Source organism: Pyxicephalus adspersus, chromosome Z (assembly GCF_032062135.1).
Source record: "Pyxicephalus adspersus chromosome Z, UCB_Pads_2.0, whole genome shotgun sequence".
In the NCBI taxonomy this organism is placed as follows: domain Eukaryota; kingdom Metazoa; phylum Chordata; class Amphibia; order Anura; family Pyxicephalidae; genus Pyxicephalus; species Pyxicephalus adspersus.
In genome coordinates this window covers 15,630,746-15,687,100 of record NC_092871.1, presented here as the reverse complement: position 1 = coordinate 15,687,100, position 56,355 = coordinate 15,630,746, and the positions used below count along the sequence as shown (strand labels likewise).

Genomic DNA, 56,355 nt, shown 5'->3' with positions numbered 1-56,355 from the left:
AAGACCATTCCAGAGAATCGGGGCAGCTCTAGAAAAGTCTTGGAGCCATGCGTGTGATGAGGTTATGAGTAAGGAAGTCATTAGCAGGTCATTGGAACAGTGGAGAGAGCGGCTAAAGGAGTATTTTTTTTTTACCAGGTCAGAAAGGTAAGTGGGACAAGGACTGTGGAGGGATTTGAAGGCAAAGCACAGGAGCTTTGTGTCTCTTCACTCCTCCGATGACCAACTAATGACTTTCTCACTCATAACCTCGTCACTTGCACAACTACAAGACTTTTCTAGAGCCACCCTGACTCCCCGGTCTTCCTCATCCTATTCGGCTTGCTCCTACTTTCTGCTCATTTAAAAGTGAACTCAAAACCCATTTTTTTTAAACTCACCTACCCATCTTCTGTCTCTTAAACCCTCACTACTTCCCACCACTCCATATCTCCCTCCTATTGTGTGATACTTCCCCCACCTCCTAGATTACAACCTCTATTTAATGTACAGCGCTGCGTAATATGTTGGCGCTATATAAATCCTGTTTAATAAATAATGATAATAATAATGCATGCAGGCAAGCAAACAATAATTAAAAACTGGAAGAAGCAGGCCCTTCCATATCATGAAGTATTATTACAAATGGATTACACCTTCCTCAAAGTTGTCCAGTGTTCTAAATGATAGGCAAGAAAACATTTCTGGAGTATGGGAACCCTGGAGAGGGCACTCATTGCCTAATGTATCCCCAGTGTGACCACTAAATGGAAGAATGTTTAACCCCCCATAGGACCCAACCGGGAATTCTCTTTTAGTCTTTTCTTTCCCCCCTCTTGTTCTCTGTTTTGAGGCTGATCTCCATGTTATTTTATATTGACCAAGTTATAGTATCTGCACTATGTATATGTCAGTTATTCTGGACCAGTTTATAACAATGTCCTGGAAATATACTGTATATGGACATACCCCAATATACTTATGTTAAAGCTGTTGTTAACTTATACAAAATATACAAAATGTATGTTTTTTGGTTGTTTTTTCTTCCCCCCACAATTATTGGTTATATTATTAACAATACAAATCTATTGAAATCAAAACTAAAACATTTTTTGATTTTACCATTCAGTTCTCATCTGGGAGCTTGCCACACATGATGTTCTTCATACACCAGCATATAAAAAGTTGTATGAAAGATATTTTAGACACAAGGATATTATGGGGGAATAGTATATGAAACTGCTACCTCTCTCTGAAATCACAAACATTTTTCCAAATTTCCACTTAGGGCAGAATCAGAGCAAACAAGTAGAATTCTCCAAACAAGGTCAGCCATGGTAGCCCCTATATGTCTCTCAGGATAGGTTTACTTTGAATGGGACCGATCCATAGAAACTTAGAGCAGGACTATGACTTATGTAGCTTCCTGTGATGGTGTGGCAAAGAAGCTGCAGCTGACCACCCCTAGTCCTGGCCACTGCCTTCTGGACTGGCAGCACAGCCTTGTTTGCTGTAACTTTTCACTGTAAGCTGTAGTATATAGGAGGGAGGCGGTTGAGCCACCAATGAAGGTTATAGATTCTACTTCTGGTGACATGTTTTGTTCCCATTACCATATTATTAAAGACATGATTAATAATAGCAAAGTTGTGCAAAGAAAAAGACAGACTAGGTACAAATGTGCAAAAACTGTCATTAGAGAACAAACGACCAACGATAGATCAATGATTATTCACGATCATGCAGGATCGTATAGTGCACGATTCTGTACATGCTGAAACGATATGATTGTTCAAATTTAAACCACCAATAATGTACACACACTAGATACGATCGGTTGAACAATGCAGGAAGTGATGTACTGGAGAAAGTGTACTGCAGAACAATCCACGATCACTGAACGACCGTACACACAATAGATAGTGATCGATCGTCGCCCAAACAGATCTGCCAGGATGGTCGTTAGTTTCCAGGAACATTCCTCGTTCATTGGCGTCGTTGTGCACTTTATTTGTTAACGATTATTGAACGATCGGTCCTTATTCGTTTATTTCCAATGACAAATATTGCACGTGTGTACGTCGCCAAAAGTCTATTGGGTTCATAAATAATGAAAATATAGGCCAGGGTTCATCTTACTCTTCCCAAACCCAGCAGTGTTCCTTGCACAAGAATGTTTATGTTGAATACATAAGTTGTTAAACCAGACACAAAATACTTTGGTAAATTTTTTAATAATAATTATTTTTTAAAAACTTTTATTTCTTTTCGTTTTTTTTTATCAAGGAACATAAAACAAGTCAGCAAGATAAACAAAAAACACACAATCACAACAGTCACATCTAAAGTGTAAACAATTATAAGACATTCAGATTGAATAAAAGTGTGAAATATCAGACATAGCACTTCAATTGCTTTAAACACTAACACTTAAGTCTGGTTGCTTCTGCAAATTTTATCAAAAGGTATTAAAATAGCCAAACGAGTGGATTTTTTTGGATGTCCTCTGTTCAACAATGATCTCTTATTTTTCCATACACGGACATCATGTGAACATCAGTTAAAATGTTTAAACAAACTTATTGGTCACAAATGCCATTGGGCAGTTTACATAGGTTCAAAAAAAATTTCCTTTGTTTGTCTCATCAAGTAAAACAAAGTACACTATGGTAAAATAAAAGGTTATTGCACAATCTCCATAAAGAACACTTCCAATCAGTAGCAATATATTCATTTTTTGGAGAGATGACAGTATGCAGTGTGTGAGGAATGAGGAAACCTCCATCAAATACTACCCCAACCTGCTCACATGTGGACATCAGAGGATCCTCCATTGGTCATTTCAGCCACTCAGCAATTTTCATAGCAATTTCCTGCAGGGGAAATAAAAAGGAAATTAGTTTAGATTATTGTTTCCTAATCAGAGTTCCTCCAGAGGTTGCTAGGGGTTCCTCCAGAAATGAGCAATCTGTACCTCTTGGGTCAGGTTAAGTGACACCAATGATCTATTTGGCTATCTATAAGGGTTACATTCTTCCCAATTGCCGGCAATGTAATTCCTACTGACAACCATGCTAATGTACTGTGAGCTCTGATAAGATAGCTGTGATATGATAATTATAGCAGGGGTTCCCTCAAGTTCTGAAAGTTATTTCAAGATGGCAGAAGGCTGGTTTAGATGTTCATTTAATTGACAAAAGGATTTTATTGTTCTAGGGATCTGAAAGAAGATAAATTACAGTGGTACCTTAGTATAAGTCTGCTTTGGAATAAGTCCAACTTGGTTTAAGTCCTGTTTGGACATGAAAATTCTTGCTTGGTATAAAACCTTTGTGCTACAACTTGTATTGGTCAAAATTAGTCATAACACGGCGTCCTACCCTTATTTATCTCTCCCGAAAAAAACCAAGACTGCCCACAAGCGTCAGTATGCCAGATGCTACCATTCATTGAACAACCTGCGCTATAACTCTCTGTGAATTACATAACATCTCCTCCTCCTTCCTTCTCAGCAGCATCCTAGTAGGCACTCAACTCCTCTCAGCAAGGTAATGAAAGGGTAAATTTTCATTTATTTCATCTAATTGGTTTTGTATTTATGTATTTTAGTATTAAGCAGTGTTTAAATTATTTTATACAGCCCCATCAATGTATATTATGCCAATAACAATAGGATTTTCATGGGAACGGATTATTCATTTTCCATTTATTTCTTATGGGAAAAATTTGTTTGGTATAAGTCCAAGGATCTGAAACGGATTAAGGACTTATACCAAGGTACCACTGTAGTTATATTGAGGACAGTACAACCTTATTTCCAAAAATTAAGAGAGAATCAATTTGTGGATTAAACTACGGTACAAAGTTTTGTTGTATGCCAAAGATATGTTCAGAAAAAAAGATGTAGGGATCATAAACATTTACGGTTACAGAAGCGGACAAGAGAAAAAGGAACTTTCACAATAAAACTAACAAAAAGAGAAACCTAATGCTCTGCAGAGTTTCTTTTAATCAAAGTAATGATTGGGTCATAAATTTGTTATGTTCTCACCTCTCTGGCCTTCTGTAAAGATGGGGGATCAGTGAGGCGAGATGGACTCATGTTTGCACAATGTGCTGTTCCATTGATGAAGATGGCGATTTCTGAGTGCGACTGGTTCTTCAGTACACTAAGTGCGTGCCATGGATCTACATCACCTATTATTAAGGTATAGGAAATCAGATGAAATTACAATATAGCGGTAAAACAAAAATAAAAAAAATCTCTACAACACACAACTTCTATTTTAGATTGCTGAACTGTAAACATGTTACTGGGCAAGTCATCTAGCCAGCAATAACATTATAATGTAAGCATTAATTTTTTTACCTAATTTATGGGTGGAATGCAAGTTTAAAGGTATAATGCAGATCACCCAGGTTCTCTTATGATAATTTATCTTCTCCAGTCTTAAGGAGCTTTGATAAGGCCCAATGTGTCTACACTGCAATGAATAAGGTAGAACCACTTAAAAAATAGTATTGTGGCTACCAGCTATGGCCATTAAAAGGGATGAAACAATGTTGGTCATGGGGCTGTTTGATTGGGTGGCAGACAGGGCACTCTGGTGCCTATTACCACACTAAGCATGTAAAAGGAGGAGCTGGAAATCAGCTGCAAAGAGTGTTAAGAGAGGATACTAGGTCAATGTACTGTCAGTCTTGCATCATCTTCCCCAAACCATGGCCTTGCTTACAATTCTACAATACTAGGGGACATTCTAGATCACCCGGGGTGCACCTGGGATTCTATGAAACCCTAGGGTTCCTCCAGAGGTTGCTGTGGGTTCCTTGAGCCATGGAGAATGTGTGCCTCTCAGGTAAATTAACAGACACCAATTAAATTTTTGGCTATCTATAAGGATGACATTGGTCCCACTGGCCAGCAGTGTAAAAGTTATTCTTTACACAGACCACCACACTATTATAATACACTTTGAGCTGTGGATATAAAAATGATGGACATAGACCTAAAAGACCCCCATGTTCTTAAATTAGTATCAATTGAAGTGATGGGGGGAGTTGGAGGCAAAAGATGTTACCTTGCATAGTGCCCCATTCTACTTTCTATTTAGATTAAAACCAGTATTTCTGGTTACTGAGAACCATACAACTACACGGTATATCATATTATAAATGGTATTTACTCACCAAGTTTACAGTTTTCAGTCCTTGATAAGCAGAGTCTGCGGAGATCATGTGCTCACAGATTGCCTTGACATCACTGCCTGGAGATTCATTGTTATACTGCACAGCCCCCATAAATATGTCGGCCAGATTGCTGACAAACTCTGTGTAATCATAGGGTGGGTGAAGAGGAGAACAGGAGAAGAAATCTTTCTCTAGCTGGGTAACATTTCCCGCCTTTAGAAGTGACTCTACTGCTTGGAAACTCTCCTTCACTTTGTCCAGACACTACAAAGAGAGCAAAGCAGGACTTTTAGGATTAACACACAAAATACAAGTAAATACTACACTCACTTCCCTTATAGAAAGTTTTTTTTTTTTCAAGTTAGACCAGAGCTCACCGACTTTCAGCAAGAAATAAGGACAAATAAGCACAGCCATGGTGCAGTGGAGCAAAGTCCATATATGCTGTGAGCAAGAAAAGCATTTGCCATGTACAAATATTTACAAAGCAGATACAGAATAAGCTGAGGATTTCCTGGATGTAACCCAGAATGAGGATTTTATGTCTGGTGATCCTGCCATGGAGATTCCTATCTAGGGACGTTATTTTATGGAATGCTTCTGTGTTGTCACCATGCTGAGGACTGAACCTGCTGGAAGTGGCTGAACCATACACTTTGCACAGACATTGTCCATTGTCAATTTCATGTGCACAGAAGGCACAGCAGCATAGAATATATGCCAGCAGGGTTCTCCCCAGGCCCTCTTAGCTGGGCTCACCACCCGGCACTTTTCAGCACCCACCCGGCAGTTTTTGGGTGGTTACTAAAGAGTTTGGTCACAATACAGGGGCTGCCACCCACCTACAATTTCTTCCCACCCGGCTTAAAAAAATTTCTGAGTTGAGCACTGGCCAGGTATATACACAAAGGTGTACATGTATACCTCTATGAACATTTAGGAACAAAAATATGTGGGCAAGCAAGGAGAGGCATTTATGACATTTTATGGTTCAGGTACCCATGTATTCCAGGCAACCTTATCTTTAATATTTTTGTAAAAAATGAGGATTATATTTTATGTGCAGAAATTAATTTTTACTAAAAAGCTGAATTCGGTAAACAGCAGTGCACATATGATAAGATATTATTGGCTACTACTTTTTTTTTTTAATTTTACAGGGTCCTGATCTTATATTTATTATGTTTGGAAGAGTTTAGGTAATCTTAAGGTATGCTAATAAAAAAAAAGCTCTGGCAGCAAAAAAGTTAAGAAAATTGTGAAGTGACAGCACACAGTAAAAGAAAACTGTACGACAGCCTTTATGATGATCATAAACCATGCTGACTTGTTCCTGGTCCTTAGTGGGTACGGGAGCTGCCCATACTGAAAGCCACCATGAATGCTACCAGCTGTCATGTGTATTATAAACCTTTTTTTGCCTTGGCATAGGGACCAGTGCCTGGAAATGTTTATTTACAGATTGTAGATGCCTAGTGATTAATTATAAAACTTTTTAGATTTGCCATTGTTGCAGCTATGTATTTTATTCAGCCTCATTTATGTATTTTATTCAGCCTCATTTAAACTTCTTGTTGAACAACTATTATGGTAAGATATAAGCTGCACAAGGAGTGCATGGATTTCAATGAATCAACTGACTTGCATTGTATGAGATGAAGTGCAATCATTGTGTAGCACTGCAAAGCATCAACCTAATGTACCTAAGTACATTACATACAAATATAGCTGCCCCGTTTTACAAATAGAACTACAATCTATACATAAAAAACTTACTGTTGATGGGGAGGACTCGCTGGGTGGTGCTGCAGAAGTTAACCCTAGAGTCCCTGCCATGTCCCAATATTTATTTATATATGTATTTATTTCTTAGAAGGCATGCACAGCAGAACTGATGCAGATTGTTGAAGCATTCTCACACACACACACACACTTATATATTTACATATACACACACATATATTTTTTATGCAAGCTTTAATTTAAACAAAAGGATTGCAAAGTCTACATTCCAATTAAAGCCATGTCAGATCTTCCTAACAGTGGGTGCACGGAGCTTTTGAACAATTACAGGCACTGTACCTTTTGAGATCCTCCAATGACTGGGTCTGACAAGCTGTACGCCACCACCTGTAAACAGACAAACACAATGAATACCATGCAAACTTTTTTTCTTTATAAAAACAAATGGGTGTCTGTAAACATCTTTTAGCTTTAGAAGTCAGAGACTACTAAATGTTTTATTATTTAGTTCAATTAAGCCGTAAGGTTTCATAAAAAGCTTCTCGTCACTGACTGAAAGCTTTGTAAATGCATGATCAAAGCTTTCTGCACATGGAGCCCTTGCACATGCTAAGGTCTAAGTGGCTCTAGAGAGTCTGAAGTCAAACAGCTTGTGCTATGCTCTCTCAGAAAAATCCATAGTTATCTGTAATTCTAGTGTGGGTACACTCTGTACTGTAGATGTAGTTAAAAAACTTGTGTGTGTGTATATATATATAAAAAACACACGTTTGCTAAAACATTGGAAATGTGTTCCACATACCTTGTTATAATCTACGAAGTTGAGCTCTGCTCTGACGGGAGCAGAAGAAGCCACAGCTGCGTAAACCAAATGTGGAAACTGCAACAAAACGAGACATGACATAGAGATTGCTAAAGCAGCACTCCTAAGTGAAGTGTTAGCTTTACATATTTATTCAAGCATTATTCAAGGGTTTTAAATTTTGCTTGTAAAGCTACCAGAAATCTGTCTAACTGAATTCCCTACACTCAAAAATGCATACTGTGGGTGCCAACAGGGTGCACTTAATAACGTGATTATCCTAGGAGGAGCTGATGAGGTGAGGTGATGCAGAAAACTGTAGAGATGCAAGTTCTGAATGGTGGTGGTACCTACTGAATATCTTATATGTGGCAGGGTTGTGTGGATTGCACTGAACCAGAACTGTGTGAATTGTACGGAACTAGAACCAGATTCACATCTATGCATTCGCATTGAAGTGCATTGTACTCCTCCATTGACACCTCATGGAAGCACACATAAAAGTGCATGCTCCTATTTCTGTTCATTTCTGTTATCATGGTAATGTACAGTTGGTGCACCACAGGTTGGCTGATGGGGTGCCATTTTGAACTAATGGCACTGCAGTGAACCAATGTTTGTCACATGCTGCACCGCACAAGTGTGATCTCGGGCTAAAGGTACACTGACACATAGGGAAAATAGATGGGATCTTACTGAATACATCCCTGAGAGATATTAGGGAGTAAATCCACTGACTTTTATTATAAACTAAAACTGTTTTGAATAAATTGACCCACTAAAAAAAGTCCTTGCAAACGAATCCCAATGAAGAAATAAATAAAAAAAAAAAATAGCTCTTAAAAGGCTAAACCGGCCAAGTCTACCCTTAACTCTACATATAATATGTGCAGATATAATCTGGAGGCTGTCATAAGTGCTGCCCCATTCTAAAAATACTATATTTCTGGCTGTCATTCTAATCCAGAGGCTTTATTACCTTCTGCATTATTGGCCTAGAACAACTCTGTGGAGTAAACCAGTTATAGCATCCCAGTAAGGAAAGATTCTCCCCCTACCAGCGTGCTGCAATACTCACGCCTGCTGACTAGACAGAAATCTGATCCCTTCCAGGGTGAGGCCATCCTGGTTGATGCTGGCGCCATAATAGCGATGTTCAAGGGACACCAAAAGTGCACGATGCTTCTGTCCCAGCTCAACATGTTCTCCTAGATAAAACACAACGTCCATATCAGCATATTCTTTTATACCTCCAGATGAACACAATCAAAGCCCTATCCCAGGCTTGCATAATTTTCTAAGCTATGGATTTATGATGTAGGTGAATATTTAAGGATAGGATTGTTGTGCCATGTTCTACCAACCTGCCAAGACAGAAAATTCAGATTCAGCACTTTCTCCGCCTATGAACAGAAACACGGGTCCACCAGGACGCTGCCAGAACTCTTCATTGATCCAGTACCTCTGTATGAAAAAAAAATGGCAGAAGTTGGCTCTAAGAACACACAGGCATCAGATAAAAGTAGCTGGGAAGCCATGGTCACAGCAAAAAGCCAAGTGGTCCAATACATCTAAACATTATATATCCACTTGATATGAATCTATGATATGAATACATCTAAACATTATTTATCCACTTGATAGAATTTTTAGGCACTGGTGTATAGACGACTTTTGATCCACAGTTGTGGGTGCTCACAAAGTCAGTGAACCAACATTATTGCTAAGTAGTATGCCCCTTATGGTGCCTAGACATGCATACACTTGAGATCTGTGGCACACCAAAACACTGGGGTACATGGTAATTCGACAACTGATATTTCCCCCGAGCAATACTGGAAATCAGTTTAAGCATTATTCACCCATTCACACCATTGTGTTGCAGCAAGATGCCGTAAAATGAGCATGTTACTGCAACAAATGGTAGCAAATCAAGCATGCTGTGTATGTAATCTATTCATTTCAAAAGTCACTTTGCATTAAAAAAAATATGCTTTCAGGTTTTAGAGTATTTTAACAGCCAATTTAAAGTGAATATGCTGCCTAATGTAACATGTTAAACATGGGGGCATTACCACTGGTGTGAATAGACACTAGCTTGGCAAAAAAAGTCCTCATTTATACAGAATATTGTTCTGAACTAAAGACAAAATTGCAATAGCTTTGGTGACCAGCACATTGAACTCTCTAGTTTATATATAAAGCCAATATTACCATCCATTCCCCCTATGTATATGAAGCTGCATACTTTTGTCCTCTTCATTCCTGCTTTAAGATGAATTCCAGGCTAAACAAACATCGCCATAAATTAAGAAGATTTAAAAAAAAATTGCAGCTTTTAAGAAATACATCTTATTGAAAGTGTTTCTGTCTTTAGAGGGGTGAGAGATTCTGAGTTCTGGTAAAGTGTACCTAAACTCAAATTTTTGGTTTTGCTCCCCTGTTGGGAACCTAGGCTATGCACAAACATCAGATCAGTGGTTCGGACCCACGGACAACTAAATTTACCGGCTACGTGGAGCTGTGTGCCACTCAAAGGGGAAGAAATGATACCAGAACCTGCCCACTCTCCCATCGCAGGTCTGAGCCTGTCCAGAGACACAACCCAACCACTGCCCTGAGCCTGCGATCCTTACGGGGGGCAAAGTCCACGGCTCTGGCCGCTGTGCCCTCCCTGGGGGGGCGCACTGGTTGGAGCCATGGACCACCAAAATTATCCCTCAGCGGTTGTCGACCACTGCATCAGAAGATTCTCACCCAATACGAACGATCAGGCCTGTTTTGTGTGAGAGAATCTGACATACAGAGCTTGCTTGGGGTCGTCCATGGATCTATCCTGACACATCCATGAGTGGCCTATGATGAACCATTGCAATAGCAGTGAAGGAAGAAGAGCTCAGTGGGGTCCCTCTCGCTCATTCCCCCCCTGCTCTCCATTGGGCAATGTGTACTGTGCTCGTTTGTTCATCTGTCCCTGGAAATGATCATAAAGGATTGATTCTAGAGGCAATAATTATGTGTATATACGCAGCCTTGGAGTACAATGAAAGCTCCGATGCAAAAGCACCAAACCAATGCATGTGTTATTGACGGTTATTATGTGCATTGACTGACCTGCTTGTAAGTGGCATTGTTTCTTCGGTTGAAGTGGTCTAAAGGTTGTGTGATGTAGCCTTCAACTGCAGGTGCATAGGAAGGAACTCCTTTCGGCATACCTAGACGACTGTAGAAAGTTTTAAAGGACTGAACCTCTCGTAGCTGGTGAATCCTCATTCGGAGCTGTCTCTGGTTCCAGGCTGGGGAATAAGAAGAGAAAACTTATTAAAGATAGGGTAAAAGTAATGGCGTAATCTGTAGTATTAGCCTAAAGAACAGCCAGCAAGGGTATGATATACAGAAACCGCACCTGTGCTAAAGTTAGAATGTCCACGGGTGTACCTAAATCCCTGGATACATGTATACTGGATACATGCATGTGTTCTGTGAATTACTGTCTTTAATACAGCGTGTATGGCAGGTCTGTAAGTGAATGTTCCAATGACAGGATGAAAAAAAACAAAACCATATGCTGGACCAGTGTTTCAGTCCAATGGGTCTCCTTAACTTTTAGGTTTTGGGCATGTAGAGTGCAAGCTTTTTACTTTTGCAGATTTTTCACTACATCCCGCTGCCCCAGGAAACAATTATATCAAGTGTGCAGGTAATGTGTTAATGCCAATCTTCTCTTATTTCTTCCTTGTTAGTTATGAAACATTAGAATATTATGCTACCCCAAGCCACACATTTTCTACACGTTTTCTTCACTAAATTTAATGAATGTTGTCAGATTTGACACAGAAAAAATAAACTGGCAGACAACAAAATAGATTTTGCTGAAATATAGAAAAATAGAATTAAAACATTGCCTTATGCTGCTCAATAAACAAGCATAACATTAGAAAACTACAGCTACTGGGGAATACAGAGATCCCCGAACATCCCTGACCCTACAGAGTGCCCTCTTCTTTGTGTTTTATTCCTTTCTCTCTAGCCATCTGATTTATTCAAAGTAAAATTCAAGCAAAAGTTCTTTCATATTTTTATGCTGTTCCATTTAGCATTTTATTTTTTTAATGGTGACTTTTAGAGTTGATTTAATGGAGGGTGATGGTTAGTTGTTAGGGTCAGGTTACCCACCTTTGATCTGATCTATAGGTTTTTTGGTTATTTATGTTGACTTAAAGCATACCCAAACTCCGAAATTTCTTTTTACATAAATGGGTAGACAACCCTTTTATGTAAAGTAAAAATTCTGTTGCAACACCCTAGGCAATCAAGAATGAATGGGAGTGCAAAGTCTCTTGGGATACATAAGTCAGGCATCTCGGGAGGCTCTTGGATGCTCGTTCTGCGCACGCCTGAGCACCTCGGGCATGTGCAGAAGGGGCCTTTTCACGCAAACAGAAAACTTTGCCGATCTTACGCATGTGCAGTGGGATCAGCAATTTTTTTTTTCATCCTATGTCACCGGATCTCGCGCCTGGGATGAGGGACATGGAATGAAGAACCCAGAAGAAAAGGAGAAGATGGCAGTGCCTGACGCTTCGGGTCCGGGATGGATGTCGGGACGATGCAGGACACCCCCGGCTTAGGAAGGGAGATCGTTAGTTGTTAGGCTGGGTACACGAGTGTTGTACATACAGCGCCGTTCTGCTGAGAGGGGAGGGAGGAGAACGAGATTCGAACCTGGGACCTAGGGCTGCAAAGGCCAGAGTGCTAACCACTGAGCCACTGTGCTGCCATCTTCAAACAGAAATTTTATGCAACCAAGATCTAAGTTATGTACAGATAGTTAATTTATGTTAATGATGTTTGAGACTCTTTTCCAGTGCCAGTAGAACCAATCAGTGATGTACACACCGACCCAATCCTATGGAGAGGATAGGGGGGAGGGGGGACACGAGAGGGAGGCACCCTGCTGCGTTCTCCTCTATAGAAAGTAACAGTGGTCATTTAGTGTTTCCCCACGGCCCATAGAGGATCACTGTACACATGCTAGATTTTTCATCTCGGGTGACCGTTATCCAGTACGTGTACTTCCCTTTACATTTCTGATCTGGGGAAGGAATATTTCTCATGGTTAACAGAAAAGCGAGATATAATGTCATACTTGGTCTCCTTTATCTGATAACAAACTTTGAGTCACGCGTCTGTGGAGCTACTTGTAATTTGTCTCAGAAGTTGTGTAGGAAACTCTATACTGTGTAACAAATGGTGAAAAGATGAGTTCAGGCCAACACTTTCCTCTGACTTATGTTCTAATTTGACAGAAAGTGCTGATAGTGAATGTAACAGAGAACTTCCTTTATTTATTCTCCATCAATCTGATAAATACACCGCTCCTCTTCTGCTGCCTCTCTTTGTAGTTCTCTCCATTGGTTTCCATTTCACCTGAGAATCAAATTCAAGCTCCTGTACTTTGCCTTCAAATCCCTCCACAGTTATTGTCCCACTTACATTTCTGACTTAGTAAAAAAAAATTCTCCCCCTGCCGCTCTCTTCGCTCCTCCAATGACCTACTAATGACTTCCTCACTCATAACCTCATCACACGCACGGCTCCAAGACTTTTCTAGAGCTCCCCAACTCTCTGGAATGGTCTTCATTTGTTCACCTTTCAGTTGTTTGTCACTGGAAACGATCATGAAAGAATCTTTCCAACAAAAATAACTGAGTGTGTGTACCCAGCCTTACCCTAGAATGATTTGATGTGAGATCCAGGCAGCTCCTAGAAGTTGCAGTGCCATGTTTAGCACAAGGTGTTGGTAGGAGGCATTGTCTTCTCCGAAAGCCCTGAGCCTTCATGTACATGGCCACTGAACCTAACTCTCTCCTTCCCTGGGCATCCTAATGCCACATCAGAGCATTTACCAGGAAGTAAACTTGGCACCAGGAGACCTATGATAGGCAGAAAAAGAGCATGAAGGCAACCCCGGCACCCTAACCATATATTAGGTCTGCTTATGTGCAAAACTGCCCTGATTAGTATAAGCAAACCATGGCGGCCTACAGGTTTAGTCTGTATTATTAATAACATATTTAAATAGCGCCAACATATTACGCAGCGCTGTACAAAGTCCATAGTCATGTCACTAGCTGACCCTCTAAGGAGCTCACAATGTAATGTCCCTACCATGTCATATATCATTAACCTAACTGCATGTTTTTGGAATGTGGGAGGAGTGCCCAGAGCAAACCTTCCTATTCAATTAAAGCGGACCCAAACTCAACATTTTTATTTACCATAGAAGGGTGGACAAATTTTCTAAATAAAGTAAAAATGTTTTTTTTGTTTTTAAGTAAAACAAAAAAAAGGGTGCAGCACCTCCCCTTTAAGTCTTGATCACTACAGCGTAATGGGAGCACAGAGCCTCCTGGATACCCACGTCACACATCCCGGGAGGCTCTGCCTGCTCCTTCTGCGTATGCCCGGATCTTAGGCATGGGCACAAGGGGCATTTTATCCACCTAGGGGAAAGGGATGACGATATCACGCATGCGCAGTAAGTTTGGCTCCCTTAACAGCGGCAACATTGCCCAATCTAACACCTGCGCAGTGCGAGATCGAGTGACCTAGCAACGAGACTGGAATAGAAGACAGAAAACGGCAGCGTCGGGACAAAGAGGAATCCCAGGACGCTGCTGGACCGGATCGCAAGAAGGACCAGCGGCATTGAGGGATCTGCAGGATTACAGGTAGGTGGGATTTTTTTGTTTTTAGTTTACTCCCACTTTAACGGAAACAAATGATACAAAACAGACGATGACACACCACATGCATAATGCAAATATCCAAAAACTACAATGCATCCCCCCACCATATACATGGGAAAAAAGGGAACTTTATGATTCCCTAGAAACTACACACCTAGGCGCCTGATTTAATAAAGCTCTCCAAGGCTGGAAAGGACACACTTGTCAGTGAAGCTGGGTGATCCAGCAAACCTGAAACGCATCTGGTCCAGGATTGAAAACATTTGCTAGCAAATGACTTTTAGGATATCCATTCCAGGTTTGCTGGATCACCCAGGTTGACTGATGAAAGTGTATCCTTTCCATCCTTGGCGAGCTTTAATAAATCAGGAATAGAATCAATGTGAACAAATTGCAATCCTTTCCCCAAAGCTCACAAAATTTAGAATGTTCAACAAAACTTGTTGCATCTCTATAACAGTGGCACAATTAGGAAAAGCGTTTTAAAATGGTGACTTTCTATTTCTTTTTACTCACCCCCATCAGATTGCCCCAGGAGGGGCAGGAGGAGCAGCAGGGGCAGACACAGTCCGGCCATCACAGACGAAACAAACAAAATTTCCAAACTTCCTTCTTACATCTGCATTCATTGCCCTGTGGTCACATGAGTACAGGGAAGTCACATGACCCCGCCAACTTCTGATTGGCTGATAACTTGCACACTCAGCTTGTGTGTACAGCGGGAGACATGTGACTGCTGGTTGAATCATTTAATGTAATGAAGGGGGTGCCATGGCTTTTTTTTCAAAAAAGGTAACTGCCTGACTTCTGAACAAGGACGAGCATGCAACAAAAAGAAATCATAAAATCTGAATAGACACTACACATACCTTGCATGCTTTAGAACTTCATACAGGACATGTCAGGAACAAGCAGGCTATTGTACACTGCTGGGTCTTATAGTGCCACAAATAATAATCTGAGACCTAATTCAGATATAAATATTGTCTATGGTGCATTTTAAAGAGCTGTTCTGCATTTAAATGTGTTTTAAGGCTTGTTTGCAATAATGCATTGCACTATTGCAACGTGTGGCAGCTAATCATGGCTCCCAACTGTCCCGATTTCGCCGGTACAGTGCACATGTCCATCTATCAGGCCCATGTACCGGAGAGCCCATGCATATAAACCGAGGAGAGTTAATTCCACTCCGGTGTAATCCCGTCAGCTGCCACTAGATGGCGCCTATAGTAACATGTAATACATTTGGGGGTAATTGAAGTTCCCTGATTGGTCTCTGCCCAATGATCCCCCAAAAAGTTTTATTGGAGATGTTCTGCTCTTGATTTTAAGAGCATCATTTTTTTAAAGTATTTAGGAAAACAAACAAAATATATTTTTAACAATTTTAAAATGAAGCTATTTTATATGCCCACCTCCTTGATTGTAAGCTGCTCGGCTCAGGGTCCTCTCCGCCTCCTGTGTCACTGTCTGTATTCATCCATCATTTGCAACCCCTATTTAATGTACAGAGCTGCATAATATGTTGGCGCTATATAAATCCTGTTTATTATTAATAATAATAATAATAATAATAATAATAATATGTCAGTCACAAAGCGTAAGGTAATCAACGGGTAAATTACCCCAGCTTAATAAAATGACGCATTTCACAAAAACTTCTGCTTCGTCAGACTTACAGAGTGAATGATGTAAGAAGCCTGATGAAGCAGATGTTTCTGTGAAATGCGTCCCTTTGAGGAAGTTGCAGAAATTCACATGTGAATTTCTCATTCTTTCTAACCAACATACAAAGAATATACTTGTCATAAACTAGCTACCTTTTGGTCAAGGTAAGGTATATACCAAGATTATTATTACACAGTATGTATGAAGCGCCAACATATTATGCAGCGCTGTACAAAGTCCATAGTCATGTCAATAGCTATCTCACAATCTAATAATATCCCTACCATAGTCATATGTCTTTAATACAGTCTAAGGTCAATATTTGGGGGAAAGACATTTATCCTAGCTGCATGTTTTTGGGATATGGAAGGAAACCAGAGGAAACCCATGCAAACACAGGGACAACCTGCAAACACTATCTTGGCTGAAATTCAAACCTGTAGTCTGCTGCTGAAAAGGCCAGCATGCTAACCACTGAGCCACTGTGCTGCCCATAGATCTATGTAATATGCAGTGCAATTATCAGGAGTATACAACACTCTTTTACATTATTCAGTGGTGGTACAAATACCCCCCCCCCCCTTCCCTACCAACATAACAACAGCCAGGGGAAATAATATCCCAGTCTCCACCAACAAGCATTATGGCCAATGGCAATAAGACTCCTCCAATAAATTGCCGGTTGCAGTATAACAGCCTCCACCACAAGTCATTGGTCCACTAAAAAGGCTGAAGTTACCCCACGCTCAGTACTGTTACAAATATACATGCACTTAGGTAAATTGGCTGCCCTCCAAATTGACCTTAGACTATATTATTGCACAGTGGCTCAATGGTTAGCACTCTGGTCTTTGCAGTGCTAGGTCCCAGGTTTGAATCTCAACCAGGACACTATCTGCATGGAGTTTGTAGGTTCTCTCTGTATTTGTGTGGGTTTCCTCCAGGTACCCCAGTTTACTACCTCATTCCAAGAACATGCAGTTAGGTTAATTGACTTTCCCCAAAATGGTCCTTAGACTGTATTAAAGACATATGACTATGGTAGGGACATTAGATTAGGAGCCCCTTTGAGAGACAGCTAGTGACATAACTATGGACTTTGTACAGCGCTGCTTAATATGTTGATGGTATATACTGTGTAATAATATATGTATCTAATTGCTGTGTCTGAAGCTCACCCTGTAATTCTTATACTTACATGTTGCACATGATGTTACAGAGCCACGTGTCAAGCCAGGCTGAGGTGTGTGCATTACACTTTCAATCACTCCTATAGAGTTTGGATTATCCATTGGATTGAATAGAGGGGGGAAAAGCGCATGTACAGGCCAATGTTTCAGTTACACAGGGTGCTTTTCACTTCTGATCCAATAAATCAATTAGATCTGAAGTGAATCTGAATGGAAATCAGCAACCAACCGATCATAAGAAACTAGTATTTGGGTATCAATCGAAGAACACAAGTCATGTGTACAAAAGATTGATCAAACTAGACTGCTTTCTATGAAAAATTATCACATTGTACATGTGTAGAAAATTTTAAATATCCACTTGAAGAGGGTGACCAGAAATCCATGGAAATAAATACAACAGGGACCTTAGGCTGGGTACAAACGTGCAATCATTGTCGTTGGAAATGATCTTTTACGATCCTTTCCAAAGACAAAAGACTGCACGATGCATGAACGAGCACTGTACATACAGCACCGCTCTGATCTATGGAGAGGGGAGGGGGAGAGCGACAGAGTGGCATCCTACTGCACTCTCTCCCCCTTCACTTCCATTACAATTGTTTATGGTCCGTGAATCCTCCAGGACGGTCATCGGAATGATGGACGAGCACCGTACACACATCCAATTCTCGTCCAATATCAGCCGAGGTGATTATCAGACAAGAACCATCTGACGTGTGTACGAAGCCTTACCCTTTCCAACAAAGTGGTAAGTGCGTTAATAGCTTAGGGAATCCTGTGTAACATCATTGACCAGTATTCCCTGCACTATTTTCAGAGTTGGTAACAATAGGCCTGATTCATTAAAGCTCTTCAAGGCTGGAGAAGATACACTTTCATCAGTGAAGCTGGGTGATCCAGCAAACCTGGAATTCATCTGGTCCAGGATTGAAAACATTAGCTAACGAATAGATATGACTTTTAGGAAATCCATTCCAGGTTTGTTGGATTACCCAGCTTCACTAATGAAAGTGTATCCTCTCCAGCCTTGTGTATGTGCTTTTATTACAATAAAGGACTTGAATGCATTGTGTGACTCGTGTGGGAATTTTATGCCTTTTGTTTGGATATAAGGCCTTTTTCTGTACAATGTAAATCCACACCAGCATGCTTGTTCACACATCGCATTTAAACAACAGATTTACATGGCTATGGTAATAGCACAGGGAACTCCAGATGTCATTCACCATACTGGGTCATTGACATCACCCTGAATTCTCAACACTATTATTAGTAATAGCAACCCTGCTGATCATTGTTCAATGGCAATGCAGTGCATTATAGATTCCATAAAGGTTTGTTCCAGCTGATTCAGCGACAATTTTGCCAAGCCTGATTAAAATTTGAATTGATAGGCCCCAACACGAACCTTTATATATTTTCAACATGTATCACTTTATTGCAGGGTGTTTATAGGACAAATGAAATGACAAGCACATCAGATGAATAAAATAAAACACAACAAAGGCATTGTTTTCATAAAATAAATTGCTGTATTCATTATTTTCAATCTTATTGTTCATTAATGATTAATTCTCTCAATATCAACATAAATCTTCTACTTCTGTATAAAATGGTGTGAATCTATACTATTCTTATTTAACTGAAGATAAACTTTTGTCAAACTCCAAATCATGAAAACAAATATAATTTTTATGGGTAGCATTACTTATTAATATAAAACCCAGCACCTGCTAAATTTCTGCTAGAGTTCACATAAAGGACACATCTGCATTTCAGCACTAGTGATCTGATTGCATTATATGGGATTCCATTGAATCAATTAGTTCACTTTATACGTGTTACTGGGATGCTAGCCTGGCTTAAGGTGATGGGGCCTGTCAATCACAATCTTACTTATATGATGACCCCCTCCATTAATAATAAAATCTATGCAGGAGGCCAGAAATTTATGAGTGGTAAGATTTTGCAGCTGGGCTTACCACCACTAGCATTTAAGGTGCATCATAGTGCACCAAGCAAAGGTATGATGGTTTCCATGTTTTCTGAACTCCTGTACACAATAAGGCGGACATAAAGTCAAAATGTTTTAATTTAAATAAAAGGGTAGATAAACCTTTTCTATAAAGTAAAAATTGTATTATTTTTTTTTTTAAATGCAACACCGTTTTTGTCTTGATCGCCGCAGCGTCAGAATGGGAGTGCAAAGCTAGGCACACCTACGTTGTGCAACCTGGGAGGCTCTTGGCTGCTCTCGATCTCGGGCATGCGCAGAAGCAGCTTTTTCTTTAATGGGAGAAAAAAATTGCGGATCTCACTGCAATCTTTTTCCGCATCTCCCTCACCAGATCTCACACCTGCGCAGTGCGAGATCAGGTGACGTACAAAGGAGTTAGAAGATGATGGAGGCGCCCAGCACATCTGAAGACTGATACCAGGACGACGCAGGACCCAAACGAAGAAACCTGTGAATCTGCGGGATCAAATTTTTTATTTTGACTTTAGCTCCGGTTTAAATATCTTGAAGCATATTTTCTGTATAATTGTTATGCTTATCCCTAGGAAGGTGCTGCAGTTTAATGGTTATGATATTCCTGAGCAGAGCAACTGTAACTTCTTTTATTATCTTTCTCATCATTGATATTTACAGTATAATTGTCATTACTATAAATTACTGGTGCGTTGTACAATGAAAATATTCTAGCTGGGAGATAAAATGCAAATCACAAACACACATCACCGTAAGACACATTTATTCACAGCAATCTTCTTACAGTTCCTCCACCGTTAGTTAGAATGTTCTTCAATACTAATATATGTTACAAGGAGCAGCAACTCCTCTCTCCCTCCATCTGTCACAGATTGGAGTCACTACCCCTTCATATACCTACTTAAATTAAAAGCAGCCTGCACCCCATCTTCCCTTATATACAGCTCCCACTGAAAGGTACTCCATAAAAATAAAAAGGCGGAATTGGGCAGCCCTGAGAAGGTGACACGGTCCGGAGTGTTGTGCTGCCTGTAACAGGAATCTCAGAGTAACAGTATTTATATGGATGGGTCCTGTGGACCGGTTACTTCTCGTAGCTGTCCAGGGGGTAATGCTCTCCATAAACCTTCAGATGTTTTACCAGGGACTCTTCTTGTTTCTTCAGGTGTGGTGGCATCTCTGCATAGACGTCACTGAACATGTGCTCGATTTTCGGTTTATGTTTACGTTCAGCCTCTTCGAAAGCTTCCATCACCTACAAAGAAAATGCATTGTTGTTATGGCTACACAGACAGAAAAATGAACTCTGCAGCATAATAGAATTCATATACCGTACATTGGGGATGAGTATTTGATATATAATTCCCAACCCAAATACTACAACTTTATTTGCCAACTTTTAGTAAAATAAATCCTTCCCTCAGAGCTTCTGTCGGCTGTCTTAGAGTAAATGCTTTTTCAGGCTTCCACGTTAAAAAGATTTTGATCAGATTTGTGCAAGGCAACCACATGGCAACCCCTGCATGGATGTCAGTTCCCTAGCTCACTCTTAGCTAAGAGCATGTGACAAATGCTCAGGCAAGAATAGCAACACAATAACACTGTAGGATAGGAAGGAGCCTGGACAAAGATCTTTAACTGCAAGATCTGCTTTAAACCCACTACTATCCATTATACATCAAGGAAGGTAAAGGCTTTTTTGATTCCCCAAATCAAAATGGATTGCAGACTGAGATAGGGCCAATTCAGGGTCATATATGTATATGATACATGTATATGGTTTCCTGTGCTGAAACAGCAAGTGAGGTTGTTTATTATGCTTGAGGCCAAGGTTGCTTCCCTCTACATTTGTTTTTGACTTAATAAGCATAGCCTCCCCTTAAAGCAAAACTAAAGTTCCACTTTTGAAAATCCACGATAAGTAAGGTAATTTTTGAAGAACGGGACAGATGTCCGCCCTCTCTCCTATATTCTCTCCTTCCTGCCTGATCGCTCTGAGTTTCTGGCTTTAGCCGCCAGGATATTCAGCTTTCTCTGTTCATGCCAAGAATGAATGAACTCCTGCACGCCTGTGTGGGAGTGACATCCTCCCGGCTGGTCAACTAAGATGGCCAAAGATCACAAGGAGTAGGCGATAGAAGAAGAAGGGAGGCACCCTGTAAGGAACCGGGGACAGGTGAGTAACAGAGTTTAGCTCCACTTTGAAGACTATTTTAGACTCATTTACATTATGGATTCCATATTCAATAATAGCTGGCAAGTAGTTTGCATGTCTTGGCACATGTCTTGGCGAAAACTAATATAGAAACAACACTGGAAAATGGGAACAAAAGCTTATCTGATCCACAATAGTGTTACAGACCTATGAAAAGAGCACAATAAGTTAAATGCATAGGTTTTAAATTCTGTGGCGGTTGGAATTGTATCATAGAACAGCTATTGTATTGTATTTTATTGACAAAACTGCTTAAAACTGCCAATTTTTTTTAGTCTGGTTCTGCTTTTGTTGTAACCTGTTGGGGTATTAGATCTAAAGTTGGACATAAATCAAAGGCTGGATGTGCAGAAATTTTAACGACCATGCTTCTTGGTCTTTTCTGTACAGAAATGTGACAGTTGCATTGGTATCGTAGGACAGCTACTGTATTGTATTTTAATGATAATGCTTAAAATTGCAAATTGTTTGGATTGCTCTGGTTCTGCTTTTGCTGGGATCTGTTGGGTTACTGAATCTAAAGTTAGACATTAATAAACAGCTGAATGTGCATGCATTACACTGAGCATGCCCTGTATGGAAATGACTGAAGGGGGAAATGTGCATAGACAGTACTAGCACTGGCCTATCCTTGGGAGCAATAGCAAACGGAAAGGTTGTTCCCCTAGGACTGACCAAATAAAATACCTGTCCTATCTGGCTGAAATCTAGCTGGATTAGTGGATGGCTAGTTGATATCTATGGGCACCATGATGTATTAAAAACTTACTGTTCACATAGGACCTCAATATCTAACATCTGACTACAATTTTTTCTGTCTCCCTATTTATCAAGCAATAGGCTTAAATAACAAGATAAAAGAACCTGGTTGGTTGCTAGCAAAAAAACACATCTTCTTTCTAATCACCAGAAACCAAAGTGATCTGTTTTTGTTCTAATTAGCAGAAGAAACAGAATTACTCTGTAGTGTAGAAAACATTAAAAATAAAGATGTAAAATATTTTTGAAGGATAAGAAAAAAAAATGTAGCACAGCAGCTGTATACACAAAAATGTACACAACTGAAAACTATTAATAACCTTACCAGTTTACGGGATTTCTTCCTCCATATTTTTTCCTGTTCATCATCCCACCATCCTCTGTGCATCATGTAGTGACGAAGACGGGAAATTGGGTGATCCTGTTTGTCCCAATAGTTGACTTCATCTACTGACCGGTAGGCAGAACTGTCATCGCTGGTGCTGTGATGTCCAATCCTTCAACAAAAATGTCATAAGGGTCAGCATTGTTCCCTAAGGGGTACTCATTACAAATACTCTAAACATTTTTTAAATTACCTGTATGTCATAGCTTCTATGAGGAATGGCTGGTTCTCTGCTACTGCTCTACGCCTTGCCTCTTTGGTCGCATTGTACACTGCAAAGACATCATTTCCGTCCACTCGAATGGACATAATTCCATAACCGGGACCTCGGGCGGCTGTGAGAATAGAAAAAAAAAAGCTAAGGTACACTGCTGTTAAATAATGAAATACAGAACTGGAGGGGAACATAGTAAACCCCACAAAGCAAATTATTTTCCTAGCATTCATTCTGTGTAGCTGTCTAACTCACCAAAAAACTGCCAGTGTCCTAAATTTTGGAGTGATTTTATTCTGTGTCTTGGTAAACTTCACAATAAATAAAATTTGTTCACACACATCTAACCTCAAGTAGCATTACCAGCCCACAAACTATTCACCTTCAACCCAGAGAATACCCCTAAAAAAAATATTTCTGCCAGTAGATGTCTGATAACCAGCATCATTTAGCCCACTTCCTCTGATCCCTGCTTGTATCGGACCTAACAATGCCTGTTGCTGCATAGTACATGATAATTCTCTTTTAATATGCTCTCTCGTCTCCTATCAGATTGCTTCTTGTACCGTTTCTCCCTCTCGCACTCCGAGACTGAAGGAGGATAACAAAAGGTCAAATTTAGATACTTGTGTGCATTTAAAAAATACACTTAAGTATATAATAATGAATATCGAGCTCAATAAATTGTGTCTCTTATATCCTAATCTAAAATTAAACTTTAATAAAGAATAAAATTAACAAATACATCTGATATATTTGATTCCAATACAGTACATCCACACACAAGACTCACCAATGCCGTCCCCACGATATTGCTCGGAGGTAGGCGTCGATATGGCGTATCCGTTATTCCTACAGAAGAAGATTACAGGACATTCTAACGTTGCAGAAAAGTTAAATGCTGCATGGGCATCTCCTTCGCTTGCCGCACCTTCACCAAAATAGCAAATGACCGCACGGTCTGCATTTTCACGTTTCATGGCATATGCTGCACCCACAGCTACAAAGAAATTATCATCAAAGATTATTACACACATAGAAAAAGGATGTTCTGTATAGAAGGATAAGAAAAACAGAAATATGGTAGTGTCAAGTCACAGTAGAGGTATTCCCCAGGTTAAGGACATCCATCTTGGGGGGGGGGTAGAGCTTTTTCTGTAGCCTCTTGTAACTTTTTAATGACCAACGCAAACTCTGCAAATGTTTCTTTTTGCATATCAAATCACAGCTTGCTCCAGAAGATAAAAGTTGCCCTCCCAGAGGATCTCCCTCTGAACCGCAGCGGCTAACTGCTTGTTTCATCCAGGCCACTCATTCTCAACCGGGGTTCCTCCAGATTTTGCCAGGGATCATCATCTGATGATGTTGACAGAGCTCTGGGGCCAACACCACTTGGCAAAGCCAGCTACATGACTTCACTTTCTAAAAATATAGTATTTTAGCCACCACTGTAGGGACCACCAATTTTTTTTTCATTGGCCCCCTAAAAAGTGGTTCCCTGAAACCTGAACATTTTCCAAGGGTTCCTTAGGGGTAAAACAGTAAAAAAGGTTGGTCTATGGACATTAAATTAAGGTGAAATACACATAGGCAGAGGTTCACTTTCATTCTTATGAGACAATTGAATCTAAAGAGAATGAATCAGCAGAATGATCAAGAGATGATTTTTTTGAGTTTCAATTGGTTGTGGATATCAGTTTGATAACAGATCGACCTCTAATCGTTCAATAATAAACGCTTGGCATAACACATAATTGTGCTAGTTCTGTATGATCATGCCAACCTCTGCTATATGTTTTTAACATAAAATTTTCTTTGTTCTATTTTGTGGTTAAAAAAGGAAATTCTGCATAAACAAGAGACAAAATGCATTATTAGTTGTAATGAAAGCGTGCAGAGGTAAATTACCACAAGTAAAGTAGAGCTTAATATACCTTGTGGTATCTGTGTTGCTAACGGGGAAGAGATGGTAACAAAATTCAGATCCTTTGAGCCATAATGTACAGGCATTTGGCGCCCCTTTCCAGGGTCTGAGGCATTACCATAGCACTGTGACATGAACAGATCCAAAGGATACCCCCTGTACATCAGGACTCCTGAAAAGAGAAACAGCAAATATGATTACACAAATAATACGAATGAATGAAATACATGTTTTATTGTATTTACTTTACAAGAAATGGCAGCTCACCTGCCTCTCGATACTGTCCAAACACCAAGTCATTGTCGTTAAGAGCGGCTGCACTGCCCACATGTGTGCCCTCTTCACCATAATTTGTCATGTAGAATGAAATTCTTCCCTGTAAGAGAAAAATATGCAATTTCACCTTACAAATACTACTACTGCAGGGCGATACAGATGAAGGGTGCTAGAAGAAGCTGGGGGATCCAGCAAATCTGGAATAGATTTTCTAAAAGTAATTTGCTGGACCAGATCCATTTCAGGCTTGCTGGTTCTCCCAGGATTCACTGATGAAACTATCCTCTCCAGCCTTGGAGAGCTTTAATAAATCCAGTCCATGGAGTATGTCTCTGTGAATGCTGGATGACACAAACAGAAGGAAACTAAAAGACATTTAAGTTGTTCATTTCACAAACAGATTGGGGCAATAAAATATGGGATCTATCTGACACAAAAAAAAAAAAAAAAGAGTGAAAAAAGAACAACTATGACACATGGAATTTAAACACCGATGCAGAGTGAAACAGACAGGAGAAAGCTATGGGCATGAAGTGACACAAGGAGAAGGGGGTACATGATCTCTGTTCACTGAAGAAGCACTTAGAAAGGATCTATGTAACATTAGAGTCTGTACGTCCCACTGTAGGGTGGCAGACACAAGACAGATGTAAAATAATTATGGTACTTCTCTACCCAATGCAAGATAAAGATTTACATACCTGTCTCTGAGATTCATAGAGGATCCTATCCATGGTGTTGAGTAGGGTCATAGTGTGGTAGAACTTCAGTACTTTCTCCTTAGGGATCTACAAGAGGTATATAAACCAAACAATGTAACTGGTCATTTAACAATTTAAAATTGAATAAACAGTCTTTAAAGCTTTCTCTGTAAATGCCATGGGCCATATCTACTAAAATACCCCAGTGTTTCTCAACCAGGGTTCCTCTACAGGTTGTTAGGGGTCCCTTGAGCAATAAGAACTTTGTTCCACCAAGGTGAGTTTAAGTGATACCAATGCTCTTTTTGTCTTTCTGTATGGGTGACATTCTTTCCAATGGTCAGCAATGAAAGGGAAATTCTTCCCATGAACCACACACTAATGTACTTGAGCTGTAGATATAGTATGTATAGAAGGGTTCCCTGAATACCTGAAAGTAATTTCAAGGGATCCTCAATGTTGAAAGGTCAAAAAAAACTGGTCTACTTTATAATGGGAGTGTGCATGGTTTATGCTGGTGGTAGAAATATAAGTGTAACAAGTTTAGAAGTCACTTCCCTCCAAACTAGAAGAAAAACTATTTTGCAGTAAACAAAAAGAAAGACTTTTAAACTTTAAAAGAAAGTTCTGATGACATAAATGTGGCAATTTTAAAAAGGTTCAGGATACAGCTCATCCTCTAATTCTTGGTCCAGTATCAAATATGTCACACATCAGGACAAAACAAAAGAGTCAGAAAAAAGATTACACTCTGGGTATGTATACCTAGTCAAGAAAAAAATGGCTAACACAAAAGGCATTATACAGGCCTAAAAATCAGAAAGCATGGTGGGACTTTAACTACATGCTTATCTGCTTAAAGCAGAACTAAACCCACGATTATTCACCTATCCCCATTTCATCACAGGGCGCTGCCATCTTCCTTCTTTGCTTCTAAAAACGATCATTGGACATCTTCAATGGCTGTGCTCGGATGATGTAACTCCCGTGCAGGTGCATGGGAGCTCATTCATTCCTACGATGCATAAGGAAAGCTGGGAATGCCGGGTTTCTTTGGCAACCAATGCATGCGCAGCTCAGCATAATTTGACAGCTGGGCAGCAATCAGGCAGGTTCTGTCCCTTTTTTCAATAACCACCTGTCTGAAATGCTCATGTTAAAAGAGGGACTTTAGTTCCACTTTAAGAACTCAAGTGACAGGTCCTGAAAAGCAATCTCCTCCATGCACACAGACTGCCTCATACCTGGGGGTCTTCACTGGCGTTAAGAATCTGCCCCTGTCGGTCCATGACCCGATACACTGGAATCCCAGAGATGACATTGGGCTGGATAAACTCCAGAGAGTCCACAAACTCAGCTGAGGCTCCAGGGAACTGCGGCTTTTCCTCCAAAGATGTGAATTCGCTGAGAGCACGAGTAGCCTGTGAATAAAAAGAACAGTATAAATGCAAATTGCTAACCACATGGCAGCTTATTTACACACTACACTAACAACTATGAGTAACAGTTTCAAATTTTCTATTTCAAATACAGCAAAGAAGGATACAAATCCTTATCAGGTTTTTTTTATTTATTTACTTTCAATCTGGTAAATGTATTATATTGGAAATTGAATCTTAAGTGAAAATCAGCATCAGTGAATAAGCATCATTCACTCTAAAAACAGAAAGCATCCAGTGGCAAAAATATATGGGGACAGAACTGGAGAGGTAGTGCATATTGCAGCCAGCGCTGGTTTTATTTCCTGCTGGTGAGTTTAAAGGACACCAATGATCTTTTTGGATGCGAGGGTGACCTTCTTCAAACTGAGCTCTGATATAGTAATTATAGGAGGGGTTCCTTGGGACCTAAAAGTCATTTCAAAAGTTGATGAGTTTGAAAAACACCAACTTAGACTTTGTTAAGTTTATTATTATTAAACAGTATTTATATAGCACCAACATAGTGCACAGCGCTGTACATTAAATATGGATTGCAAATGACAGATAGACATAGACACAAGAGGAGAGGACCCTGCCCAGAAGAGCTTACACTCTAGGAGGTGGGTTTTAAGAGCCCTTTAAAATGAGCAGAAAATAGGAGGAAGCCGAATAGGACGAGAAAGGTCATTCCAGAGAGTCGGGGCAGCTCTAGAAAAATCTAGGAGCCGTGCGTGTGATGAGGTTATGAGTGAGGAACGTTATATTATGAGCTCCTCTTGACAGTGTGTGTAAAATGTCTGTAATACATAAATACATGATAATAAACATAGCCCTTTCTCCTAAATAGTAAGTTCTTTGGGGCAGGGTGTCCCTCCTGTGTCACTGTCTGTATCTGTCATTCGCAACCCCTATTTAATGTACAGCGCTGCGTACAATAGGTATAGAATATAAATATACACACACAGGTATATATAAAATATACATATACACATAACACACACACACAGGTATATATAGATAGGTATACAGGTATATATATAGAATATTGATGCCCTGCCTTTCAGGTTTGCAATAAGCAGCATTGTTCTATTACAAGCTGAACCAGTAACCCCGCCTCCTCTACACCTCCGGCCCCAGCCAATCAGAGCTGACACTCAGGCGAGCCTCCTCAGCTACAATCTGACCTTCCTGATATCAGCAAGCTGCAAGCTGCATGTGGATATACAATGTCATTGTAGGAGTTCATGGAACAAGTGTGTAAAAGTAAACAACATGTAAAGACTGCAGATGTTACATTGCAATCATGTTTGATGCCACTGAGGCAACAAACTTTTTTTTATTTTCCTTTTTTCATTCTGCTGGTATCCTAGGCTAGGAATTATAGGAACTGGCTTTCTCAGTCAAACTGGAAAGAGAACTTTCCCTGAAATCTGAACTCAGCCGATCACCTTGCAGATGTCATGCCTCTAGGTCTGAATGGTCTGCTCTGTGTTACCAATGCAGATGCAGTGTTCTCCCTGGACCCTTTTAGCTGGGCGCACCACCCAGCACTTTTCAGTAACCACACGGCTTTTTTGGAGTGGTTACTGATAAGCTGGGTCACAATAAACAGGCTGCCACCTTCCTACAATTTCTTTTAAATAGTTAAACCCACATATGGTGTTCTACAGCATTTTATCATTTGAAAAAAGCAGAAAATGATCATGACGCGTATATTACCAGGAAGCAGTAATGACATTGCAACTGGATAGGCATTGTATTTGATTTACAGTTGGACAGATAAATAGACACTGCTGACCTGACCATTTAGTCTCTGCATAGACACTAACGTACACTGCCACCAGATATATGCCCACCCTCTCTTAGATTGTAAGCTCTTCTGGGCAGGGTCCTCTCCCCCTCCTGTGTCACTGTCTGTCTGTCTTCTGAAACACGTTTAATGTACAGCACTGCGTAATATGTTGGTGCTATAGAAAATCTGTTTATTAATAATAATAATAATAATAATAATAATAATAATAATAATAACCCTAGCTTCCTCTAACTGTAATGACTTACACAACCCTAGCTAACCCTAAGTGTAAGCACTTACCTCCAAATAGATTCCAAAGGACATTTTAAAAAGACTGTCACTTGTCTACAAAGGTGAAGATAAAAATGTCTCCCCAAGTATTAAACATATTCTTGTATTTATTTTCAAAGTCTATAGTCATGTGACTAGCTGTCCCACAGAGGAGCTCACAATCTAATGTCCCTACCATATGTGTTTATTACAGTCTAAGGTCAATTTTTTGTGGGGAGGCCAATTAACCTAACTGCATGTTTTTGGAATGTGGGAGGAAACCTAAGTACCCAGAGGAAACGAAAACACGGGGAGAGCCTGTAAACTCCATGCAGATAGTGTCCTGGCCGAGGTTCAAACCTAGAATCCAGCGCTGCAAGGAGTTTTTGCAATTTGATAGGCAAGGTTGCAGCTCAAGCACACAACAGCCCAGTATTCTACCCAGCAGCTTGTTGGCACACAACTTTTCAGTAACCAACCAAAAACAGCCAGGTGGGTCACAGTACAGGGGCTGCCACCCACCTACAGCCCAATAAAATGAAGAGAGAGCCATGTCTGGCCCCATTGGTGGGTAAAAAAATAACCAAGGCAAGGGTTTCCTAACATTTACAAACCATTTAACTACCCTAGAATGTTTAAAGCAGAACTAAACTTAAAAACAACAGACTTTAATCACGAAGAGCAGTCTATCCCTCGGAAGGTTTCTTCCATCGAGTCCCGCGTCATGCCAGTATCTTCAGTTTTCAGACCGGTGCAGTGGAAGCTCCGGGTGCTGATATCTTCTTCTCTCTTCTTCCAGGTTCTTTTTCCTGCGTTACCCGCTCTCGCCTCCACAGGTGCGAGATCCAGTGACATAGATTGTAAAAAAAAGATTGCAGATCTCACAGCGCATGCGCGGGATTGGCACTTTTTTTTTCCATTGATGAATGGGCTCCTTCTGCGCATGTCCGAGATTAGCAGCCCTTTCATCAATGGAACAAAAAAGTTGCCAATCTCACGCATGCGCAGTGCGATCAGAAATCTTTCAAAAAGAGCCGCCAAGAGCTTTGCGCTCCTATTCTGTCTTGATCGCTGCGACATAGGTGTTTAACTTAAAACAAAAAAATAAAACAATTTTTAACTTGTCTACCCTTTTTTATGTAAAGTTAAAAGTTCTGAGTTTAGGTCTGCTTTAAGATGGAAAGATGGAGTGGAAGGTTCACAAACCCTACTCTTAGTAAGGGAAAAATGTATGTGTAAAGAAAAAAGTTAGAAAGCTTCTTCCCTTACCCATCATTAGGCACAATGCCAATGTCCTTTCGGGAAGATTCCAATGGAACACAGAGCAAAGAGAAGCTCCTGCAATGGACTGGAATGAATTCTTCACCTTCTCCAAGGACGTCACACTTTGTAATGTGGAAGATGGGGGTAAGGTAAGTACAATTCTAAGAATGGGAACTTTAGGAGGGAGCCCATTGTGTAGTAGAACGTCATCTAAAGGGATTGTAGGGGAAGCAAAGTTAGAAATCCTGGCCTATTATTATTGTTAAACAGGATTTATATAGCACCAAGATATTAAGCAGCGCTATACATTAAATAGGGGTTGCAAATGACAGACAGACAGTGACACAGGAGGAGGAGAGGACCCTGGCCCGAAGAGCTTACAATCCAGGCCTATGTACTATTGGTTTCTCGTGAGTCAAGCATGGCAGCTTCATCTCTCCTCCACCTTGTACCTTGGCCATACCGGGTGTGAAATGTGCCCCAGTGGCACCGTACAGCCCGGTCAGATCGGTCTTCTAATAATTGGAGACATTTCTTGCATCATTCACCATTCAATCCAGGTGTTGCCGACTTCCTGCAGCAGCTTTCACATTGCCTTTGACTTGATAAGCAAACAAAATCCCACCAATGTAAAAACCTGAGGGGACGATCAGTGATCATCACCCAAAACAACTGTTTGTTATTGTTTATAAATAACAATGGCAAGGAATGAGCACCCTACCCTGTCCCCCCTTTGGAAAGCCAATTAAAATGGGAGCAAACTAAAAAAATGAAAGTTACCTTTAATCTCACAAATCCCTCGATGAGGCTGGTCCTTTCAATGTCGTCCTGTGATTCCTCTACATCCCAGCGGAAGTGCCAGACGCCGCCATCTTCCTTCTCCATCACCTGATCCTGCACTGCGCAGTGCGAGATCTGATGATGTGGCGGCTATGAAGGGAGGAAAAAAAAGAGCCAATCTCACTGCGCATTGGCATCTCTTTTACCCCTTCTGCGCATGCCTGCGGTCAGAGCATACACAGAAGCAGCTAGCGCCCCCCGGTGTGCGTGATGTATCCCAGGAGGCTCTGTGCTCCCATTCTGTCTTGATTGCCGTGGCAATAAAAACTTAAAGGGGCATTGTTGCACTTCAAAAGAAAATAAAAACATTTTTATGTTCTTTATGTGTTTAGTAATCAGAGATGGCAGGACATTCATATTTTTTTGGTGACAGCTGTACTAACATTAGATTTGGTAAAGAATAATTGTCATGGACCACAAACATCTATAGTCTGAGTGTAAATACACAGCTGACCCCTGCAATGTCTATGAAACACAAGTCATAAAGTCATTATCCCAGCACCTCATACACCTCCTGACATTTATCACACACTGACAGCCCACCGTGACCCCCAGCAGTTCCTTCTCTCACCTGTCTTCCCACAATCCCCCGCCATCCAGACGGAGCCCGTATCCTCAGCAATGCCCTCAGCGCCGCCATCTTTCCTTGGACTGACTACAAATCGCCTGCTCTCGTTTTAGGACCCCCGACTCTACATAAGATTTTTTTTTCCCCCCAGCCGCTCAGGTATAAAAGAGTTTCTATTATGAATTCCGCTGTTTACACTGAGGGAGATTTTTGTAATTTTGCTATACCGGCAATATGGAGGTCAGCTCGGAATCAGGCCCCCCGACGCACGGGCGGTGTATTGTAAAGCGCAGGATGGAAGCCGTGGAGCGGAGTTTGCGGATGAGCGGCTGTGAGCTGGGGCTGCTGAGCCGCCCGGATGGCTCCGCCAACTTCTTACAGGGTAACGGCTTCTGTAAGCAAGCGAACGGGTCATGGGGTCCCCAAAAATCACGTGGAGCATTAAAAGTCCCATCTAGGCTTGCGGTGGACACCAATCCCACAAAGATCTGAACACGTGTTCTCCAATAAAAAACCCAATATTAATATTGTATAGCGCCAACATATTACATAGCGCTGTACTTAAATAGAGGTTGCAAATGACAGACAGTGACATAGGAAGAGAACCCTGACCCGAAGAGCTTACAATCTAGCAGGGGGGTTATCACATAATAAAAGGGGGATAAATCCCTTATTATTCCTTAGCTTCATTATTTAGGTTTTGTTTCTAATTATAGCTTTTCAGATTTTTTTTTTTTTCATAATATTGTTATTATTAATAAACAGGATTTGTATAGCGCCAACATATTCTGCAGCGTTATACCTATGTTTGTGTATGTGCACTAGTAAAAAAAATAAATAGTAGTGGCTTGCAATATATATATATACATATTGATCAGTGTAGAATTAAGGTCAATGCACACCTGTAAATTATTAATATTAAAAAGGTTTTATATAGCGCCTACATATTCCGCAGCATTGTACGTTAGATAGGGGTTGCAAATGACAGTCAGTGACACAGGAGGAGGACCTTGTGTCGAGGAGCTTACAATCCAAAGAGACGCTGTCATCAGATCATATTCTGCAGCAGTATTCTTAATAAACGGTTTTTATATAGCACCAACATATTACGTAGCTCTGTACATTAAACATGATATGAACATTTATCATATAGGCTAATTTCCTCGAGCATGCTGCTATATGGTGGTAGTTGTTTGTGGCACAGATCCTGGGTGTAATATTGAGGTTATTTCCGCCATTGAGCAGCCAGACGCTTCCATTGACTTGATTGGGGAAATGTTCCAACTACAGCGAGGTGTTCTATTCATTCATTTATCAAAAAACGCTCCCCAGTGAATATAGGGGCACCCAGGAGCCGGTAGCCATGTGGTTTTGGACCACACATCTGTAAGAGACCTAAGGATGCTGCTAGGAATTGCCATCATTGTTATTTTTTATTAATATAGCACCAACATAGTAGGCAGCGCTGTACAAAGTCCATAGTCATGTCGCTAGCTGTCCCTCAAAGCGTTTCACAAACTAATGACCCTACCAGAGTCAATAATACAATCTAAGGGCAATTTGTGGGGAAGCCAATTAACTTTATGTGGGAGGAAATTGGGGCGCCTGGTGGAAACCCTCACAAACATGGGGAGAACATACAAACTCCATGCAGATAGTGTCCTGGCCGAGATTTGCTGCAAAGGCCGGAGTGCTAACCTCTGAGGCACCGTGCTGCTCTATTATGGATGTGATGTCACCCCATTGTATTCCCCATCAATCAGGAGCTACAAAATGTTAAGTAGGAGGGACAGAGGAGATGGGCCAGCACAGAGATTAGATACAGAAGAGGAGAGAGCTGTGCTTGGGGAATCATCTGGCACAATACAATTTCCATCCTAAAAGTCTGCACTCAGGCCGGGTTTTGTTACAGAAAGGGACAGGCGATGTCTATTTCCTTCAATAATACATACTCACCTGTCTGATTGCTCCCTTGATTTGTCAAAATCCATGCACAGCTCAGCATTGATAGCCGGTATACCAAGAACATTCCAGCTAGGACTGAAGGAGCCCCTCTGGGTCTGCACTGGGCTTGCAAACATTTTGAAAATAATCAAGTATGGTTGTTGGTGTCTGTTACTCGAGTATAATAAGTTTTCACCAGCCCCTAAGAATAGTAAAAGCGCACGTAAACTCAACAACCCTTCTAAATAAAGTAAAAATATTGTTTTTTTTTGTTTTTGTTTTTAAGTGCAACACTTTTTTTTTTTTGGGAGAATGGGAGCGCAGAGCCTCCTGGGATACCCATGTCACACATACCGGGAGGCTGAGATTAGGGCATGCGGAGAAGGAGCATCTTTTCCACTAAGGGGAAAGAGATGCCGATCTCACACATGTGCAGTGAAAACGGCTATCCCCCCCCCCCTCCACGAGTGCGAGATCGAGTGATGTAGCAAGAGGATAGGAAGAGAAGACAGAAGATGGCGGCGCCTGGCGCTGAGACAAAGAGGAATCCCATGATGACACAAGACTGGATCGCAAAAAGGACCAGCGCCATCAAGGGACCTGCAGGATTAAAGGGAAGTGTGTTTTTTTTGTTTTGTTTTTAGTTTACTTCCACTTTAAAATAAGGATGGAAAAGGAAAGAAAGACAGCAGGGGTTTTGTTGGCATAAATGTGAGTATCTATATTTTTTAGGATATCTAGGCATACGGTTTACTGGTAAGTAACCTCATATTAAGTAGCCCATGACATATCGTCCAACAGCAGGTAAGTTTCAACAGAATCCTAACGCGTTTCACCCTATGGGGTTCCTCAGGGGATTAGGAGAACCATGTAAAAAACTGATACAAAGACATACAATTTTAGATAATGATATGTCGACTCCCATGTCTGGTAAGTACCCTGACCCACACATGTACAGCTCAGTGTGCAATATTTTGCAGCGTTATTCATCCGAGGCTGAAGACTGAAATAAGTCTTTCATAAAGAGGAACTATTCTTTGCACACTTATAACACTCAAAGGCTCTTGGGGTTGCAAGGTTTTTAGATCTTACTGTTGGAGTATTATTTTCAGTGCAGTTTGGCATGTTAAATGCCTTTAACCTTCTTAGCGGTAATGCCGAGTGTGGCCGGGGTGAATTATCCATAATAAAAGCAGTAACCCCAAGCCATACTCGGGGTAGAAATGCCAGGGAGTTAAAAAAGCTTACCTGGTAAGCGATGCCTGCGGCATCCTCCGGCATCTTCACCGGCCGGGCATCTGCGTGCAAGCGTGTGGCTAGGGTGCGGGGCCAGGCAGAAAAATTAAAATACAAAGTATTTTTAAATGTACCACTTACATTTAAAAATACCTAATATTCATACCACCAGGAAGGTTAACGAAAATTATTGTATCTTTCCTTCTGGCAAATAGCATAACATATTACCAGTCTAATGCAGTGTTTCTTGACCTTTTTAACATGGAGGAACCCTTTGAAATATCCTTCAGGGAATCCCTTCTAAATATCCACAGATCACAGTTCATTAGTGTGGTGGTCAGTGGTAAAAATGCTTCTGACGTTGCTGGTCATTGGGAAGAATGTCACCTTTACAGAGAGCCAAAAAAATCATTGGTGTCACTTAAACTGAGAATCAAAAATTGGTCATAGCTCAAGGAACCCCTAGAAACCTTTAGAGAAACCCTGGTTGAGAAACTCTGATCTAATGGGGCTGATTTATTAAAGCTCTTCAAGGCTGGAGATGATACACTTTTATCAGTAAAGCTGGGTGATCCAGCAAACCTGGAATGGATTTCTTATTTGTCAGCAAATGTTTTGAGTCCTGGTTTTGAGATCTATTCCAGGTTTACTGGATCACCCAGCTTCACTGATGAAAGTGTATTCTCTCCAGCCTTGGAGAGCTTTAATAAATCGGGTCTATTGGGTTATAGACTGAGCTAGGTTGTCTCTTCACTGATGGGGCTGTCAGTAATGTTAACAATTAGCAGGTACAGGAGAAGCAACGGTAATAATGTTGTTACATAGTAAGGTTGAAAAAAGACATAAATCTATCAAGTTCATTCTCCTAGGGAAATAAACATCCCTGATACCAAATTCTATGGACATAGTTGATCCAGAGGAAGGCAACAAAACGGGTACAATTTGCTTCAACAGGGAAAAAAATCCTTCCTGATTCCGTGAAGCAATGGGATGTTCCCTGGATAGTCTGTTATCTTTTTTTCTCGTTCTTGCCATACTTTCTCTGCAGAAGGAAAGGCATTAACCTTCCAAAGGAAGTGCTGATCACATGCTTATACTAGCAGGATCAACAGGCATTTAAAGAATGGTACAAGAAGTGCTTTGTGAGCTCTTCAGGGCAGGGTCCTCTCTTCCTCCTGTGTCACTGTCTGTATCTGCCTGTCATCTGCAACCCCTATTTAATGTACAGCGCTGTGTAATATGTTGGTGCTTTATAAATACTGTTTAGTAATAGTATAAGCAGCCTACACTACAAGTTTCAAAGCATGTCAGACGCACTGAAACTATTGTGTGTCTGGTCCAAGAGATCAGCTGATCTGCATTTACCAGAAATCAAACAGCTACGCATGACAAAGTATAAAACATTTCCACTATGGTCATACGCTTTTGTTACCACATTGCCCTGTCCCTTTGGACAAAATTGAGATCCCCATCCAAATGATGAAAGTGCTGAACACGCAGTTTACCATATTTATTTATTTTACAGGAGCAACGTCAGTCCTGGCTGGAGTCTATGGACCAGCAGAAATTAAAGTCAGCAAAGAGATGCATGATAAAGCCACTGTTGAGGTGATGGTTAGACCCAAGGTGGGTTTACCTGGTAAGTACACCATTTTTTGAACTTTTAGTTTCGTATCTCCCATCGCTCTCTGGCTTGTCATACACGGAGGATGAGCTTGCAGCAAACGTCTACACAAGTAACATGACAAAGGATGCAGTGATCATATCTGTGTTTTTTTAAGCTGGTGGTCTGTATACCCCATGGTAAAGAGAAACCCTGGTCTGTTATCAGCAAGGACACATTTTAGGTTTATTGTTAAAGTAACTTTTGCTTTTTATATTTTTCTTTGTCTTTTAAACTCCATATGTTCAATAAGAAAGTAACAAAAGATGTTGAAGTCCATGGTTAAAGGCAAGACCTTATTCACAAAAGCTTTAGCAACAAAAGAATGGCTTCACGTATTTCACACTGATGCTTTTAGTCATCAGGCCTTATGACTAAGCACATCAGCGTGAAATGCTTCAAGGCATTCTATTGCTGTTAATGCTTTTATGAATAGAGTCTCCCAGTACTTGTATTTAACCACAGACTCCAGAATTCTTGTTTTTTTCTTATGGATCTGTTAGCCCGCAAGCTGTGGAGTGGCTACGGGGGATAAAAGTGCCAGCCGATCCCCAGGAGGTATAGCACCATTAAGTATGTTTGTTCTATAAATAAGAGGTTTTGGGTAGATTCACAGTTAGCCACAGAATGTTTCTTAAGCTACGTACACACGTCAGATTTTTATCGCCCGATAATCGGCATCGGCCAATTATCGGGCGAAAATCTGCCGTGTGTACAGTCGGTGTCGTCCATCGTCCGGACGACCGACCTGCCGGATCCACAGACGATGGACGACAGCCGATCGTAATGAAAGTGAAGGGGAGAGCGCGCAGCAGGGTGCTGCTCCGTCGCTCTCCCCCTCCCCTCTCCATAGAGCATGAACGGTGCTGTATGTACAGCACCGTTCATGTATCGTGCACTCCCTTGTCGTTGGAAAGGATCGTGAAAGATCCTTTCCAACGACAAAAATTGGCAGTGTGTACGCAGCTTTATGGCTCTGCTTGTGATTCCTAAAGTGATTCTAATGGTATAGCAAAGTTTTCAAGGCAAGCTATGTCTATTTATATATATATATATATATATATATATATATATATATATATATATATAATATATCTATATATATATATATATTAATCTATATATAGGAAAAGAAAAGAAAGGCCCCTCACTGATCCCTTCCTGCTCTGAAAATGGATACTTGAAGTGTCAATCTGCTTCAGTGTTCTCCCCAGCCCTGGAGCACCACCCGCCACTTTTCAGCAACCACCCGGCTGTTTTTGGGTGGTTACTGATAAACTGGGTCACAATACAGGGGCTGAAACCTGCCTACAATTTCTTCCCACACAGTTTAAAAAAATATATGGGTTGAGCACCGTACTTGGTTGCTCACAGCTCTCCATGGGTAGTTCTGCTTAACTTCATGTTACCATTGTCTCCTTTATTGGCATGACAGTCAGCAGGAGGGATTGTAGAGAGCTTCAGGCACCAAGGGGATGGACTCTTGTGTTGAGAGATGATTTTTGGGTGTTGGACAGCAGAAGAGGTGCACGTACGTTGGCTTAACCTGTCTAACCTGAAAAAAATGCATCTTCTCACCTTTGTTCAAGTTGTAGAATCAGGTAACACAGCCATACCGAATCAGAGGGGCAACGAAGAAACTTTCCTGACTGTAACACTTAATAGACTTGTGTGGTTCATGTGTTGAGGCAGATCTTTTACTGGCAATTCAGGACAAAGTATCAGTCACTAAAAGTCCACCCTGACCCACCTATATTGAGCTATGTCACATTTTCCTACTTTCTGTATTTTGCAAAGGCTCCAACCAACATTTTTCTGTATATGGGAGAATGTGAACCCCCCCTATCCAAATATGCAGTGCTTGAGCCTGCATATTTTGTAGTCCCTTTCCAGGGGTATGGGAAGGATGGAGTGAGACCATCAACTGTAAGTGCGAATATAAATTTTGTACAGGGTTAAGATTCAGAGTAACAGAACCGATCAGGGCAGGTGATTATCGGTAGGTAGGATGGTGAACTTTTAACACTGTCACCTTGCAAAATAACAGTCTGCTTAACATCATAAAACTGTCGTCATTTATGAAACCAAACACCAGGTAGTCTCATAATAAATTGATCTCTTCTCTGTAGTCCATTCTACACATTTGTACACAACATTGGTGGTTAATACTGCTTTTTGGGAGAACCTAACCCCCTGATTGTCTTGTCAAGTTATAGTTTTTAAACATGGAGTATGTCCACGGTTTCTTTTACAAAAGGACTTTACTTTTGCTATTTGTGTTGGCAATAACTACCTTTTGCATTAAGAATATAATATTGTTTTAAACGCACATTCTCTCCCGCCTCCGTATAATATAAATAGGAATTAAAACACGGTATTACTCCATCATATATTCTTTCTTACTTTTTTGTTTCCTCACTCAGCAATACAAGAGAAGAGCCAGGAGCAATTGATACGAGAGACCTGCGAATCTGTGATTAACGGCACTCTGCACCCCCGAACATCGATCACCATCGTACTGCAGATTATTAATGATGACGGCTCTGTATCCTTTACTAGTGCTGGTTTTGTCTGTTCTTTCTTCATTTAGCCACTGGAAGGCGTACTTTCCATTCCTAAATTCTTCTGTAGAGCGCCTGCAATGTTTTCAATTACTTATCAGTCCATCTCACCTTGTTATTCACATAATGTTTTATTCCATTTAATGTTTTCCACAGTCAGTGAACCTTTTTCCTTCTGCTGCCAGTTCCTCATTTGTCTCGATTATTTTTGGCAATTTATTGATACAGAGCAGAGAAAACGTGAAGCTATAGCAGTCCCTGAGGTCATAAACTTAGAGAGAATAGTCAAGAGCAGTAATGGACATATTCTGATTCAGCGATCATTATCCGAAAATATTTTATTAGTGTTCCATTCTTTCTCTTCTTTAAAATCCATTCCGAGCAGCAAGTGCGATCAGCCATCAGATTTCCAATTCTGTAATAAAAGCATTTGCAATACGTTATAAGCAGAAACTCACTCAGATTGCCTTCAACCATATAGGTTGAGAGCAGAAAATGTCCTCAGAATCTGAAAGTATTGCATGTAGATTGGTTTGTGTTATGTCTTTGGAGTCAAAAAATATGACCAATTGAAACTACTCCCTATTCTGTATGGGGTACATTTAACTTGGCTTTAATTTACAGAGTAAGGACAAGTATGCAAGTCAATTGTTGGGACCTAAATGTGAATTCACTGACCGAATAATAAACCCCTGTCTTTTACTTGGAAAGTCAAGAGATGGGCATGTAGCTGGCACTTTCTAAGAATCAGGAGCGATTGCATATGTTTCTCTTTGCCACTGTTGTTCATGTAGGTTTACATGCAACTGAGCCTGATCTGACATGAAAAGTAACAAAGAAAGCAATAGTTCTTGAGCCCTGGACCTTGTGGTGCTTAAAAGTGCCTGTAATAATCTTCAAATTGGTCCCTGTGAATCCCCCTTGAATCTTGGGCCCTTGCTTTACACTTTAACCCTTCTCCAATAAAAATTAAACCGCACTGCATGCAGAGTATATATCATTAGGCTGGCAATTGTTTGCACTTCAGTGTGTTCAATAGATTCAATATTAGCAACACTAAAGAAATAAATATTGCCTAAAGCCCAACTTTCCACAAAACTTGAGTCAGACAAAATAAAACACATCAGCTGGAGTTGTTTGTTGGTGGTTTACTTAAAGTCCATTTAAAGATGCCAATCTAAAACTGGATTATCTAATTTACAGCCCGCAGGAAAGAACATGGATCACAAAGTTGCTTTGGTCCTCTGATCTGCACCAGATGCACTGCGGTCACTCGCTTTTGTATTGGGTAAACAAAGCCAGCACGGGAAGTCTTATTACTGTGCTGGGCTTTGCTGTAGATAACTTCATCTGTCAGAGCCCACCAGAGGAAGGCAGTAATGAGGCTTTCTGTTCTGGCTTTTTTGAGAAGGTAATAAAACTGTGTTTCAACTCCATCTAGATTTGTGTTACAAGGGGACTGCTGATAATCACAGACTACAGCCAATATATCATTTATGCCTGTAGTTCAACTTTACAAGTTAAGTGACTGCATTATTTCTTGATATGCATTGACTACACACATTTTTAGAACCCACCTAGTACCGATCAACAAATATGTGTACAACGCATGCAGATGTTGCAGCTGTCTTTGATGTTTAGTTCAAACACTTAGCAAATATTAAATTGCTGCAGGGAATCCAGCTGACAACCATTTCGTGCGTGCTGCAGAACTGTCCAGCTTATGGCTCAGCTTTCTGAGTAAGCACTTCTGTATAATAATAGTCTAGACTCTCGGTGTAAAACTGCTGATGTATGCCTGTTGATTCTAATAAACCCTCCAACACTTAAATGGGATGACCAGATCCTGCATTGTGTTAGCTATTGCTGGACTTCTGAATCTAAAGGCAATCAGCTGTATATTTGCTATTGCCTTCCTGTATTATTATTTTCAAAATGCAGTCTGACTTTTACAGGAGGTATACATATGTAAGTTAGGAGATGTTGCTTAGGAAATGTTCTGATGCTCCCTCCTTCCAAAGTAAAAAAGCTTCCAGAAATGTCCAGTGCTTTGGTGTGTGTGCAAAATCTCTTGCTCACACGAAACACTGTTATATTGCAAATAAGTATAATCTACTTGAGTGGTGTAGACAGTAATCAGAAATATGTCGGGAAGTATGTAATCATAGTAAATTGTCCTAGAAATAGTTTAAGGTTTTTTGGACATTTATAAACTCCCATAAATGTCAAAAACCTCAAGAAAAATGTTGGACAAATAGGTAGGCTGCAATTGACATATGGCTTTTGATTGGATAGGAGGGCTTTAAAGCTCAACTACAGATAGTTCCCGAGTTAGGGACATCCGACATACGCATTACTCCTAAGTACGAATGGGGCTTTACTGCTCGCTCATGTGCAGGATGGAGGCTTGAAGGGGGAGGGGGGCGGTTTGCATGACTTGCAGAAGAAATCTTTTGCTGTACATAACTGAGGTTGTGGGTAACTTTAAATCGTACCTAAACTCAGAAATTTCACTTAAATGGTAGCCAACCCTTTTATGTAAAGTAAAAATGATGTTGTTTTTTTTTTTTTTTAATGTACCTGTTCCGACTTACATACAAATTCAACTTAAGAACAAACCTACAGTTCCTATCTTGTATGTAACCCAGAGACTACCTGTACATGAAAAAGATGAGTACAAAGCTGTAATATGAATATGGAAACTTCTGCTTTGCAAAGTATTTGTATTTTTCTCTTTAGCCGGGATTATGATCCAGGCATGACTGCTGGGCAGGACAGCCAGGTCATAGACAGTCACTGCTTAGAACATATCCACAGACTAATAAATAGACAGTGAAGGAGAATCCTATCTTTCTCCTCTTGTGATGCTAATTTCTGACTTTCCACCGCAGTCTTCTGCAGGTTCAACTGCTATCCAACTATTTCCTTTTAACTAAATTGGAGTGGTTGGAAACCAGGCGGTTTGCTGAAATGTCGCCACAGTTTCTAAAAGCAACATGTTGCTTTTGAACGGCCAGCTGCTTCCATTGACTTGAATTCACCGGCACAAATTATCTATTTCTGGTCTTCTCTAGGTACCCGTTTCTAGGGGACCTGCAGCAGAGAAAGATCCATAAACGTCATGAAAACATTGCAGCAAACTGCAATCTCAACTACTCTCAGCTCCATGGCACACAGGTGCAGTTAAGGTTAAATTGTGGTTGGCACAACTGTGTGGATGAATGTCAGAGTATTGAAGAGGGGCAACTAGGAGCGACTAATAGCAGAGGTTTGCAGCTTAAAGTCTGAAAAAAGCTGATGTATTGGTCAGTGTCCTTTGATACTATAGATTAAATGACTATAACAGGCAGGTGATATAAAAAATAAGTTATTTAGTCAATCTAGAGCACAACAATAGTGTTAGATTACAGATACCTAGAATTTATCAGCACTGTAAAGACTCTGCATAGGCCTCTAATATAACAAAACAGTCAATGCTAATGATAACCAGTGATTATTTATTCAAGTTTTAACCTAGACTTTTCTGCTCAAAAAAGCATTATGTTATTGATGCCTATTATAGGGTAGTAGTTAAAAAACTTATCATTTAATAATCAGTAACCATTTGGCCATTGTCAGGCTTTTGCAAATGCTTGTGCAGTCTAAGTTGGTTTTGTTTATTTTTAGTATTATTGTTTTTGTTTACTTTTATTTTTAGTATCTATAAACAAATGGAAATATGTAACTCTTGGGGTTGCAGCAGTTAGCAGCTCTTGGACGCTGCATGAAGCAGCAAAGCTACCATGAGAAATTATCTAAAAAAAAAAAAAAAATAGCAGATGAATAGAACCCATTCAGTCTGATAAGAGTATTTTAGGTGCCGGATAAATACAGTTAACGGCACAGGTTTCAAACACAAGGCCCATCTGGCCGTTTTATGTGGCCCTTGGTGATTGTGCCGCATCCAAGCGCCTGACCTTTGCAGGCAGGAGGACTCGGTCCCAGAATGCTAGGTAGAAGCAGAACGTTCCTGCAGGCAGAAGGACCCCTGTTGCTTCTTCACACTCCTGCTGAGACTCAGTCCTGATCCTGCTGCCAGTAGTATGCTCCTGCTGCTCATGGAATCTCAGTGGGATGATACATAAGCAATGTCTCCAGACACAGGCCTCCATCTTGGAACTGTCAGTGGCCCCATTCCCCTCACATAGACCAGGATAGGTCAGGTACACCTACCACAGAAAAACCAGCTAGGAACAAAAAAGCAATCACTCCCATAATGTCCAACGTGAAAAAAGTTGATGCAGAAAGGATACAATTTAATGAAAGATGGGCAAGCGAATATATGTTCATGCTTCAGGAAGACAAGCATCTTCCTATTTTCAGAACATGATTAATACACGAGGATGGTGTCTGATATAGTGTCCCAGGGTGGGGAAGGATCAATATGTCTACTAACACTATGTATCTTTAGGATAATTTTTAGATGAGGTTTTCTCTGTATGAAGGTATTTATGTATTCACTTTAGTTATGGATTGACTGCTGAACCCACTAAAATATAATATCTGCTTAGAATAAACATTTTTCCTGCCATAGCTCGTTTCTGTATCCTGGATGTGACAGATCACCATGCATTAAATAATTCTGCTAAAATGCAGAGCTGTATAAACCGGATCGCCTAGACTTGTTCTCAGAAGACACAGATAGGATGTTTCCCTGTAATTTGTCACAGATTAGCAAGTTAATTAACACCATACAGGTATCGCAGGAAATTAGGATGTCTCAAACTCCTAAACGGGAGATGTCTGTGCAGCGGTAAACACGCTTAAAATAGGACTGGGAAGAGACTTGTCACAATTCCTATTTTATTCAGGTAATTAGTCTGAATGTCATCCCCATCGTTTTTCCCTGCCTTCGTGCCTCTGGCATTCACGTTTCCTCCCAATGTGCTGAGTGGGCTCATATTGGTTTTTTGTTATCTTGATAATGAGAAGTATAGTATTGCTCTTGCTTGTAGACATGAGATCCGGCATTGGCTGCCTGTAAAAGTGCAGAGAACGCCATGGGAATGGCAATTGGGGAAATATCTACCCATCTTTAGGTGGTGTTGAAACTGAAGGACTGTGTCCTCCTAACACAGATTTTTTTTTCTTTGTTTGCTGCAAGCTGTTAATCTCCTACTACCTAATTACAATCCCCTTTGATGGTCTGAGGCTCTCGTTATTGTCCCCTGTGGTTGTCGCAAGTGGTGCTCAAAGCATCGCTTGTCATTAGCCAGGCTGCTTATTGTTTCTTAGCATTTGAAAACTTAACACTAATGGCTGCAGTAGTGCCCAATCTTCAAAACACTGCAACATATTTCATCGTCTCTCCGTAATGTAGGTGTTAATACATGCACACTGATGGGAACATGTAAACAGACCAAGTGCTTGCTATCCAGATGAGCAGTCATTTGTGACCAATAAGTAGCCACATTCCTACTCTACAATAATTTGAGTTGAGCTATATACACATGTTTGATGTGTTTGATATATTCACATCTTTCATGATCATTTCCACCAACAAACCAGTGATAGATGAATGAGCGAGCGCTGTACATTCAGTGTCGTTCTGCTTTATGGAGGGGGGAGAATGAATGAGTGAGCAACAACCCTCTCTCTTCACTTCCATTGTGGTCGTTCTTCTTCCGTTGTTAATGGCTCCCCCAGGACAGATCAGTGCACGACATCGGACGACCCCATGTCAGATTCTTGTCCGAGACAGCCTTAGTGAGGTCTACATTGGGATATCTTTCGTGCTACAAAGTATCTGTTTGTTCCACAGTTAGAAGATTGAAATATGAATATTGAGACCTCTATCAAAGAAGAGTGCTCAACTCTGTTTCGTGATCAACGAAACTGTATATGGCTTTTTATGGGGTCCAGTGAGACGGCATCAGTACCAATAAATACAGGCTCCATAATGTTGCTTTTTGCCAAAGACTTTTGTACTTTCTCATTAGTTCTCTGCTGTCCTCAATTATTTTGATGGTAAAACACCAAATCTGTAAAAAGAAAATTGTAATGCTTTGCTATACACTTAATTTTGTAGTATTCTTTATTGTCTTTACCTTTTTGATCCAAATCCTTAACTCCTAAACCTCTTAGTTACTTTCCTGCTGCCTTAATGCAGCCTGCATGGCTTTGATAGATGCAGGGATCCCAATGCGTGGCCTGTTCTGCGCGGTCACATGTGCCCTGCCTGTTGAGGATCTGCTAATAGTTGACCCCAACCTTAAAGAGCAAAAGGTCAGTGAAATTTTGTGACAATATTTTTTCTCTGAAGTATGCTTAAAATTCTTGGAAGTATGGAAGTTTCATTAAACCACTTTAATACAAAAAAAAGGCTGGTTTGGCATGTTGTGTTTTTTTTTTCCTTTATTTAATTTTGTGCCTGCAGCAACCTGGGTGCCATATTTTTTGACATGGAGTACTCCCTTTGAAGACTGAAGACAAAGTCACTAGCATTCCACAGTACAGGATTTGAGCTTTCATGTAAAATCACTGTCACAACATGACGAATAGCCAATGTTTCAGGGCCATGCACGGTCCCTTTCTCAGGGTAACATAGTAACAACCTATGATATCACTTTGTTGTCCTGAGCGAAGGACCCTACACAGCCCCGAAATGTTGGCTATTCATCGTGTTGTGACAGCGCTTTTACATTTAGGTTAGAATCCTATACCTTGAAGGGCTGGTGACTACATCTTCAAGCACCCTTTCTCCATGACAAAGTTTGTTTGTTGTAAGGAGTGCATTGCTATGAAGTAGTGCCTGACCATATCATGACTTTGTTTTTACTTGATGCTGGATACCTTATCCTTATATTGGTATAATGAGACAAGTCAGCTGTAGATTACCCAGGCTCACATTTTTATCCACTGCACTCTGCCTGACAAAATATCTCTTCCTTTTCTATGCACCCGGGTAACACCATTACTCTAATAGGAGTGGGAAGGAGTTACGTTTTAAAATTCTCCATATGCTCCAGTGCTCAGGCACTGTCACACTTGTTACCTTTTTAGTAAATTTCTGTTGCAAATTTCCTGAATAAACTGTTGTATGTGAAAGCAGCAGTCTCTCTGCATCAGTCTGATTACACAGCCACAACTACAGCCCCTTCCCCACATGCTAAATCAGGGCTAGGCAAAGCTCATGCCTCATGCTGATTGCTTAGCTCTAGCTCTGACTTAGCGTGGCAACATGGGGGGAAGGTTGTCTGTCAGACCTCTGCTTACCCAAAGATAGCAGTGGGCCTCGGTAGCCTCCTGCCTTTACACAGGCAGCTAAAATGATTGGTAAAATGATTGGTAAACTCCAAGAAGTTTTTACTTTATTTTTTTTATGGAAATAGTTGTGCTTTAAATTTGTCTATTGTGCTAACCCCATTAGAGTTTTTTTAGTGGAAGGATGAGGTGTGATATCTTACTGTATTATTAGGAGAGCCGAGCGGTATTGACCATTGCAATGGAGAGTATGGAGAAGAAAGTGTTAACAGTTTCCTCCAGAGGCACATACTCAGCAGAAGAGGTAAGGTCATGAGATTTTTATATAGTTCTCCATTACAGGGCAATACTAACCTTTCTTCATCCTCCTAATGCAGCCACAATGCAAAGCTCTCCCCTTTTCCTAATACACAGGCACTGCAAATCTTTCACATATTCTTATTACAGAAATCTTTGTATACAGTGACCCCTTGTAATACACAGATATAAGAACAAGGACCTTTGCCGTCATCTCAAGACATCGATGTTGGAGAAAACTCACATCCCTATAATGTAGAGCTATCTTTTTCATTATATACAGAATAACCGCACTGACCCCATTTTCCTTCTTTTTTTTACATCAACACCAGGCCCTCTTCTGTTGAAATAAGAACCTCTTGCCTTCTAATGCCCAAATGTATTACTTTAAATGCTGGGTCAGAATAGAATATGCAGGAATAATTCAAGCATGTTCTACATTCTGTTACGGGTCTGTTGCTGCAGTGTCTGCCTTCTGAATGTGGATAGCTTTTTTGTGTTATGCTAATAGCTGTATCATATTGAAATGCTTGGATGGCCATGGTGCTGCATTATGCTATCATTTGTATTTTTGGACAGGACTAAGTGGCCTCTAAAGAGTGATGAGATAGCTGGCAGTGTGTAAGTCTGCACAGTAATGCAGATTCTCTAGCTGACCCTTAGTCGTTTTAATAGGTTTACAGAATCCCCTTTGCTGCAAAAATGTCTTAGATTGGTCATTGGTGAGCAGTACAAAATGAAACACTTGTAGAATCAGCATAAAGGTAAACGTGCAATCACCTCTGTGAACACAGTGCATTAAAGATAAATGTCAGGCTAAATACACAGATAAATATTTGGGAGCTCTTTTATCTACCAAAGAACTTATGTTTATATTTATCCTTCCTAGGATTTACACAGACTATTACCACTGCTCAGCAAAGTGAAGACCACAATTACAACAGTGGTGTTTTCTCTCCATCAAAGATAGAAGCAAAGTGATAACTTTTTCCCTGCTTTCTGCCAATCCACATATTTATTTTTACCACATTTTAAAGTAGGGTGCTCGATTGCTTCCTCTCTCCTTTCTCTCTGTATCCACATATTGACCCTGATTTGTTAAAGCTCTCCAAGGCTGGGGAGGATACACTTTTATCAGTGAAGCTGGGTGATCCAGCAAACCTGCAATGAATCTAGTCCAGGATTTAAAGCATTTCCTAGCAAATAGCAAATGACATTAAAGAAATCCTCTCCAGGTGTGCTGGATTACCCAGCTTCACTTATGAAAGTGTATCCTCTAGAGCCTTGGAGAGCTTTAATAAAACAGGCCCATTTAGTACTGTTTCCTTAGGGATTGCAGGAGACTGATACCAAGTCAATTTCATCTACTCCAGCTAGTTGTATAAAAAAAGTATATGGTAATGGTGTAATAATGAATAAACAGTTGTATTAATTTATGTATCTTTTATGTTTAATTGGACTTGACCTTTTATTTTAGCCTTGGTACTGTAGTTTTTTGTGCCCTATCCAAAGCCTTACAGTAGTAGTATGTTTATCTAATCAATCCAGAACCATAACTGGTAACCATTCCCCCATGCATGTTCAGATATTTAACAACCTTTATAATAAAAGGAAAGAATACCAGGCTTCAAAAGGACTGGGATGACATTGCAGTGGTTTGGGTACATCAGGGAAATGGTATATGATGGTGAGGTGTTTGAATCCATGTGGAGGTGCCCATATTATTCAAACACCTCAGCCTGCATGTGCCAGTACTACCCTACATGCAACGTTTTGACATTCAACATCCACAGTATCATAATTGTTGGCAGCCTTGTTGCAATACCCAGAGAATAAGAACATCTGCCTTTTATATAACTTTCATACTGACATCAACCATTTCTATATTTTGCACTTGTTTTCACACTGATAAGGACAGATGTAGGTAATCCTAGTGCTCCCTTGTAATTGAGGTTATCAGGCTAAGATGGGACATGAAGTTCTCGGATGGACCCAAAGGTTACCCATTTCTATTTCTAGTACTGGACCTCTATCTCTCATTTCTTGCTGCTCTGATACCCCACACAGCAGTGTCTACGCCACATCTTGGAAATTCCCTGGCAAATACCTGACATCCAGCTGTTGCTGAAGTCAGACTTATAATACACTGGCCATGTCTTTAGCTATTATAGTCCTACGTGGGGTGCCAAAGAATTCAAAGCATTTCACATTGACTGCTGCCTCTTCCCGTCCTGTCATATGTAATCTCTGTACAAATCTCTCTCAGCTGGAGTGCATCTCACTCTATCTCATAACTAATAGTTTCTCCCAGCTGAATACTGATTATATGGACCATAAACCTCTGTATGTGTCACTGTGGTATCCATCATTGCCCGCAATAGCTCATCGCTGTCATTGTGACCCTGAGCAGATGGCATAGTGTCTGCCTCACAGCTCCCTTCTGTCACCTTGCTGGAAGAAGAATCTAGTACTCGTCTCACTGCTTGCTTCTGCTTGTGCCACCCTGCAGTGGTGATGACAGACTACAATGTCACAGCTACCTTCTGTATCACCCTGCAGATGGAAAGACAGGCTTAAAGCTTTGAAGAGGCTTTTTCCTAATGGGTTTTTGTGTCTGCCACTCAGCAAGTGGCAAGGGAGGCTTCGATATTACTGCCCCCTTCATTATCACCCTGCACCGGGATGGATACACTCTGTTTCGTAGCTCCCTTCTTTATCACCCTGCACCAGGTGAGCTAGATGCCATGTTTCATAGCTACCTTCTGTCTGTCTCACCCGGCAATGGAAGCAACAAACTCCATGTCTCATAGCTCCCATGTTTATCACCCTACCATTGAAACAACCAGTCTGTTAGCTCCCTCCCGTCTGGGTCACCCTGCAGTGGGCTAAACTTGCACAGATCTCATACCTTGCGCTTTGTCGCCCAGCAGTGGGAAGAACAGGTGGAATTGGTCTTACCCCCTTTTCTCTGTTCCATGTGTGCGGAATCTAGCTCTCCTGTGCTAGTGGAACTGACCCCCCAGGCAGAGTGAGTGAGAGACAATTTAATAAAATGATGTTAAGAGAATCATTAAAATTGAACAAATAGCTGCAGCTCCCTCTGGCAGTTCATAAACTGAGCGAGTAGATACAGGGGAGGGGGAGGCAGCGGGTGCGGGGAGCCTGGGGGTTTAATAATGTGTCTTCTACTCCGTGTATAATACAGATAGCTGGCTTTCCTCTCTCGTTTCAGTTCCAGCAGTGTGTTGGAGCTGCCTGGGTCTCAGCCTCAGACATCTTCCAGTTCTACAAGGACTCTGTGAAGAGGAAATTTTCCAAATCGTGACTATGAAAAGCTCTTCTGTTGCATCATTCTGGAAGAAATCATTGTTTGTGTATTGTACATTGTATCTGAATTTACCTTTATTGGATGATCCTAAAATTAAATCCACTGGTCTTTATTATTTTTTATATTACTTGCCAGGTTTTATTTTTTTGGTAAATAAATAAACTTTTGTCCATTTTTGCATCAAAAAAGGCCTATAAATAAGTCATAATAATAAGAAAAAAAACATTGTTCCTACACTTCCTTGTGACCTAAAGCCTAGACAGCTGGTCTCTGACTATTGATAGCATCCCTAACTTCTATGTGCTTGCCATTACCAAAACTGTAAATTTAAAAGGTGCCTTTCCATTTAATTTTCTAATGTTTTTTAAATGCATCAAGTACATAAACTTAGATTTCTCTCCAAGGAATTTGACTGCTTGGTGTTGGCTTCAGATCAGACTGTGCCAGCAGCCAATCAGAAGTTTGCATTGTTAAATACATCCTTGAAGGCATCTGTACCCCTAACTGTGGGAGAGATTTATTGTTGTTTAGGTCAGCTTCTAAAGCAGCTGCAGGGTAAATAAAACCTGTCCCATGCCAGCATGCTGCTAATTTGAAGTAGAGATCTCTTTGCAGGGGTGCAACAAGCTGCCACCCACCTGAGTCAGATCAGGGGGGTCAATTGGCAACCAGACAAGCTTTGCTGATTGCAATGCCTTAGGTCTCACCCAGCAGGGAGTGTGTTGGGCATCTGTGGTGAGAACGTTGCTTTCGCACAAAAATTACCAGTCCTTTCTGCAGCATACGTGTAGGTGGGAGGTATTTCTACCTGCCTGAGAATTAAAATTAACTCTGTTTTCACGTGGGTGTCCCCCACATCTCCATAAACATGCAGTTAGGTTAATTGGCTTCCCCAGAATTTGTTCTTGGTATAAATGGAAAATAAGCTGCAAAACCAAAGTGCATCGTGGGCTGCCAGCTGCTGAGCATGATATAGATGTGTGATAATAATAAAGAATAAAACTAAATAGAATTTCTGTAGGAAATAAAATGGTGTAAGATGTTAAACATATTTTGTTTTGCTGTACCTGAAATGTATTTGGCTAAATTAAATGTAGAGGTCTATTTAAAATGCTTTGAATCTGACATTCACTAAACTATTTTTTTTTTATAAAGAATCTTCCGGATCCATGTGTTTCAGTGGCAGCAACTGATTCTCCACCAGAGAATGTTTCAGTGAATGTCCGATTCTCTGCTTTATAAATAGACTTCTTAGTGATAATTTTGAATTTCAGCAGCCTATGTGTTTGTTTTAATGCAACAAAATGCATTCAATTTTGCCGTTTAGAAGTTTTTCAACCAGCCAAATTTTTAATTTAGCTGGTTCTCATCTATGCACTGCAGTTTAATGTTCAACATTGTGTGCAAGCATTACCACACACTGCTACACTAACAGATTAGTGTTAAAGTTCACCTGTACCCAGACAATGATCCTAAAGTACTACATATTTTTACAAGACTTTACTTTAGCTTTAAAACAAACTATTGCTGACTTCTGCAGCTGCTTGCACTATGCAGACATACATATTCAATCCATCTTTTCAACAGAAGCACTGAAAATACAATTCTTCCGAGTTCTTTGGCAGCCTGCCAGCCCTGTATTGTATACAGTGAGTGCTGTAATCTCTTTGAATCTGGCTTTGGAACCTCTAGTCTCATCTTTGAGGATGCATTATGCCACAATACAAGCTGCTCCAGAAGCCACTGGAAACTTGTATTTAAGCTCTTGAAGTTCTGGTCAATACAGTGCTTTGCAGTATTATTCATCCTCCTTGGTATTCATCTTCTTTTTTTGCATTATTTTATTTTATTTGTTGGGGGGTGATTTACATAACATGCCTATCACTTTAAGGTACATTTTTTTGTGACACAAATAGGAAAATAACACAGAAATCATGACTGTGGGTAGGCTTTCCCCCCTACAAAGTCAATGCTTTGTAATGCCAAATTTTGCTTGGGTTAGGTCACTATTGGCATAGCACATCTACCCACAGAGATTGTAACTCATTCCTCAAGGCAAAACCACTCCAGCTCCTTCAGGTTAAATTGGTTGGTTTACATCAACCTCAACTTATGTTAGGGCATTTAAAAGAAAAAAAGCACATTTTTACTTTAAATAAAAGAGTTATCTACCTTTTTTATATAAAGTAAAAATTGTGGTGCTAGGTCTCCTTTTAATCACTCCAGGATATGTTAATTTGTTGGGATTATCTATACAGCCATTGTCACTGCTGGAAGGAGAACCTTCTTCCCAGTCACAAGTCTCTAGCAGACTAAAACCCAATATTGCTATCCATCTTTCCTTCAAGCCTGATCAATTTTCCTCTTTGTGTCAATGAAAAACACCCCCACAGTATAAAGTTACCACCACCATACTTCATTATGGGTTTGGTGTTCTGGGGGAAGAATGGAAATGTTGGGTACCATGCTTCATTATGGGAATGCTGTTGTAAGACACTATTATGTAAGTACTTTTAAAAACCATAGTCTAAACACAGATATACATTCATTTGGGATTCACTGGGGCCAAAGCAATATATATTTATATATAAATATATATATATATAAAATAGTATAAAAGTATTTATCATCTTTTAAACCAGCACTATGTTGTTCTTTGCAGAATTTGGTAATGAGCACAGAGCACCCCCTCTCTCAAAGTGCCGGAACAAGTTGTCACCACCAATCTAAGTCATTTTTTTCCATTTCCCTTCTTTTATGTATAAAAATGTGCCTGTCATCTCCATTCTGTTATTTCGGTGCTGCGTTGTTTCCCGCACTTACATTTATCCTATCACTTCACTAGGAACTGAAGACATAATTGTGTCCAAATTGGTGTAATTGAGGCTTGAGTCATGAATAGAATGTGGGAGCAGCGTTCCAGTTGTCATATCCACCATCTTCAGGTGACAGGTACAGGTTAATCCGACAATAGTTGTCTCCCAGCTGTCTCCCTTTTCGGTTATATATGCCTGTTCTTTCACAAATAGCCTACAGGAGGCCATATTGATTGTTTCCCTTTGCAGGAGAACACATTTCTAATTTAGTTTACTGTGACATTGACACATTGTTATAAAATGTACAATTCACCAAACAGTGCATTATTGAGGCATTGTGTATAGTTTTGTAAACTATCATTTTGTATTGTGACTGTTGTGTTATTTTGTAGCACAAATAAACTTTTATTTATGGTCTGTTTGTTGTGGATGTTAAGGAAACCTGGTTAATGAAAATGCACTTTTTTAATTTAACATTGTATGCTACTATCACAAAAAACTGCTGTAATGTTTCTAGAGGCATTTTTTACAACTATACATAAAAATATCCGCTGGATGCCTTGGTTATAATTTATATTAATGTAGGACAACAAATTGCCAGCTTGGGGCTTGTTCAGACCAGTAGTTAGGTTGCATTGTGGTTCCCGTACGTGGGGAATGAATGGGGGTGCTAGTGAGTGGCTCAGAGCAGCCCGCTGTAAAATACTGAAATGCTAGATCATTTAGAACCTGTGCAGCAATGTAGTGGCCGAGTAACCACCAAGGTGCCAACCACTGAGAGCTGCCTGGGACTCCATATTCCCACCCCTGTCCTAAACAAGCCCATAGTTTCCACACTCAGTTTTACCCTGTTGTTTCCCATAGATCAGTGGTCGCCAACCTTTTAGGACCTACAGAACACTAAAGTTACGGGCCCAGGACCACGCATGCCCGGGGAGACGTGTGTCACTCAAAGGAGAAGAACATTTCCCCCATAGTGATGTCATAATGCCAGAACACGCCTAGAGACACAACCCGCCCTGAGCCTGTGATCTATACGGGATACATGGTCCATGGCTTTGCGTTGCAGACCACCTGTAGGCGACCGCTGCCATAGACCACAATCTTACTACTACTGTGTAATAATAACACTATAGAGTCTATTTTTAATGCAGTGACCTTCAATCGTTTTCAGTGGAGAATCTTCTAGGTCTTTGTGCTTTGATGGCAGTAATCGATTCCCTGACAGGGAAAGTGTTAGTGATTGTCAGATTCACTGCTTTATAAATAGACCTCATGTCACCTATTTGGATTAGGTATGCCACACAAGTACAAGGTAGGTTAAACATTATTAAATTGAACTACACAACTATTTAAGAGCTGTTTAACCAAAGGATTTCCAGATCTGTCCATAAAGTCTTGGAAGTTTCAACAGGACCATGCCATTTAGACGACAAGTACACATGGGTCACCTCCCTGTCCCAAACCTATGATTGGGCAGTGAAGGAGCTACAGCAGACTGATGAGCCTCTCCTGTGCATGCAACATATCTTACTGATTGCATATTTTGACCTTCCCTCTACCATTTTCATCTTGACTGTAGAGTGGATTACAAGAAGCAAAAATGGGCTTTCACTTTGGGCTAACTTTCCTTAGGCCAGTCTGCAAGGATTTTGAGAAGCAGCTCAATTTGTTGCCAAATGAGCCCATATAGTTTTATATTATGTTGGATCAGGGGAAAGGTGTAGGGTCTAGGGTGGGTACAATATTGGTGTAACTACAACAAAGGAAAAGGGAACAATATTATGTTCATGCAGAAGAGCTTCTTTATAGTAAGAGCTTCTAGGTAGATTCCTGGCGAAATATAAATGTTTACTAATACTTGTAATAAATAGATAAATAAAGGTTTATGTATGTCTTCTGAATTATCTGCTTCTTTAGGTTATATATATATATATATATATATATATATATATATATATATATAACTTGACAAGTACTTTTTTCCACCTATGTAGCTCTGTAACAAAGAAAGGCTTGCAGCACTTTACCCTTTGGCCTTTAAAGTAAATGCTAAAAGCTGCAAAGAAGTATTGGCCGACCTTATCTGTTATCATTGAATTCTCCTACATAGATTCCCCAATAAATCCCCTTGGAGAAAGCTACAGACAAGTCGATTGGATAATCTCTCTTATTTATTCACATCTTCTTGTCTCCCTATTAATGTAATATCTAAGTGTTACTGTGCAGCCAGTCTGCTGCTTGTTTACACATAAAGCATTGCTATCACCACTCGGTACATCATGGTGTTTCCTCTGTCAGACTCTTAATAACACGCTATAATATATCTGTGTCCTTGTGGGCAGATAAAGCATTGTCCTCATTATCTGGCTGGACAATACTAAGGCGCCTTTCTTGTTTCTCCGCTGATCTGTGATGTCACCTCTGGTATTCCGCTGTGTCAGAATCATTGGGTTGGTTATTATTCTGACGAGCATCACGTAAAAGGACATAAAATGCAAATCAAGATTTGTGTATCATGAATCCAAATTGATGCCTTCATAAACAGAATAATGAGCATAAAATTATCCCACCATTGGAGTGATCATTGGTAATAAGCGGAATTCTATTGTTTACTAAGCTATAGGAAAGTTACCTAAATGTCATAATCTCCATTCCTTTTAGGCTTAGGAACATTTTTATGTATTATTAATATGTTTTTTTCTGTTTCCTGCTTCTTTAAGTGTTTTATATCTAAATTCTCTGGCAGTCATATGGAGTTTGATGTTATTTATCTGGAAAGTTTGCCAATGAAGTTTGGTCCCTTCATTGCTGGGTGATGTTCACACCTACATGGAATAAATAGTTTTTAAGCAGCAAGGAGTCCAAATGTTATATTATAATTTTTATAGATCTATAAACATATTTATGTTGGACTTGTTTTAAGTTTCTATGATCAGGCCAGTCATTTATGCAGAAAGGAAGAGCAAATGTCCATTTTGCAATAATGCGTCTTGCCAACCTGAGCGCCCCAGGTTTCTAGCCAGGGAAACCTGGCATTCCCAGGTTCACTTGTGTGTATCAGGTAGAAATGAACTCCCGCATGCCTGTGCAGGAGTTACGTCATCCCAGCACAACCAATCAAGATGGCTTAAGATCGTTTGAAAGAGGAAGAAGTGAAGGAAGATGGCGGCGTTCAAGCTGGAAAATGGACAAGTGATTCGGCCCGGTTTAGTTCTTCTTTTAGGGCGGAAACCCATTTCTCTGGGGTGTTTTATGGTAATCAATGCATTAATATATAATACATAGATTAGCATGTTGCAATGGTTTGAATTGGCACTCAA

At 40.4% G+C, this 56,355-nt stretch overlaps 3 protein-coding genes across 3 annotated transcripts; 1 reads left to right on the top strand and 2 right to left on the bottom strand.

Moving 5' to 3' along the window:
• Positions 1 to 2,805: 2,805 nt before the first annotated feature.
• LOC140343913 (thymus-specific serine protease-like) lies at positions 2,806 to 15,122 on the bottom strand. Its single transcript, XM_072430811.1, has 9 exons — positions 14,983 to 15,122; positions 10,829 to 11,010; positions 9,079 to 9,178; positions 8,792 to 8,922; positions 7,715 to 7,858; positions 7,252 to 7,299; positions 5,170 to 5,433; positions 4,031 to 4,180; positions 2,806 to 2,852 (listed from the first exon to the last, which is right to left on the bottom strand). The coding sequence occupies exons 1-9, from the start codon at positions 15,041 to 15,043 to the stop codon at positions 2,817 to 2,819; spliced, it is 1,116 nt and encodes a 371-aa protein (XP_072286912.1). The 5' UTR covers positions 15,044 to 15,122; the 3' UTR covers positions 2,806 to 2,816.
• Positions 15,123 to 18,736: 3,614 nt separating this feature from the next.
• BCKDHA (branched chain keto acid dehydrogenase E1 subunit alpha) lies at positions 18,737 to 32,044 on the bottom strand. The gene is made up of 9 exons (XM_072431237.1): positions 31,949 to 32,044; positions 27,036 to 27,212; positions 25,792 to 25,878; positions 25,082 to 25,190; positions 24,825 to 24,986; positions 23,684 to 23,890; positions 22,870 to 23,011; positions 22,617 to 22,788; positions 18,737 to 20,572 (listed from the first exon to the last, which is right to left on the bottom strand). Exons 1-9 carry the CDS (start codon positions 32,015 to 32,017, stop codon positions 20,402 to 20,404), a joined length of 1,296 nt encoding a protein of 431 aa, XP_072287338.1. The 5' UTR covers positions 32,018 to 32,044; the 3' UTR covers positions 18,737 to 20,401.
• Positions 32,045 to 32,164: 120 nt separating this feature from the next.
• On the top strand, positions 32,165 to 53,449 carry EXOSC5 (exosome component 5). The gene is made up of 6 exons (XM_072431238.1): positions 32,165 to 32,327; positions 36,651 to 36,764; positions 39,212 to 39,333; positions 45,473 to 45,613; positions 46,806 to 46,895; positions 50,121 to 53,449. The coding sequence occupies exons 1-6, from the start codon at positions 32,180 to 32,182 to the stop codon at positions 50,211 to 50,213; spliced, it is 708 nt and encodes a 235-aa protein (XP_072287339.1). The 5' UTR covers positions 32,165 to 32,179; the 3' UTR covers positions 50,214 to 53,449.
• The last annotated feature ends 2,906 nt before the right edge of the window (positions 53,450 to 56,355 follow it).

Excerpts from the sequence above, each read along its gene's own strand:
- EXOSC5 (XM_072431238.1), top strand. The coding sequence starts at position 32,180 with ATGGAGGTCAGCTCGGAATCAGGCCCCCCGACGCACGGGCGGTGTATT. Across the intron at positions 32,328-36,650 it reads CTCCGCCAACTTCTTACAGG|GAGCAACGTCAGTCCTGGCT; the intron begins GTAACGGCTTCT and ends TTTATTTTACAG. Across the intron at positions 36,765-39,211 it reads ACCCAAGGTGGGTTTACCTG|CAATACAAGAGAAGAGCCAG; the intron begins GTAAGTACACCA and ends TTCCTCACTCAG.
- LOC140343913 (XM_072430811.1), bottom strand. The coding sequence starts at position 15,043 with ATGGCCGGACTGTGTCTGCCCCTGCTGCTCCTCCTGCCCCTCCTGGGG. Across the intron at positions 11,011-14,982 it reads CCTGGGGCAATCTGATGGGG|CCTGGAACCAGAGACAGCTC; the intron begins GTGAGTAAAAAG and ends CTTATTCCCCAG. Across the intron at positions 7,859-8,791 it reads TTCTGTCTAGTCAGCAGGCG|AAAGCTAACACTTCACTTAG; the intron begins TGAGTATTGCAG and ends GAATAAATATGT.
- BCKDHA (XM_072431237.1), bottom strand. The coding sequence starts at position 32,017 with ATGGCGGCGCTGAGGGCATTGCTGAGGATACGGGCTCCGTCTGGATGG. Across the intron at positions 25,191-25,791 it reads TCTATGAATCTCAGAGACAG|GGAAGAATTTCATTCTACAT; the intron begins GTATGTAAATCT and ends TTTCTCTTACAG. Across the intron at positions 23,012-23,683 it reads ATATCGTGGGGACGGCATTG|CCGCCCGAGGTCCCGGTTAT; the intron begins GTGAGTCTTGTG and ends CTATTCTCACAG.